The sequence below is a fragment of the Mustela erminea genome, chromosome 1 (genome assembly GCF_009829155.1).
Source record: "Mustela erminea isolate mMusErm1 chromosome 1, mMusErm1.Pri, whole genome shotgun sequence".
In the NCBI taxonomy this organism is placed as follows: domain Eukaryota; kingdom Metazoa; phylum Chordata; class Mammalia; order Carnivora; family Mustelidae; genus Mustela; species Mustela erminea.
This window is the reverse complement of record NC_045614.1, coordinates 220,302,777-220,353,689: the sequence shown is the minus strand read 5'-3', so window position 1 is coordinate 220,353,689 and position 50,913 is coordinate 220,302,777. Positions and strand designations below refer to the sequence as shown.

Genomic DNA, 50,913 nt, shown 5'->3' with positions numbered 1-50,913 from the left:
TTGGCTTTTGTTTCTTCTCTCTGTTTGACATAGAATTTCCCTTCTTGGATGTTGAGACGCCCAATGGATTACCGAGGAGATGTCATCCTAGGGACCCCTTTAGGAATTCTGGGCACAATCTCGGGGCCAAGGCCCCTGTTCCTGCTGGGACACCACAGTCGGTCCCCAGACAGGACACGGCTGTTTCCTCCTGTGGCCCACACAGAAACCAGGGAAATGCAGAAAGCTGGAAGACACACCGCGGAGGGCAAAAGCATCGCTCACAACCCTAGGCCAGAGAAAGGTCTCCCATGGGTCTGCTCCACTCCATGCTCCAAGTCACTGGGCCCCACAGGGACAGAGACAGGGACAGAGACTAGACACGTGCAAGTTCAAGGGGGAGGAGAGGCACACGGGCACTATGAGTCAGGAGATGCAGGAGCTCCCGGGGAAGGACTCAGGCAAAGGAAACCCTGGGGAGGCAGTGCTGGTCACCCTCAGACTGGCAGGTGTCTGGTCTGGGGACCAGCAGCCCTGGGGAGAACGTGAGGAAGCAGAGGTCCGATGCAGGGCCCCTGGAGAGAAGGCGGACAGGCACCCCTGTCTGAGACAACCGTGAGCGGCACCCATCCCAGGCCACAGGTCCACCTGTCACCTAGGAGGGCTCAGCCTGGGACTCACCCCCAGAAACTCTGGCTCGGTTGGCCACGGATGTGTTTTCAGTAGGATTGGGCACAGCAGTGGTGAGACAGCAGGGAATGGAACAGTGTTCATGCCCAAGGAGATGGAGGGGATCCTCATCCCCGTCCTCCTGACACAATGTCCTGGGGCTCCTTTCTCAGTGTTGTCTGAGGCACAGGATCGAGGCAGCCCCTCTGAGACCCCACTCCTGCCACCCTGCTCCTGGGGACATTCATAATAGTTTAAGGAGGACGTAGAGAGGATCCAGGATGACAGAGGGCCAAGGAGAAGGAAGGTCAGCACTGGGAGGACAGATGGACCAGCCCCGAGCCACCATGCAGGGCCTAATCCTAACCCGAACCAGAACCCTAATACTAAGCCGAATCGGAACCGGAACCCGAACCCTAAACCATAACCCTAACACCGAACCTCAATGCGAACGCAAACCCTAACCTCAAATCGTAAACCTGAACCCAAACCCGAACCCTAACCCTAACCCTAACACTAACACTAACACCTAACCCTGACCAGGACCCTGACTGTGAGTCTGACCCTAAACCTAACCATACCCTGAAGCTGACCCTGACCCTAACCAAGAAACAAACCCTGACCCTAACACTGACCCTGACGCTGACGGTGAGCCTGACCCTAAGCATGACCATAACACAAATGACGCTGACCCTAAACCTCACCCTGACCCTGACCCTAACACGGACCCTGACCCTAAACCTAACCCTGATTCTAAACCTAACCCTAACCCCTACACTAGCCCTAACCCTGAACCTAACCCTGTCTCACCCTACCCTAACCCCAACCCTAACACTAACCCCAATCCTAACCACAAGCCCTAACCCGGACCCTAACCCTGACCCTGAACCTAACCCTAACCCTGACCCTGACCCTAAACTGGAACCAAACTGAACCCTGACTCTGACCCAAAGCCTAAACATGACCCTGACCCTGACCTTGACCCTACCCCTGACCCTAACCCGAACTCTAACCCGAACCCTAACCCTAACCGTAACTCCTAACCCTGACCCGGACCCTGACGGTGAGCCTGACCCTAACCCTAACCATACCCTGAAGCTGACCCTGACCCTAACCAAGAAACAAACCCTGACCCTAACACTGACCCTGACCCTGACGGTGCGCCTGACCCAAACCCTGACCGTAACACCGATGACGCTGACCCTAAACCTCACCCTGACCCTGACCCTAACACGGACCCTGACCCTAAACGCTAACCCTAACCCTAACCCTAACCCTAAGCCTGACCCTGACCGTGACCCTGACCCTGACCCTAACACTAACCCTAACCCTAAACGCTAACCCTAACCCTAAACCTAACCCTAAAGCCTAACCCTGACCCGGACACTGATTGTGAGCCTGACCCTAACCCTAACAATACCCTCAAGCTGACCCTGACCGTAACCAAGAAACAAACCCTGACCCTAACACTGACCCTGACGCTGACGGTGAGCCTGACCCTAACCCTGACCGTAACACCGATGACGCTGACCCTAAACCTAACCCTGACCCTGACCCTAACACGGACCCTGACCTTACTCTTAACCCTGATTCTAAACCTAACCCTAACCCCTACACTAACCCTAACCCAGACCCTAACCCTGTCTAACCCTACCCTAACCCCACCCCTAACTCTAACCCTAACCCTAACCCCAAGCCCTAACCCTAACCCTAACCCTGACCCTGAACCTAACCCTAACCCTGACCCTAAACTGGAACCTACACTGAACCCTGACTCAGACCAAAAACCTAAACCTGGCCCTGACCAGAACACTGACCCTGACCATGACCCTGTCCCTAAACATAACCCTGAGCCAAACCCTAACCCCGGTCCTAACCCTGACCCTGACCCTAACCCTAAAACGTACCCTAACCCAGACCCTGGCCCTGACCCTAACACTAAACCTAACCTTAACCCTAACCCTAAAACTTACCCTAACCCTGACACTGGCCCTACCCTAACACTAACACTGACCCTGACCCTTACCCAGACCGTAGCACTGACCATGACCCTGACCCTAAGCCTAACCCTGACCCTGACCCTAACAAGGACCCTGACCCTAAACCTAACCCTGATTCTAACCCTAAACCCTAACCCTAAGCCTGACCCTACACATGTCTAACCCTATCCTAACCACAACCCTAACACTAAACCTAACCCTAACCCCAAACCCTAACCCTGACCCTACCCTGACCCTGAACTTAACCCTAACCCTGACCCTACCCTAAACTGGCACCTAAACTGAAACCTGACTTTGACCCTAACCCTAACCCTGGCCCTGGCCTGAACCCTGACCCTGACCCTGACCTTGACCCCGTCCCTAAACCTAACCCTGACCCTATCCCTAACCCTGGCCCTGACCCTGACCCTAACCCTGACCGTAACCCTAAAACTTACTCTGACCCTGACCCTGAGCCTGACCCTGAACCTGACCCTAACCCTAACCCTAACTATAACCCTCACCCTAACCCAAACCCCTAACTCAAACCCTAACCTTCCCTGTCCTCCTTCCCACCCACCGACTCAAGCCAGGGCTCTATCCAAGGACAGGCTGGACCTCTGTCCCAGGGAACAACCAGGAAGACCCAGCAGAGGGAGCGAGAAGTTGCAGGGGCCCACTGATCTCCCTGCCCTGATTTGGCCTCCACTGACGTCTCCAAGTCCTCTGGCTCAAGCCCTCATTGAGCAGGACGCTGGGACGGATTCTGAATTCTAGGCCCGCTGGGTGGGGGGTACTGGATGACCTCTGCATCCCCAGATGTCCAACCCGCCTGGCCTTGCACCCTGAGCCTTGCTTCCCAGGATAGGCACGGTTCCGGTGCTCAGCAGACTTTGGGGCCACAGAGCACTTGGCAGTGGTGAGGGAACATGGGGGACCAGTCATGGACAGCGCCATGGTGGGTACGCATCCACCACAAGGCTGGGTCATGGGACAGGTGCTGTGTGCAGGTCTCCTGGGCACACCTGGCCCTCTCGGAATGGAGGTCTGTGTGCCTGGTGCACCTTTCCTCCACCTACCCCTGGAGGAACAGCCAGGTTCAAGCATTTCCATGTCCAACCCTCAGGGACAGTTGGGAACCTGGGCTCAAGAGAGGCAGCGACTGGCCCAGGACAAAAATCAGGTACAGAGTCCAAGGAGCAGAGCTTCCCTCCAGTCCTAGGCAATTCCTGACCCTCCCATGAGGTTTGCTTTGAGGGTGAGAGCTCCTCAGATCCTTGGGGAGAGCTACCCACCCCATCCCATGTGGGGACATGACCTCGGGCATCCCCAGACAGCTAGAGGCATATGTGATTGAGCGTACACACACACACACACACACACACACACACACACACACACACACCCCACTCTGCCCAGCTAGGGGTCAGAGGGGGAGACACCCTGGGAAAATGGTGGGTAACAAGGAGGAAAGAAGAAAGAGGTTGGAGACAGCGGGGCCATGGGGTCGGGGGCATCAGGACTCCTGGCAAGGACCGAGATCCAAAGCATGGGGAGGGGAGACAGGACAGGCTGATGGTCAAGGGGTCCCCAAGGGGCCCAGGGCCTTTGCCAGCGCACTGGGTGGGGACAGGGTCTGGGGCCTGGTGTCCATCACCACCCTGGACTACTAGAAGTAGGAAGAGGTACCCCCCAGTGTGGACAGGGCTACAGCACCGAAGGCCTCCCCTTCCTCTTCTATCAGTGGGGCCATAGAGACAGGGTGTCCCTAGTCTCCCACAGGCTTGTAGAAGAGCCTGTTGGCCTTGAATCTCTCTCCCTGACCCACTGTGCTCCCAGTCTTGGGAAATGCTTTGGACTCCCTCGAGGTCCTTCTGAGCAGAAGACAGCCTGGGGGCTCGGGGGGCTGACCTTGTGGGCTTGCAGAATGCGGCAGAGCACTGGACCCCTGGTCTGGGGACCCAGGTCAGGACCCTCCTTGTTGCAGCCTCAGGGTCCCCACTGGGAAGAGGTTCCAGAGTCAGAGCTCTGCTCAGGGTGAGAAGGCCTTACTTAGCAAGGAACCAAGCACCAGCCCAGGAGAGGGAAACAGGGACAAGGGAGACTTTGGAGGTTTCTCCCATCACCCCTGGAGCCCCCAGATCCGGCTCCTGGGAGACACCCACGAACAGAGACAGACGCAGGCACAGAGACAAAGACAGAGACAGAGACAGACACTGAACCCAGGAGAGAGGGAACCAGGAGAAGTCCCAGACTTTCCTCCATCGGCTGGGAAATGGCAGCCAAACATTTTGTCCCCTTCTCAGTCCCACGCGCCATCCACCCTGGGAGGACGGATTCGGGAATGCCCGGGGTCCCCTGTGGGGGCTGGCCAGCACATGGGCGCAGACGAGGCCCTTGGACCTCCATCTAATGGGAGCCCCGGGAAGTCTGTGTCACCAAGGTCAGAAGCCATGCACTGCAACCTTGCCACGGGGGATGGTCCCATCCCGGACCATCCAGGCAGGAGGACGGTGGCTTTGCCTGGATCCCAGAGCAGATCCAGGCCCCTCTGGGCCGTGTTCCATGCCCCCGCCCAGCCCCTGGCTCACCCGTGCCTGGCCAAGTGTGTGCACCAGCCTCCTGGGAGAGCGGGGATGGAACGTATGCAGGGGTCCTACCCCTGATGGCATCCCTAGAAGGAGAAGCCAGGACACCCCCAGTGTGCAGATGGGGAGCCTGGGGAGGCCCTGAGAGCCACAGGGTGTGTGCGGGCTCACAGTCCTGGGCAGGAGGAGCAGGAGCCCCTTCTGAACCCAGCTCTGGGCCCTCCCAGCGGGGACAACTGCTGCACCCAGGCCTCCCAGGGGCTGTGGGGAGGCTGTGTGGGGGTCACTGGATGGACAGGGCATGGGGTGGAGGGGGAGCCTTGAGCAGCTGGGGGAGGGGCGCCCTCAGGGAGCTCTGGTGGGAGCAGGAAGTCGGGTAAGGAGCCCCCAGGCAGTGGTGACCTCACTTCCCTGACGACACAGCCCAACGGAATTGGAACCCACGTATCCAGGCACCCACATTCCAGAGAAAACCCCCCTGCCCAGCTCATTTCTGGGCAGATCCTGAAGGAAGCGCCATGTTCTGCTGCTGCCTACCGAAGCCCAGAGGATGCAGGCAGAGGAGAGCTCGCCCGCCAAACACGTCCCCCCACTGGGCAGGTCGTGTCAGGCTTCCCCGACGACTCTGGCCCTTTGGCAAAAAGAATCAAAAGGTGACACCGGGAGGCTCAAGTCAGAAAGCCCCACACCTTCTGACCGACCCGTGTAGGCCTACGTCTCCTCCCTGTTTGTGGATGTGTGTGTGTGTGTGTGTGAGTGTGTGTAAAGAGAGCTCATGGGGGGTGGAGACGCCCCGAGCAGGAGCAGGCTGATGAGGGGTCAGATGCCTGGTGGGCAGGTCATGTTCACACCCCAGGTTAAGGCTGGCTAGGTGGGACGGAGTGTGGGGGCTGCACCCTTCTGCCCAGGGTTGATCCGGAGACCCTGCAGGGACGGGTCACTGACCCAGGTGCGGGGCTGTGCACGCACAGGTCTGCGTGGGATCTGGGAGAAGCAGGGGCACTGGGCAGGAGCACGGTGGGTACGGCCGGGCAGGGCTCTGACGCCTCTTGCACACTCCCCGTCTCTGCCTTGGCAGGCCACGGATGAACTAGGAAGGAGGCGGGAAGACACGCACTCCTCCCCGACCCCGGAGTCCCCGGTCCTGGGAAGGCCTCCGGTACCTCCCAGAACACTGCCCGCGGTACTCCACTGGACTGCGGTCCTGGACACGGAGCCCACGGAGGCCAAGTCCGAGGGTGAGAAGGCTGGGGTGGGGTGCCTGTGGCTGTGTGGGGAGGGCTCGGTGCTGGGCCCCACAGGGAGAAGCCCCCACAGGCCGGTGTGGGGCCAGGAGCCTCGACTTGGCTCGGAGCACCCAGGGGGTGGACTGCAGTCGGGGAGACGTCCCCGGGAGGGTTCCTTCGTGGCTGCGGCTTCTCCGGGAGGCCCCGGGCTGGGCTCTGTCTCTGCAAAGCCACAGGGAGAGGCAGGCCCGCGGGTGACCTTCTCTCCTCTCCCAGCTTCTCCAGTGGAGGAGCTAGACCCACTCCCAACTTCAGCAACTCCGGAGGGGCACATGGTGTCTGGAGTCACTTCGGCGGGAGACCGGGAGCCCACAAGTGCCGGGGCGCCTGCCCACGAAGATGCTGATGCTGTCCGGGGAGAGCTGGCTCCTGCTCCTGCTCCTGCCCCTGCTCCTGCCGCTCCCCCTTCCCCTGCCCCTGCCAGAGCGACTCCCACTTCCCCTGCCCCTGCCTGTGCTCCTGTTCTGGCCCTTGACCCAGATCCTCCCTTGGTCCCACCCCTTCCCCGACCCCTCCCTGGGCCCCTGTTCCTGCCCCAGACCCAGCTCCTGCCCTTGACCTCGCCCAGGCCATCACCCCTGCCCTTGCCCCAGCTCCTGCCCCTGCCCCTGCCCCTTGCCCCACCCCTATCCCTTCGCCTTTCCGTGCCAGGGCCACTGCCCAGGCACCGGCCCCTGCACCGGCCCCAGACCCAGGTCCTAACCCTGTTCCTGCCCTTTCCCTTGCCCCTTCCCGTGCCCCTGCCTGGAAGGCCTCCACTTTCCCTGCCGGTGCCCCTGTTCCTGCCCCAGACCCAGCTCCTGCCCTTGACCCTGCCCCAGTCATCACCAAGGCACTTGCCTCAGTTCCTGCTCCTACTCCTGCCCCTGCGTCTGCCCCTGCCCCTGTCCTTTCTCTTTTCCCTGCCAGGGCCACTGCCCCTGCACTTGCCCCAGACCCAGGTCCTACCCCTGGTCTTGCCCCTGGCCCTGCCCCTGCCCCTGCCCCTGCCCCTGCCCCTGCCAGGAAGGCCTCCACTTTCCCTGTTCCTGCCCCAGACCCAGGCCCTGTCCCTGCGTCTTCCCCTTCAACTGCCGCCATCCCTTCCCCTGGCCCTGCCAGGAACACTCCCCCTTCCCCTAGCCCTGCCTAGGCCCCTGTTCCCGCCCCAGACCCAGCTCCTGCCCTTGACCTGGCCCAGGCCATCACCCCTGCCCTTGCCCCAGGTCCTGCCCGTGCCCATTCCCCTGCTCCTACCCCTTCTCCTTTCCCTGACAGGGCCACTGCCCCTGCACCTGCCCCGGCACGTGCCCCAGACCCAGGTCCTGCCCCTGCACCTGCCCCTACACCTGACCCAGACCCAAATCCTAACCCTGTTCTTGCCCCTGCCCCTGACCCTGACCCTGTCCCTGACCCTGACCCTGACCCTGACCCTGCCCCTGCCAGGAAGGCCTCCTCTTTCCCTGCCGGTGCCCCTGTTCCTGCCCCAGACCCAGCTCCTGCCCTTGACCCTGCACCAGTCATCACCAAGGCACTTGCCTCAGTTCCTGCTCCTGCTCCTGCTCCTGCTCCTGCTCCTGCTCCTGCCCCTTCCCCTGCCCCTGCGTCTGCCCCTGCCCCTGCCCCTGTCCTTTCTCTTTTCCCTGCCAGGGCCACTGCCCCTGCACCTGCCCCAGACCCAGGTCCTACCCCTGGTCTTGCCCCTGGCCCTGCCCCTGCCCCTGCGTCTGCCAGGAAGGCCTCCACTTTCCCAGCCTGTGCCCCTGTTCCTGCCCCAGACCCAGGCCCTGTCCCTGTGTCTTCCCCTTCAACTGCCGCCATCCCTTCCCCTGGCCCTGCCAGGACCACTGCCCCTTCCCCTGGCCCTGCCTAGGCCCCTGTTCCCACCCCAGACCCAGCTCCTGCCCTTGACCCTGAACCAGTCATCACCAAGGCACTTGCCTCAGTTCCTGCTCCTGCCCCTTCCCCTGCCCCTGCGTCTGCCCCTGCCCCTGCCCCTGCCCCTGCCCCTGTCCTTTCTCCTTTGCCTGCCAGGGCCACTGCCCCTGCACCTGCCCCAGACCCAGGTCCTACCCCTGGTCTTGCCCCTGGCCCTGCCCCTGCCAAGAAGGCCTCCTCTTTCCCTGCCTGCGCCCCTGTTCCTGCCCCAGACCCAGCTCCTGCCCCTGCGTCTTCCCCTTCAACTGCCGCCATCCCTTCCCCTGGCCCTGCCAGGACCACTGCCCCTTCCCCTGGCCCTGCCTAGGCCCCTGTTCCCGCCCCAGACCCAGTCCCTCTCATTTGCTCCTGCTCCTTTCCCTGCCCTTGCCTGTGCTCCTGTTCCTGCCTCTGACCCAGCTCCTGCTCTGGATCCTGCACTGGCCACTACTGCTGACCCTGTCCCCACCCCTAGCCCCACCCCTGCCCCTACACCTTCTCCTGCGGGACTCCCAGACCCGCATCCAGAGCCCACAACTCCGCGGGGAGATCTCCCCAGAAAAATGCCGTCAGTTCCATCCCCTGACCCCGACATCCCCCCAGAATGTTTCATCCCCCCGCCTTGTGTTCTTCCTCTCCTGTATGGAGTCACCATTCTAGTCTCTGTCCATCTCCTCTATGCTGTGTATTATTTATTTTAAATAAAAGTTCTTGTTTTCCCTTGAACACATCATGAGCATGAAGAGCATTCCCAACGCTGTGCCACCACGCCCCAGAACATCGTTGCAGGCTATCTCCTTCCCCAAAGGAGGAGACCCTGAGCCCAAGCCCTCCTGCCCATTGTTCCCCCCAGCCTGGCCCCTCGCAAGCCCTAAGCTGCTTTCTCTTTCTGTTCCTGCACGTGTTCTGGAGGTTTCTGGAAGTGGAATCCCTCAATAGGTGCCTTTGTGTCTGCACCTATTTTCAAAGGGCCCTTGTTTGGGGTTTGGTTTGCTTTGGTTTGGTTTGGGTTTTTGTTTGTTTGTTTGTTTGTTTGTTTTTTGGCTTGGCTTTTGTTTCTTCTCTCTGTTTGACATAGAATTTCCCTTCTTGGATGTTGAGACGCCCAATGGATTACAGAGGAGATGTCATCCTAGGGACCCCTTTAGGAATTCTGGGCACAATCTCGGGGCCAAGGCCCCTGTTCCTGCTGGGACACCACAGTCGGTCCCCAGACAGGACACGGCTGTTTCCTCCTGTGGCCCACACAGAAACCAGGGAAATGCAGAAAGCTGGAAGACACACCGCGGAGGGCAAAAGCATCGCTCACAACCCTAGGCCAGAGAAAGGTCTCCCATGGGTCTGCTCCACTCCATGCTCCAAGTCACTGGGCCCCACAGGGACAGAGACAGGGACAGAGACTAGACACGTGCAAGTTCAAGGGGGAGGAGAGGCACACGGGCACTATGAGTCAGGAGATGCAGGAGCTCCCGGGGAAGGACTCAGGCAAAGGAAACCCTGGGGAGGCAGTGCTGGTCCCCCTCAGACTGGCAGGTGTCTGGTCTGGGGACCAGCAGCCCTGGGGAGAACGTGAGGAAGCAGAGGTCCGATGCAGGGCCCCTGGAGAGAAGGCGGACAGGCACCCCTGTCTGAGACAACCGTGAGCGGCACCCATCCCAGGCCACAGGTCCACCTGTCACCTAGGAGGGCTCAGCCTGGGACTCACCCCCAGAAACTCTGGCTCGGTTGGCCACGGATGTGTTTTCAGTAGGATTGGGCACAGCAGTGGTGAGACAGCAGGGAATGGAACAGTGTTCGTGCCCAAGGAGATGGAGGGGATCCTCATCCCCGTCCTCCTGACACAATGTCCTGGGGCTCCTTTCTCAGTGTTGTCTGAGGCACAGGATCGAGGCAGCCCCTCTGAGACCCCACTCCTGCCACCCTGCTCCTGGGGACATTCATAATAGTTTAAGGAGGACGTAGAGAGGATCCAGGATGACAGAGGGCCAAGGAGAAGGAAGGTCAGCACTGGGAGGACAGATGGACCAGCCCCGAGCCACCATGCAGGGCCTAATCCTAACCCGAACCAGAACCCTAATACTAAGCCGAATCGGAACCGGAACCCGAACCCTAAACCATAACCCTAACACCGAACCTCAATGCGAACGCAAACCCTAACCTCAAATCGTAAACCTGAACCCAAACCCGAACCCTAACCCTAACCCTAACACTAACACTAACACCTAACCCTGACCAGGACCCTGACTGTGAGTCTGACCCTAAACCTAACCATACCCTGAAGCTGACCCTGACCCTAACCAAGAAACAAACCCTGACCCTAACACTGACCCTGACGCTGACGGTGAGCCTGACCCTAAGCCTGACCGTAACACAAATGACGCTGACCCTAAACCTCACCCTGACCCTGACCCTAACATGGACCCTGACCCTAAACCTAACCCTGATTCTAGACCTAACCCTAACCCCTACACTAGCCCTAACCCTGAACCTAACCCTGTCTCACCCCACCCTAACCCCAACCCTAACACTAACCCCAATCCTAACCACAAGCCCTAACCCGGACCCTAACCCTGACCCTGAACCTAACCCTAACCATGACCCTGACCCTAAACTGGAACCAAACTGAACCCTGACTCTGACCCAAAGCCTAAACATGACCCTGACCCTGACCTGACACTGACCCTGACCTTGACCCTAACCCTGACCCTAACCCGAACTCTAACCCTAACCCTAACCCTAACCGTTACTCCTAACCCTGACCCGGACCCTGACTGTGAGCCTGACCCTAACCCTAACCATACCATGAAACTGACCCTGACCCTAACCAAGAAACAAACCCTGAGCCTAACACTGACCCTGACCCTGACGGTGCGCATGACCCAAACCCTGACCGTAACACCGATGACGCTGACCCTAAACCTAACCCTGACCCTGACCCTAACACGGACCCTGACCCTAAACCTAACCTTGATTCTAAACCTAACACTAACCCCTACTACTAGCCCTAGCCCTGATGCTAACACTGTCTAACCCTACCCTAACCCCAACCCTAACACTAAACCTAACCCTAACCCCAAGCCCTAACCCTGACCCTAACCCTGACCCTGAACCTAACACTAACCCTGACCTGACCCTATACTGGAACCTAACGAAACCCTGACTCTGACCCTAAGCCTGACCCTGACCGTGACCCTGACCCTGACCCTAACACTAACCCTAACCCTAACCCGAACCCGAACCCTAACCCTAACACTAACGCCTTATTCTGACCGAGACCCTGACTGTAAGCCTGACCCTAACCCTAACCATACCCTGAAGCTGACCCTGACCCTAACCAAGAAACAAACCCTGACCTAACACTGACCCTGACGCTGACTGTGAGCCTGACCCAAACCCTGACCGTAACACCGATGACGCTGACCCTTAACCGAACCCTGACCCTGACCCTAACACGGACCCTGACCCTAAACCTAACCCTGATTCTAAACCTAACCCTAACCCCTACACTAGCCCTAACCCTGAACCTAACCCTGTCTCACCCACCCTAACCCCAACCCAAACACTAACCCCAATCCTAACCACAATCCCTAACCCGGACCCTAACCCTGACCCTGAACCTAACCCTAACCATGACCCTGACCCTAAACTGGAACCAAACTGAACCCTGACTCTGACCCAAGCCTAAACATGACCCTGACCCTGACCTGACACTGACCCTGACCTTGACCCTAACCCTGACCCTAACCCAAACTCTAACCCTAACCCTAACCCTAACCGTTACTCCTAACCCTGACCCGGACCCTGATTGTGAACCTGACCCTAACCCTAAAAATACCCTGAAGCTGACCCTGACCCTAACCCTAAAAATACCCTGAAGCTGACCCTGACCCTAACCAAGAAACAAACCCTGAGCCTAACAATGACCCTGACCCTGACGGTGTGCCTGACCCAAACCCTGACCGTAACACCGATGACGCTGACCCTAAACCTAACCCTGACCCTGACGCTAACACGGATCCTGACCCTAAACCTAACCCTGATTCTAAACCTAACCCTAAGCCCTACACTAACCCTAACCCTGACCCTAACCCTACCCTAACCCCAACCCTAACACTAACCCAAACCCTAACCCCAAGCCCTAACCCTGACCCTAACCCTGACCCTGAACCTAACCCTAACCCTGACCCTGACCCTAAACTGGAACCTAACTGAACCCTGACTCTGACCCTAAGCCTAACCCTGGCCCTGACCTGAACCCTGGCCCTGACCTTGACCCAGTCCCTAAACAATGGGAAACTGTGGACCTGTCCCTTCCAGGCACGGAAGTTTCTATCAGAGGAGAAAGGTTCCGAAGCAACGCATATAGCGTGACCCCATGCTTGTAAACAGCGTGCGCACAGCAATGGGTTACACGCCAACATCATTTATTTAAAAATATTTATTGGACATGTGCGATGTGCCGACACAGAACGGACCTGGAAGACGTCTCTACGACTGTACTACCCATGCAGAGTCCCGTCGCATGCACGGCCAGCTCCGGGGCCCGCACGGCCTGGGACAGCCCCACCTCCTGCATGGCGAGGGGGGTCTAGGGCAGCAAGGACACCACGACACACGATGCGTGAACAGTCACTTTCACAGGACGACAAGGGTGATGCGTGTGTGTCCTACGAGCTTAGAACTAGACCTAGCTAGGGACACTGTGCCACCAACTCACCCACAAGCCAGCACTGTGGACACCACTGGTGGACACCTGCAAACACAGCTACTTCTAGAGGACGGACACAGGCAGTGACGGTGGTGAGGGACTTCCCGCCGAGCCCGGCGCGGTCGGCAGGTGACTCTGACGACGGGACCGAGCCCGCAGAGGCGGGTGCTGTCACGGGTCAGGCGGCGAGCACGGGGGCTCCTGTCCCAGGGCTCCTTCCCGCAGTGTCAGCTCCCCGCTCCCCACAGAGCGTCCGCTGTCATCTCCAGATGGGAAAGACCTTCTCTCCACCCTGGCAGAGACAGCGCAACAAAGCCATCAAATCAGCCGTCACTGCAGGACGACCAACATGCAGCGTTCCCTGATAACTGAATGTCGTCCAAAGAACGACATTCAGGTGCAGAAATTTTCCTGAAGACACGATAAAACTTTTAACAAGAAATCAGCATAAACAAAGTACAAAAGAGGTGTTAAAGCATACAGACAAACCATCTGATTTTCTTTCCTGCTCTACACTAACCCATGAGTGTCCCCGGCGCAGCAGCCTCTGCGAGACTTCAAGCCCCAGGGCCCAGCTGGCCACAGCCTCACGGTGGGCAGGATGGCTCCACCACCCTCCAACTACCGCCATGGTCAGACGACCCACAGCACACCCCTACGCCACACGCCACCGGCCCCGCCTCCGCCCCCAGCCTCCCCAGCTCTCCACGGGCCTCCTGGCCACAGGAAGGGTGGACCTTGGCCGGGCCGGGCTCTGCCGTCAGGCTCACCCTCTTGCCCTCTATTTCCTGTTCTGCACATAACAGCATCCTCTTCCCATCGGGAGGATCAGAAAAATAATGCAGTGGACAAGGCCGTGTCTTGGCTGGTCAAGGGCTGGCCACCGTGATCACCCCAGACCCGTCTCCCAGGACCAGCGCCCCCGCCCCTGACTTTACAGCTAAGTATCTCACTTTCTGTGACGTGGGGTCTTGCGTGGAAGTGACAGACCAGCTCAGCGCCACGGACATGTGCCTCCTCCACACCGGGTTTCTCTGCAACACAACTGAGCCCGTGACCACGTCCCCCGGGACGACAGAGACAGGCTCGTCCATCATGAAGAGCACCTGCTTCCAGTGGGTGGTTCTGCAAGGCACGGGGCAGGGGTCACCGCGCTGGAGCCGGACCCTCTAGGCTTCCCCGCAGGACAGACGCACCCCAGCCTGACAACCCGGACGGCCTCTGTGGGGACAGGGACTGAGTTACGACCCAGGGCAGCAGCAGCTCCTGGACACGGCACAGATTCCGGGCAGGGGAGGGCAGCTGGCACTGGTGGCTCAGAGCACACACGGCCGGGCCCAGGCCCCTCGCTCCTTGCCACAGACCCATACCTCCCAAAGTCCCCTGCTCAGTCGCTGAGCCGCCCGTGCTGGAGTCCCCGTTTCTGCAGCCCAACAAGTCTTCGTTCCCGTGCAAGCCCGGGGGAAGGTGAGCGGGACAGACGTAACCTCCGGGAGACACAGTCACACTCCCGAGCTCCTCAGGTCTTACCGGCTCGGACAGCTTGGCCCGACCACCCCCTGCCGCCTCTGCCCCACACCTGGCATGCAGCCCACGGTCCCGCTCACCGGCACCCCCTCCCTCCTGCCCCAACCACTGGGAGGGTCTCTCTCCACCCTCACAGAGCGCCCGTCCCGTGTCTGCACCCTGCAAGCCCACACCACCTGTGTGTGGACGCTCCAGGGGAGACCACCCCAGCACACGACAGTCCCCTGGGTGTCTGCCATGGTCCTACCCTCACCTCGCATCTGTGCTCGCGGGACCTGGACGGAAAGCTGGCCAGAGCCCAGCCCCGCCTCCTCCACAGGACACAGGGCGCACAGCCCCTCGCCTCTGCCCCCACTTTCCAGAAGGGCATCTGGGGTCCTCCTGGGCCCACTGCCATAGCCGGCATCTAACCGGGTGTTGCCGCAACCCTCCCTGGTCCAGACCAGTTACCGAATAGGACAAAAAAGGCGTCAGAGGGAGGCAGCATCCCCACGGGGGCTGTTGTCGACCACAGAAGCTTCCCAGTGTGTCAAGCAAGTGAGCGGCATCATGTTACTGCATGAAAAGTTGTCTCAAGGGGCACCTGGGGGGGCTCAGTATGCGAAGCCTCTGCCTTCGGCTCAGGTCATGATCCCACTGTCCTGGGATCAAGTCCCACATCGGGCTCCCTGGCCCAGCGGGGATCCTGCTTCCTCCCTCTGGCTGTCGCTTCCCCTGCTTGTGCTTTCTCTGACAAGTAAATAAATAAAATCTCTTTTTAAGAAATTTGTCTCAAGAAGCACTGACCTTCCCCTGGACAGCTGGAGTAGAAAGCCCCTAGAGCTCTATGAGACCACAGGACGCTAAAGCAGCTTCCAGGGCCAAGACCAAGTCTGCTTCTCCTAGTCACGCAGGGGTCAGAGGGCAGCCCAGGAGAGCCCAGCGCGGGGACGGGTGGGGCCCTGCCTGGACTTGCCCGCCCAGGGCCTGCACTCCCTGCTCCGCGGCCCAGGACCACTGGGTCTCGGCCGGAGGGCTGACCACCGGAAGGAAGGCCAGCCGCGTCAGCTCCTCCCGGGGCTGCTGGTGGGGACCCCGCGGGAGACGCACACTCACGGGTGGAAGGGGCCTGTGCTCAACACCAGCTGGGGCTCGTCCTCCTCCAGACTCTGGAACCGCACACTGAACCAGGCCGTGAACCCGTGCAGCGCGCCGGCTTTCCTGATCTCGAAGTGCAGCTCGCCTTTCATCGTCTGTTCAAGCGGGCGGTAAGAAGGGGACACGGGTTCTGTAAGCACAGGACTGGGCCACGAGGGTCCCCCCGAGCAAGAACTAGCAACTGTCCGCCCGGGCCCGCCCCACGGATCCCACCGCCCTGCCCTGCCCTCAGAACCGTCTAGTTAGCAACGGCGAACGGGACTTGCTGGTTTAGTTGAACACCTCAACACCACGTAAAATTTCCTCCTCCTGAAACTACTAAAACTGGCATCATAAATCCAAATGCTGCAGATAATGGGAAAAGGTTTCAAGCAATCTGGGCCTCATCCGCCCAGACAGGAGTGGAACCGAATCTCCTCTCAATTCATTGCATAAATGAAGCTCCAGGCCGGTCTCTATTCTGCAAAACTACGTGCAGAGTCAAGAGTTCAGTCTCGGGACGCCTGGGTGGCTCAGTGGATTAAGCAGCTGCCTTCGGCTCAGGTCATGATCCCAGCGTCCTGGGATCGAGTCCCACATCGGGCTCCTTGCTCAGCGGGGAGCCTGCTTCTCCCTCTGCCTCTGCCTGCCATTCTGTCTGCCTGTGCTCGCGCTCTCTCCCTGTCTCTGATAAATAAATTTAAAAATCTTAAAAAAAAAAAAAAAAGAGTCCAGTCTCCACGTTGTTCTGCCCGTCGGAACCCTGCAGGGCTGCCCGGGACCCCACACTCGCTCGCTGCTCCTGCACCTCCCCGCACACCGTCCAATGAAGTCCCGCAGCCACACGCACCACCTCGTGGCAACAGGGGGAAGTAAAAGTAAGAATTAAGACTTCTGTCCTCAACGGTAGTGAAAACAATTTTAATTCAGTCCTTGAAGAAACTGGATATGATGTATTAGAATCCAAAGACGCTGAAAATATTAAACATAAATCTGAAAAGAACGGATGACGTTGAAGAGGCCAGCGGCAAAGAAAATAACTTAAAAATATAAAATACAAAATCAAACATAAAGAAGATCAAAGCAAGGCCCATGACATCCGCAGAGAAGTCTCGGTGCGCGTGCGCCGCTGACAACACGAGAGGGAAGCGCGTCTGGTCTCACCTCCAGGTCCGCGATCTGCACAGTCCTCATGTCCAGCTGTAATATGGTGCACGGCTCCGAGAGACAGTCTTCTGGTTTCAAAATGTGGTTATACTTGGGCTTCGAAAAAAACTCCTTAATTGCTAAAGATCTAGGGAAAAAGTCAAAGGCATTGCTCAGAGGCGCGGACCGACGTCTCGGGCTCTGACACACGCATGCACGCACGCCCCCAGCACTGCAGCTTCTCTCCAGCATCCGCAGGAGTTCCAAGCCACGGCCTGCGGCACAAGGACACGGAGACGGGCTGGAGGTCCCCACAGCGGCCTGGCGAGACCGCAGTGCGAGCGTCTCCCAGCTCCACGCTCTGCGCAGGGCCTGGGCTCCTGCGAACCAACCGTCCCCTTGCAGGCAGCGCCCGGACCCATCCCACCGCCCTCCCCCTGACTCGTGGACAGCGTCCGTGGGAGCCCAGCGCGGCTCCCTCGCCCGACCCAACCTCATCCCGTGGACACGTCCTCTCACGGCAGGAGAAGGGTGAGTACGGGACAGTAAGATATCCACAGTAAATGGGACACTCCTGCCCTAGGTGACCCTCTCTGACCCGCATCAGCCCGACTCTCAGGAGGGGTCCCCGCACACGGGCTGAGCCCCCGCACCGTCCCTCGTCACTGCGCCTGACCCCACTGCGGAACGTGGTGCTTGCCACTTACCACGGGAAATGGTTCAAAAATTGAGCACAGCACTAACTTCTAAAATAATTAGAAGTCAACATTTTAATGACGCCACGATATGGCCACGTTTTAAAAAATATTTTTATGATAAAAATAATTATGCACATATAAAGAATTGGGAAAATACAGAAAAGTCCAAAGAAAAACCTTGGGAGCATGCCCTTGCCTCGGCACTCTGCTACAGTCATTTTCCCCCTGGAGCTCTAGTTGTATGTTTTTATGCAAGCAGAAGGCATTCTGTGTATGTGGTCTGTGCCCCCCCCGGGTGCCACCATGTCCTAATCCATCGGACGGGTGTACAGCCATCCACCACGCTCTACGGGACCGTCTGTTCCCCGTGCTGTGTGTTCGGGAGCATGCCGTGGCGGGACCGACGGGGAAGGGGGCGGATGCCCCCCGCACCCACAGCTCTGGGCACACGGGTGCGTCTCCCTCATCTCACCCACAGCTCAGGCAGCACCAACTGCCGTTTTAATGTGATCTTTGTCCATCCGGTTGGCAAAAATGGCCTTTAATTTGCGTTTCAATCACTAATGATGCTGGGATTTCTTTCAAATATTTATTGGTGACTTTATTTAGTTTTTGTGACTTGCTTATTCCTGTGACTGGGCTATAATTTCACTGGACACTCAGCTTTTGCTAACTGACTCTAGGGTCTGCCAGCTGGCACCTCCCTCCAAGCCGCGGCTGCCTTTTAAACCGTGTTCAGCTGCCGACTCGCGGAGGCTGTCCGTTTGTACAGACTCAAGTCCAGCGGCGCTTTCCTTCTTTCTGGCCACTTTCTTTCCATCCAAAACCTGACACATGGGCCCCCACCGATTCCGAGAGCTGATGCAGATGCTTTAACACAAAACTCTTAAATGCATGGGAAATTAAATTTCAGCGCACAGCATGAGAGAAGGAAAGAAGTTTCAAGCGGCTCATCCGTGGCCCAGAGCACTCTGCCGCCTGTGCCCCTCACGCCTCAGGTCTCCCACACACACTGCGCGGGCCCATCCTGGGCCGCTGCTCTGTCCTTTCCTGGCTCAGGACCACTCTGCCTTCATCACTGGGCCCCCAGCTTAGACCTCACACCTGGCCCTCGAAGAATGAGGGGCCGGCTCTGCCGGGGACCTGTCCTCCCCATCCTCTGTGGGGTTTGGGTTGAGAGTGCAGTGGTCCAGCATGTTAACTGGGGAAGGCGTCTTCCCTTGGCATTATCATCTCTCTTTCTGAGTTGCTTAATAAAGGCCAAAAGGGCCCAGAGCCTCCCTTCTTCTGCACCCAGCAGACGTCCATGCTCCCCGGGCCCTCACGGCATACGTGAGACGTCCTGCAGTACTGAGCCGTGGGGGCCCCTACTTCCCAGGGCTGACGCTGGCACCCCTGGACAACCAAGGCACACCAGCTTCTGTCACCATCTTCTAACGAGCGGCAACAGCGGGAACATGAAGGGCTCATCCGCCAATCATTTTAGATTACAACCGAGTTCAGCGGTGCAAGTGCGTCCGCTGAAGGAGGAAAGCGCGCACTGTGGGATGTCGCTTCCTCTGCAAACTGCCAGGGATGACTTCACAAATAACCTGTTCTGATCCTTTAAAACTGAACAGCTCTTAGTAGGAGCACATATTGTGTGTTAACAGACCATGTACCGATAAAGGCCTCATCTGTAACCGTGACCACATTTTCCCACCATATTTGAGCCTTGCTAACTCCCGTCACATCTGCTACCGGCGTAAAGGCTCGAGGGTCGGCCTGCCAAGTTCTCTGGCCTGGCGTGAACCCCCCCAGCACCGTGGCGGGCTCCGCACTCGGGGTCTCCCCAGCCCGCGCAGCAGAACACGCCGGCACACGGCCCACCGCACTCACTTGAGGGCACTGAGGTTGAACTCGTAGGCGTTGTCCCAGAAGAGCACCTTGCTGCGGTAGTCCCGGTCGGCGCTGCAGGGCACCAGGTGCAGCGCGGCCGTGGTCGGCCAGATGACCCCGCCCTCCTTCAGCCACGCGTCCCGGGCGTACAGGATCGACTCGATCATGAACTCAAACTGCACAGGAGGGAGACACACAGGGCACACAGCGGCGGAGGCCGCGTCTGGGACCAGTTGTCTGGGGGGCCGACCTGCACCCACAGCAGCGGTGGCGTCTGGGACCAGTTGTCTGGGGGGCCGACCTGTACCCACAGCAGCGGTGGCACTGACCCTTACCACGGCCTCGGCCAGAGTCCCACCAGCCCCCGTGAGACTGAGTCTACAGCCAGGCGGCCTCCGGTCAGGAGACAGCTTCACCCCGTCCCCCCGTCCCCCGCCACCCCACGCCAGCTGCTACCCCGTTTCTAACAGCCCCAAAGGGCCGCGGCGTTTTCACTGTCAGACTGGGTAAACTTGGCCTGGGGTACTCTCAGAATTATCACAATCCTGTAAGTTCACTGAAATCACCTCCTAAAAACACGAGACATTAAAAGCAGACGCGCCATGGAGGTTCACATGGCACTTAAGTCGTAAGAGCAGCCTGACAGCTCCCGACGCCCTCAGAGCTCCCTGGACAGGCGGAGCGATGCCTCAGCCTGAGACAGCAGCGGCAGGAAGCCAGCCTTTGTGTCAGAACCAGGGAGTGTGGAGAGCATGCAGGGAGCGTGTGGGGGGCGAGTGGGGACTCTGCCAGGAGTGTGCTGCCAGTGTGCAAGGAGTGTGCGGGGAGTGTGCGGGAGTGTGCAGGGAAGGCTAGAGGCACTTCGTTCTGCAGCTGAAGGGAAGCCACTAAGGGTTTTTTCTCAAATACTTTCAGGCGGTTTTCATTTCAGAAGTAGTGGATGTTCAGTATGGAAACATTCAGAAAAGTCAGAAAAGCACAAACCTAAACAAAAGTCATGAGTAAACCCAGGACCCAAGGAACCACTGCTCGCTTGGCACTTTATCCCAAGGACTTTTCTTCACGTACACAGACATGCACGCAGGTGAAAACCATATACAGATAATTTTTAATTCTATTTTATTAAACTATCTATGGTCAATCAGCCAGTCTACCAATTTTAACCCTTGTATGGACCTGTGTATCCACAATCGGGACACAGAACAGCTGCATGACCCTCATATGGATCTGTGTATCCACACTCGGGACACAGAACAGCTGCATGACCCTCGTATGGATCTGTGTAACCACACTCGGGACACAGAACAGCTGCATGACCCTCGTATGGATCTGTGTAACCACACTCGGGACACAGAACAGCTGCATGACCCCAAAACCCTCCTCCCACCACCCCGGACCTCTAGAAGCCACTCAGCGGCCTCCCCGCAGCTCTTTTGGAGAATGTCACACAAATGGAACAACTGTTTTCTACACTAATAGCTTCTGTCTTGTGCTTTCCATCCTGTCCTACGTCTTTCCTTGTTACGGTATCACACTGGTTCCGTTACCCTTACCGATGCCACCAGCTCTCTGGGGTCTGTCCCTGGCATCCGAGTACCAGCCGCCCATCCTTCATCGCCCAGCAACAGCCCTGGTGCGGATGTACCCCAGACGCGCATCCAGTCACCTGCCGGCGGACATTTGGGTTGTTTCCAGCTTTTTGGCAATTTTAACTGGAGCAGTGTAAGCACGTACAGGTTTGTGTGTGGGCACAGCCGGCGTTTCCGTGTCAGTACCCAAACTGGAATCACCGAGTCACACAGCAAGCGCACCGGTACCTCCAGAGGACACTGCCCAATGGCCCCAGAGCGGCCGCGTCAGTGCCGGGAGCCTCGGCGGTCCACGGCACTCGGAAGCACAGAAACTGCAGCCACCCCGGCAGGCGTGTGGTGGCACCGCGTACAGCCCAGTCTGTGTCCCCTGGTGACTGCTCTGCTTCCTGTCTTTTCTCACACTCCCTTCTCAGACATCTGTATACTCTGGCAAACTCTCTGTTCAAGTCTTTTGCACATTTTTCACTTAGGTTGTTTACTTTCTTCCTGTGGAGTTTTGAGAGCTGTTTGTAAATTCAGGACACGTATTAAATATGTGATTTGCAAATACTTTCTCCCACTCTTACCATGTTTTTTCATTTTCTTTTACAGAGCAGACATTTTTAATTCTGATAAAGTCTAGCATATGCACTTTTCCTTTAATGGATCGTACTTAAGAATCAACCAAAAACTCTTTGCCTAACCCATGACAATTTCCTCCCAAGATTTCCTTTTAAAGTTTTATAGTTTTACAGTCTACGCTATTAGATCTAGAATCAATTTTGAATTTTTTGGAAGAACATATGAGGCTTAAAAATGAAGTTCTTTTTCTCTTTTCTTTTTCACATGTGGATGGCCAACTAACTGTGCCAATATCTTCCAATGAAAAGACTATCTTTTCTCCATTAAACTGATCCTGCTCCCCTGTTAAAAAGATCAGTTAACCATGTTTTTAGGGATCAATGTCTCTACTTTAGCCATCGACCCATGTGTCTGTCCTGTCACCAGTACCGCACTGTTTCTACCACACAGCTTTACACTAAGTTTTAAAGTCAGGCACGTAATCCTTCAGATTTTATTCTTCTTTTAAAAATTGTATCCGCCTGGGGGGCTCGGTGGGTTGAGGATCTGCCTTCGGCTCAGGTCATGATCTCAGGGTCCTGGGATCGAGCCCCGCGTCGCCCGCTTCTCCCTCTTTCCCTCTTCCTGCAACTCCCTCAGCCTGCCCCTCCCCCTGCTTGGGCTCATTCGCTCTCTCTCCAATAAATACAATTTTAACAAAACCAAAAGACACCTGACAGAATGGAGAAGATATCTGCAAACGACATGTCAGATAAAGGGCTAGTGTCCAAAATCCATAAAGAGCTTGGCAAACTCAAAACAAATAATCCAATCAAGAAATGGGCAGAAGACATGAACAGACATTTCTGCAAAGAAGACATCCAGATGGCCAACAGACACATGAAAAAGTGCTCCACATCACTCATGATCAGGGAAATATGAATCAAAACCACAATGAGATCCCACCTCACACCAGTCAGAATGGCTAAAATCAACAAGTCAGGAAATGACAGATGCTGGCGAGGATGCGGAGAAAGGGGAACCCTCCTGCACTGTTGGTGGGAATACAAGCTGGTGCAGCCACTCTGAAGAACAGAATGGAGGGTCCTCAAAAAGTTGAAAACAGAGCTACCCTGTGACCCAGCGATTGCACTACTGGGTATTTACCCTAAAAATACAAACGTGGTGATCCGAAGGGGCACGTGCGCCTGAATGTTCATATCAGGCAATGTCCACAATAGCCAAACTATGGAAAGAACCTAGATGTCCATCAACAGATGAATGGACAAAGAAGATGTGGTGTATATACACAATGGAATACTATGCAGCCATCAAAAGAAATGAAATCTTGCCATTTGCGACGACGTGGATGGAACTAGAGGGTATCATGCTTAGTGAAATAAGTCAATCGGAGAAAGACAACTATCATATGATCTCCCTGATATGAGGAAGTGGAGATGCAACATAGAGGGTTTAGGGGGTAGGAAAAGAAAAAATGAAAGAAGATGGGATTGGGAGGGAGACAAACCATAAGACTCAATCTCAAAAAACAGACTGAGGGCTGCTGGGAAGGGGGGACAGGAGAGTGTAATGGGGATATGGACATTGGAGAGGGTATGTGCTATGATGAGTGCTATGAAATGTGTAAACCTGGTGAGTCACAGACCTGTACCCCTGGGGATAAAAATACATTATATGTTTATTTAAAAATTTAAAAATTGGGGCGCCTGGGTGGCTCAGTGGGTTAAGCCGCTGCCTTCGGGTCAGGTCATGATCTCAGGGTCCTGGGATCGAGTCCCGCACCGGGCTCTCTGCTCAGCAGAGAGCCTGCCTCCCTCTCTCTCTCTCTGCCTGCCTCTCCATCTACTTGTGATTTCTCTCTGTCAAATAAATAAATAAAATCTTTAAAAATTAAAATTAAAAAAATTGTACCAACTATTCTAGTTTCTGTACTTTCCAAATAAAGTTTACAATGAGCTCGTCTACACAGACCAAACAACCCTGCTCCGACCCTGACTGGAACTGTGTTCTGTCTACAGACCAATGTATGAACATCATTCCCAATTTGTCTTCCAGTCCATGAACACTGTATCTCTCCATTTATTCGGGTTTTCTGTGACCTCTTTCATCAGCACCTTATAGTTTTGGCCTATAAAACTTGTACATGTCTTGTTGCCTTTCTAAGTATTTCACATCTGGGGGCTACTGCAAAAGCTACTGTACACTGTTAGTGTACAAACAAACAAAAATTAGCCTCCTGAATCCAGCAGTACAATAAAAGGATCCTAACCCTCGATCAAGTGGGATTTACTTCTGGGATGCAAACACAGTTCAACATACAGCAAATCAGTAGATGTGATATACCACATCAACAAAATGAAGGATAAAAATCATATAGTCATTTCAATACGTGCAGAAAAAGCATTAATAAAATTCAACTAGGGGCGCCTGGGTGGCTCAGTGGGTTGGGCCGCTGCCTTCGGCTCGGGTCATGATCTCAGGGTCCTGGGATCGAGTCCCACATCGGGCTCTCTGCTCAGCGGGGAGCCTGCTTCCTCCTCTCTCTCTGCCTACTTGTGATCTCTCTCTGTCAAATAAATAAAAAATAAAAAAATAAAATTCAACTATATTCCATGATCAAAACCAAACATCTACAAATTAGGAGAATATCCCACAACATAATAAAAGCCACATATGTCAAGCCTAGAGCTAGCAACATACTCGACCATGAAAAGCAGAAAGCTTTCCTGTAAGATCACATGAAAGCCAGGCATGTCCTCTCTCACCATTTTCATTCAACATAGTCCTGAAAGTCCTAGCCACAGCAAGGCAAGGAAAAGAAATTTAATAAACATCCAAAGCAGAAGAGAAGAAGTAAAACTCTCTCTATTTGCAGATGACGTATTATATATAGAAAATCCTAAAGACTCCACCAAAAAAACCTTCAGAATAACAAATTCAATAAAGCTGCAGAATATGATATTAATATGCAAAAATCAGTTGTGCTTCTATACACTAACAATAAACTATGAGAAAGAGAAATTAAGAAAATAATCCCATTTACAGTTCCATCAAAAATAATAAAATACCAAAAAAATAATAATAATAATAATAAAATACCTTGGGGTGCCTCGGTGGCTCAATGGGTTAAAGCCTCTACCTTCGGCTAAGTCATGATCCCAGTCCTGGGATCGGGCTCTGAGTCCCGAGCATCAGGCTCTCTGCTCAGCGGGGAGCCTGCTTTCTCCTCGCTCTGCCTGCCTCTCTGCCTACTTGTGATCTCTGTCTGTCAAATGAATAAATAAAAGCTTTTAAAATAATAATAATAACTTAAAAATACCTCAAAATAAATTTAACCAAGGGGAGTAAAAAAGACAATGAAGAAAGAAATTAAAGAAGACACAAACAGAAAGACATCCCCTGCTCATGGACAGGAAGAATCAGAATTGTTTACCTGTCCACACTTCTCAATCTATAGATTCAATTCAATCTCTATCGAAATCCTAATGGCATTTCTCACAGAAATAGGAAAAGCGGTCCAAAGACTCCAACTGAACACAGCAATCTTGAGAAAGAAGACCGAAGCCAGAGTCGTAGCATTTCCTGGGTTCAAACTGTATTATAAAGCTGTCGGAATCAAAACAATACAGTACTGCCATAAAAACAGACGCGTAAGTCAACGGAACGGAACAGAGACTCCGGAAGTTACCCCATGCATATGTGATCAATTAATTTTCAACAAAGAAGCCGAGAACAGACAAGGTGGAGAGGAGAAAGTCTTCGAGATGGTGCTGGGAAAACCAGGTTGCTGCATGCCCAAGAGTGAACAGGACCACTGTCTTACAACACACACGAAAATCGACTCCAAATGGATTAGAGACTTGATTACAAAATCTAAAACCAAAAAATTCTTAGAAGCAAACACAGGGAATAAGCTCCCTGAACTGACCGTGCCAGTCGTTTTTTGGATTAGACACTAAAAGCAAAGACAACAAAAGCAAAAATAAACAAATGGGGCTACATCAAACTGAAAAGCGTCTGCACAGCAAAGGAAATCATCAGCAACAAAAAGATAAAGTTTCACCCAATAAGGGGTGAAAACCCAAAACATACAAGGAACCCATACAACCCAACAGAAAAAAAACTATTTTAACTGGACAAAGGGACTTGTTTTCCAAAGTCATACAGAGGGCAACGGACACATGAAAAGGTGCTCAGTGTCACTGAGCATCAGGGAATGCAAAACAAAGCCACACTGAGGTGTGAAATCATACCCCTTATGTCAATTATCAAAAAGCCAACAGGTGGAATGACCGGGTGGTGCAGTCGGCTGAGCATCTGACTCCTGGTTTCGGTTCAGGTCATGATGTCAGGGTCGTGGGCCTGAGTCCCATGTCAGGCTCCGTGGTCAGCGGGGAGTCTGCCTCTCTCTCTCTCCCTCTGCCTCTCCTCCCTGTGCTCTCTCTCCCTTGCTCTAAAATAAATAAATAAATCTTTAAAATAATACAACACATAGCAGATGCTAGCAAGAATATGCAGAAAAGGGCAGGCTCTCGCACCGCGGGTGGGAACATAAACCGGCGCAGCCACTGTGGGAACCCGTGTGGAGGACCCTCAGGAAATCAAAACTAGAAACACCACGAGACCCAGCAATCCCACTTCCGGGCTATATCCAGAGGAAACAAAACCACTATCTCAGAGAGGTGCTCCTGTGCTCACAATAACCAAGCCAGGACAACAGTCTGGGGATGCCCTGACAGACTAACGGATCAAAGAAAAAGCGGGAGATGCATTCCTGAGACCACGTGACACACACTCTAGACATGGACAAACACGGCGGGGAACCCCGCAGCCCTGGGACGGAGGAAGGCCTGCCGTCCGCAGGAACACGGACGATGCTAGAGGGCCTTCAGCTACTGAAGTGAGCCACACAGAGACAGACCGACACTGCATCCTGTCACTTACACGTGAAATTCTAAAAATAAAATTTTTTTTAACTGAACCCGTAGAAACAGAAAGTAAAAAAGTGGTTACCAGGAGCTCAGGGGTGAGGAAAATAGGGAGACACTGGCAAAAAACTATCAATTATAAAATGAGGAAGGTCTGAGTATCTATTATATACCCAGGTGACTACAGATGACAACACCATCATGGGGAGGTGACAGATGTGTTAACTCAATGGCGCAGTGGGGCAATGGGGAAGCTGTCGGTAATGTACACAAACACCAAGTCATCAAACTGCACACTTTGCTATCTTACTATTTCCTAATTATACCTCAATGCAAGAGAAGATAGACAACAGATAAACAGATTACAGAAAAAGAAGTGAGCTTCAAAGGGAAATTAGAGAATCGATTCCATTTACTATAGCACCAAGAACCATAAGATACCTGGGAATAAACCTAACCAAAGAGGTAAAGGATCTGTACTCGAGGAACTACAGAACACTCATGAAAGAAATCGAAGAAGACAAAAAAAGATGGAAGACCATTCCATGCTCAAGGATCGGAAGAATAAACGTTGTTAAAATGTCTGTACTGCCTGGAGCAATCTAACCTTTTAATGCCATTCCAATCAAAATCCCACCGGTATTTTTCAAAGAGCTGGAGGAAATAATCCTAAAATTTGTATGGAACCAGAAGAGACCCTGAATTGCTAAAGAAATGCTGAAAAAGAAAAAACTGGCGGCATCACGTTGCCTGATTTCAAGCTTTACTACAAAGCTGTGATCACCAAGACACCATGGTACTGGCACAAAAACAGACACATAGACCAGTGGAACAGAGTAGAGAGCCCAGATATGGATCCTCAACTCTTTGGTCAAATAATCTTCGACAAAACAGGAAAAAATATCCAGTAGAAAAAAGACAGTCTCTTCAGTAAATAGTGCTGGGAAATTTGGACAGCTATGTGTAGAAGAATGAAACTCGACCATTCTCTTATACCCTATACAAAGATAAACTTGAAATGGGTAAAAGACCTCAATGTGAGGCAGGAATCCATCAGAATCCTAGAGGAGAACATAGGCAGTAACCTCTTCACATCGGCTACAGCAACTTCTTTCAAGACATGTCTCCAGAGGGAAAGGAAACAAAAAGGAAAATGAATTTTGGGGACTTCATCAAGATTAAAAGCTTCCGCACAGCAAAGGAAACAGTCCACAAAACAAAGAGGCAACCCACAGAATGGGAGAAGATACTTGCAAATGACAGTACAGACAAAAGGCTGATATCCAGGATCTATAAAGAACTCCTGAAACTCAACACACACAAAACAGATAATCATGTCAAAAAAATGGGCAGAAGACATGAACAGACACTTCTCCAATGAAGACATATAAATGTCTATCAGACACATGAAAAGGTGTTCATCATCACTAGCCCTCAGGGAGATTCAAATCAAAACCACACTGAGATACACCGTGCACCAGTTAGAATGGCCAAAATTAGCAAGACAGGAAACAACATGTGCTGGAGAGGATGCGGAGAAAGGGGGACCCTCTTACACTGTTGGTGGGAATGCAGGTTGGTGCAGCCACTTTGGAGAACAGTGTGGAGATTCCTCAAGAAATTAAAGATAGAGCTACCTTATGACCCTACAATTGCACTACTGGATATTTGCCCCAAAGATACAGATGCAGTGAAAAGAAGGGCCATCTGTACCCCAATGTTCACAGCAGCAATGGCCACGGTCACCAAACTGTGGAAAGAACCAAGATGCCCTTCAACGGACGAATGGATAAGGAAGATGTGGTCCATATACACTATGGAGTATGATGCCTCCATCAGAAAGGACGAATACCCAACTTTTGTAGCAACATGGACGGGACTGGAAGAGATTATGCTGAGTGAAATAAGTCAAACAGAGAGAGTCAATCATCATATGGTTTCACTTATTTGTGGAGCATAAGGAATAACACGGAGGACAAGGGGAGATGGAGAGAAGGGAGTTGAGGGAAATTGGAAGGGGAGGTGAACCATGAGAGACTGTGGACTCTGAGAAACAATCTGAGGGTTTTGGAGGGGAGGTGGGTGTGGGCTTGGGTGAGCCTGGTGGTGGGTATTAAGGAGGACACGTACTGTATGGAGCACTGGGTGTGGTGCATAAACAATGAGTTCTGGTACACTGAAAAGAAATTTTAAAAATTAAAAAAAAGTGAGCTTCAAGAGAGATTACATCTGAGAAATATTTTTTAAAAGCTGGAAATGGTCTACAAAGCGAACATAACATCAATTTATGAAAATATGAATCTTGCTTACATTATCAAGGCATGTTCATGTCAGGTTCTAAACCAACACACTTCTGGGGATTAAATTAACTCGCCCTTAATTTATACTCATTATTCCCTTTATTTATTTGCTTAAAAAAACAAAAAGAAAAAAGAGTGTAAGAAAAAAACAGGAACAAAGAACAACAAATAGAACACAGTAACAATATGGTGTATAAATTAATCGACTATATTAACAATCACTTTGAATGCCCATGGTCTAAACATACCAATTAAAAGACAGAGATTATCAGAGTGGTTCAAAAACGAAGACCGAGACACTGGGGAGGGTATGTGCTATGGTGAGTGCTGTGAAGTGTGCAAACCTTGCGATTCACAGACCTGTACCCCTGGGGATAAAAATACATATGTTTAGGGGCGCCTGGGTGGCTCAGTGGGTTAAGGCGCTGCCTTCGGCTCAGGTCATGATCTCAGGGTCCTGGGATCAAGCCCCGCATCGGGCTCTCTGCTCAGCGGGGAGCCTGCTTCCCTCTCTCTCTCTCTTTCTCTGCCTGCCTCTCTGCCTACTTGTGATCTCTGTCTGTCAAATAAATAAATAAATTCTTTAAAAAAAAAATACATATGTTTATAAAACAATAAAAAATTAAAAATTTAAAAAAAAAAAAAAAACACTAAGACTGAAGAAGGTGCTGTCTCTAAGAAACTGCAAATACACTGACGGGGCACCCACCCGGCTCAGTCAGAAGGGTGTGCAACTCTAGATCTCAGGGTCATGAGTTCGAGCCCCACATGGGGTGTACAGATTACTGAAATGTTCTTTGAAAGTTAAGAATAAAATGAACAAATAGATATACTGATACACAGAAATTAAAAGTAAATGGACGGAGACAGGCATACGATGCTAACACTGACCCACAAAAAGCAGGAGTACCTTGTTAATTTCAGACAGAGCAGACTTCAGAGGAAGGAAGGTATCAGAGATAAAACGACGAAGGGGTCAATTCTCCAACAAGAGCTTATACACCCTAACCACAGAGCACCATGTGTGAGGGGAAACACAGAGAGCTGCAAGGAGAGAGCAGCAGCCGGCGGCCCTGTCCCAGAGAAGAACAGATCCAACAGGCAGAAAGCCTGCCAGGACACGGTGAACTCACCACCACCATCTACCCCGGGCTGTGCTGCACATCTACAAACCGCTTCATCCAGGGCAGAATACACCTCCTTCCCGGCCTCCACGGAGCGCTCTCCGTAAGACACGTTCTGTCCTTCTCAGGCTCCCACAGAACATCTCCAAGACACACGTTCTCTCCTTCCCGGGCACCCACAGAGCACTCTCCAAGAGACACACGCTCTGGGCCATAAAACACATCTTCACAAATGTACAAGAAGAGAAATCATACAATGTCTGCTCTCAGACCACAGTTTTAACAGAGTTAAGCCAGAAATCAAAACAGAAAGATAGCTGGATAATCAAACGTCAGTGGAGAAATGAAAAAGTATTCCTTTTTTTTTTTTTTTAAAGATTTTATTTATTTATTTGACAGACAGAGATCACAAGTAGGCAGAGAGGCAAGCAGAGAGAGAGAGAGGAGGAAGCAGGCTCCCCGCCGAGCAGAGAGCCCGATGCGGGACTCAATCCCAGGACCCTGAGATCATGACCTGAGCCGAAGGCAGCGGCTTAACCCACTGAGCCACCCAGGCGCCCTGAAAAAGTATTTCTAAAAAAAAACAAATACAGAATCAAAGAAGAAATCTCAGTAGAATTTTTTAAAATATTTTGAATGTCGCTAAACCCTTTGTGCATTAACTGATAGAGTCATGTTTTATCTTGTAAACTGTTCATATGTTAATATAGATTACACAGATTCTTTTTAATATGACAGAGATTGAGAGACAGCGAGAGAGGGGACACAAGCAGGGGAGTGGGAGAGAGAGAAGCAGGCCTCCCGCTGGGCAGGGAGCCCCATCCCGGGACCCTAGGATCATGACCCGAGCTGAAGCCAGATGCCCAACGACTGAGCCACCACCCAGGCATCCCACACAGATTCATCTTTAAATACTGAACCAGCCTTCAATTCCAAAGATAACCTCTTCTCTGTTAGAACGTTATTCCTTTTGTGGACTGCGGGGCTACACTTGCTAGTACTCCTGAGGACTTCTGCATTTATGAACAGGAGGGTTTTTGGTTAGGGTTTGGTATTCAGGTCATGCAGGTCTCACCAAGTGAGCTGGGAAGTCTGTCCTCTTCCATCTTCTGAAAGACCCTGTTCAGATCTGGTGTTATTCTTTCCTAGAATGTGTTCACACATTTCACCAGTGAAATAATTTAGGCCTACAGATTTCCCTTCAGAAGGTCTTCAACTGTAAGTTCAATATCTTTACTAGTTATTGCATTATTCAGGTTATCTACTTCATTGTGAGTTAGAAGCAGGCCTCTAATTGGAAGGTTGCAGATTTCAGAAGAATGGATGTTTCATCTACATTTCTGACGCTGTGTCTGGGGGGAGAGCCAGAGGAAGAATGACAATGAACTCAAGACCAGCTCAGTGTACTTCAAACCCCGGTCCTCCTTCCCAGCCTGCCTGCTCCTATGCCGTTCCAAGTCCTGCAACAGCGTCTCCCTGAGCCCTGTCTTGGACCGAAAGCTGCATTACGTGGAGAGACAGGGTGGGGTGTGCTTTACTCCGTCTTACTGGGAACCAAAGCAAGGTCATGGCTACGTATGATTTTCTTCTTTATTTACGCACTGGAGAGACAGAGAGCCTGAGTGCACAGGGAACAGGGGCAGAGGGGGAGAGAGTCTCGGGCAGACTCCACGCTCGGCAGGGAGGCCAGTGCACGGCTCGGTCTCGGAACCCTGAGATCACAACACGAGCCCAAAACCGAGTCAGAAACTTAACTGAGGGCACCAGTATGTATGATTTTTAAAAACAAAACTGGATTCATGTTGTACATGCTTTTTTGTGCCTTTTTTTTTTTTAATTCCACCAACCTATGGCTTTTCTCTAAGATTATTACAAGTTGAAGGTGTACAGCCTGGTGATTTGGTTTACATACATTGTTAAACGATTACAACAGGGTTATCTATCACTTCCTACTGACGCACTGAAAAGATAGAAAAACTTCGCCTTGTGATAAAAACTCTTAGATCTCCTGGGATCAAGCCCTGCATCGGGCTCTCTGCTCAGTGGGGAGCCTGTTTCCCCCTCTCTGCCTGCCTCTCTGCCTACTTGTGATCTCTGTCAAATATATAAATAAAATCTTAAAAAAAAAAAAGTTAAAAAAAAAACCACCCTTAGATCTATGGCTGACCTTGGGATAAGCAGGGATTAAGACACTGACACCCCACGCAGTCAAAAATCCACACAGAATCTTTGACTCCCCGAAAACTAGATTCCTAATAGGCTACCCTGGCCTGAAGCCTTAACAGGAACATAAACAGTCGACAGGCATTTTATGTTATTTGTATTGTGTACTGCGTACTGACAAAGTAAGCTAGAGAAAAGAAAATGTTAAAATCATAAAGCACTGTCCTATATTTATCAAAAAAAAAAAAATAAACCCCAATGTATAAGAGAGCCCACACGTTTCAAACCCACGTTGTTTGAGGGTCGACGGTCCTCTGGTAAGACCGTCCCGTGCATCGCACAGCAGTGTCACTGGGGTTGCCACGCTGTATGTGGTGGCCCCGGTCCTCACCTGCGTGGTACCTGAAAGTCTGGACCTTTCAACCACAGCCCTCCAATTCTTTCTCCCCTCACCCTCCCTCCACTAACCACAAATGTGATCTCTTTCTAGGAGTCTGGTGGGTGAGTTTTGTGTTGCTGGTTTTAGATTCCACGTATAAATGAGACCATACGATGTATCTCTGTCTGACTTACTTCACTTAGCATAATGCCTTCAAGGTCTGTCCACATCACGGACGGCAGGGTATCGTGGCTCATGGCCGTGCGGCACGAAACAGAAGACAGCACCCGGACAAGCACCAGGTGGCTTCATTCAGCACGACAGCCACGGCTCTCCTCAAGATGTTCTGCTCACAACAGCCCCTCCAGACCCAGTCCACACCCCTCCCTGGAATCTGCACTTCCCTGGCACAATCCACGGCCATCCCACGTGGTCCAGCGCCTGTCCATGGCCATCCCGCGTGGCCCAGCGCCCATGCACAGCCATCCCGCGTGGCCCGGTGCACCTTACCAGCAGGCAGGTCCCCATCCACTCGGACACCAGCACGTCCACCTTCTCCGGCAGCACCACATCCTCCACCTTCTGCTGGAACACAGTGATGATGTCGGCAAAGCCATTCTGCATGACCAGCTGCCCTGTGTGCTGGGCCATCTCACTGGCCTCCACCGCGTACACCTGCATGTCACAGAAGGGCCATCAGCAAGAGTCCCACCCACAGAGCAGCCTGGCATCCACTCTCCCTGGGCCCAAGGCTCCAGCCAAGCCAGAGGCAGCCTCAAAGAAAACAGCGACAGAAGGAAAGAGGTGCGCTGGATAGCAGGGACAGACCTCCAACAGCCAAGCCCTGACAAGGGAGCTACCTCCCATCTTTTTTTTTTTTTTAAAGATTTTATTTATTTATTTGACAGAGAGAGAAAGAGACAGACACATTACAAGTAGGCAGAGAGGCAGGCAGAGAGGGGTAAGCAGGCTCCCTGCTCAGCAGAGAGCCCGATGCGGGGCTCGATCCCAGGACCCTGAGATCATGACCTGAGCTGAAGGCAGAGGCTTTAACCCTCTGAGCCACCCAGGTGCCCCGCTACCTCCCATCTTAACTCCACCTTCTGCCTAAAACAGATGGGGACTGCGGTGGACAGAAGAGTCTGCATGCACACCGGGTACCCGTCGCAGAGGCCCTGTGGGTCAGACCCGGTGGCCCAGCTCCCATACACACAGCCACATACCCCAGAGTTTCCCACACCGGCCTGAGAATGATCGGACTTTAAGGGTACCAGTGGCTGAGACAGCTTCAAGCCCAGGTTGTCACTGGAAGGTCCTGAGTCTTACGTCTTGGTTCTGATAGCATCTGAACACCAGTGATCCCTGTCCTGCAGTTTCCCGTATAAACTGGAATTTCACCCACCTGTGTCAGGGGCATTTCAGAGGCTTCAACTCTGGAGCCTCACACATGCTTTGTAGGGAAGAGGAGAAAGGACCCCAGCATGCGTCATGGAGAGTGGACTGTCCTGTCCCTGCCAGGTGGTCCTTGTTCGGTGCAGGGGTAACACATGGACAGTGACCTACACAAGCGGCCCAGCCCCAGCACACAGACACGTGTTTCTCTAGCTGATAAGCATGTTACACAAAACATCTGATCGCACGCAACTCGGATATTCTCTGCTCTGTCCTACTCTACTCAGTGCTGCTGGTGACTCAGCAGGCCGAGGTCATGACCGCCGACAGGCTCAGCCCACACGAACACATTGCCCATTTCACCAACATGATGCCTTTGCATGAGGATGACACATCCCCAGACTCGGCTCGAAGCTGCTGAAGGAGAGCTGTTTCTTACTCACGGCTTTAGGCTGCGCATAGTGGGCACAAAAGAGGCTGATGATCCCTGTTCCGCAGCCGACATCCAGAATCACTTTATCTTTCAGGGATTCTTTATTTTGCAGGATAACATTGTGGTATTTAGTTGTCCGCGGCTGGTCTGCCAACATTTCCAAGTGAAGTTTCTAGAGGAAATACACATTAGGAATCACTGCCTGTAATATGAACTGTGCTGAACTCTGGTTTAAGAAGGAAGATCAGAGACCGAGCTAATAATCCCCTTGAGCCCAAAACACCATGCCTAAAAATACGAGCAACAAAGAAAAAAAACACAAGACCCGAAGACCTAAATATGCTGGCATATAAAAACACAACAGTGAAGAAATGAAATGGAATTTTCTGGAATCCTTCCAGTTCAGTGTGATGCTACCTACGGCTTCACCCTGTACCTCCCCAACAGCCGGATGAGCACACAGGCGGGTAGACCACTCAGGAAGTGGAGCAGACACTGCCCTCCTGACCACTGTTCCCACTGGAGACAGGAGGAACCACCAAATTCCCCACCAGGTGCCACTTGGCCAAGTATGCACCAAGACAGATGCCAGAGGAGGCACACTGGCCCCTCATGAAACTACAGCTCTGGAGGGAGCTGATGACCTCACAAGGGTGAGCTCAAGGTCTCCAGCCATGTCCAGAGGGAGGAAAACACATGAAACCCAAGATAACATAACACTCCATGGGAATCACACCAATCCCCAGAAAAAAGAGAAAGGGTCCTCCAAATGGTTCATGAAGCCACGGGTGGAAGTCAGAGCCCAGAAAGGCTGCACCCACAACACTGGCCCCCACGCCCCACTTTTCAGGTCTCGAGCTGCAGAACACGCAGCGTACACACAGTGCGGCTGCGAGGCAGACACTGAAGCTACCCAGACCTTGTCAGCACAGACAGGAAGTCTGCACAGGGCCTTCACGAGCCCATCGTGGCTCCTCACAAAGACACTCAGCGCTGAGAAACAAAAGACTGAGGGTCAGAGGGGACACAATCAGGACTCAGCCATCCCACCTGAGTAGTCCACTTGACAGAAAGTCAGAACTAGGTTGCTAAGGTGTACACATAAGTTGACAAAAATAAAAAGAAAAATGAGCAAATTATATGAAAGTTTACCAAAAAGAGAAGAAATGGAAAAGGCCAACAAAATATAGAAGATGACCCATCTGACTTTAAAAATGGAAATCAAAATCAAGAAATACCACGTTTCACCTTTAAGAGGAGAGATCTGTATTTACTTCAGCGATGTGCGGCTAGGAAACGAGCATTCACGTACACTGGTGGCGTCCAGTGGCCAGTCTTTCTGGAGGGCAAACTGGCAAGACCCGCCAAAGGGAAAAAGCACATGCACCCTACAAATTTACCCAAGAGAAATTCTAGCAGAAGTTTAGCAATTTTCTGTAAGAGAAAACCCACTGGAGCACTGCTTGTCGTGGGGCAAAGCTGTTAAAGAAGCAAACCACCAAGAGGGCCCTTTTACAATCACTGAGACACTCTTGATAGTCCGAAAGCTCCAGGGACGCGGAGTGGCTCAGTGAGGCGTCTGCCTTCAGCTCGGATCATGATCCCAGGGTCCAGGGATCGAGTCCCACGTCGGGCGCCTGCCCCGCGGGAGTCTGCCGCTCCCCCTGCCCGCTGCTCCCCTGCCTGCGCGCGCTCCTCCTGACAAATCAGTAAGTAAAGAAAATCTTCCGGAAAACGAAGTCTGAAAGCTCTAGTCGCATGCGTGCGTCGAGGGTTTCCTTCACTGTCACGCGCTGAACCATGACACGGGACGCGCCTACCGAACACCTACACGAGAAGGGGCCCTGCAGCGGTGGGTCACACAGCGGACACTCGTGCAACGACTGCGGGTCACACAGCGGACACTCGTGCAGCGACTGCGGGTCACACAGCGGACACTCGTGCAGCGACTGCGGGTCACACAGCGGACACTCGTGCAGCGACTGCGGGTCACACAGCGGACACTCGTGCAGCGACTGCGGGTCACACAGCGGACACTCGTGCAGCGACTGCGGGTCACACAGCGGACACTCGTGCAGCGACTGCGGGTCACACAGCGGACACTCGTGCAGCGACTGCGGGTCACACAGCGGACACTCGTGCAGCGACTGCGGGTCACACAGCGGACACTCGTGCAGCGACTGCGGGTCACACAGCGGACACTCGTGCAGCGACTGCGGGTCACACAGCGGACACTCGTGCAGCGACTGCGGGTCACACAGCGGACACTCGTGCAGCGACTGCGGGTCACACAGCGGACACTCGTGCAGCGACTGCGGGTCACACAGCGGACACTCGTGCAGCGACTGCGGGTCACACAGCGGACACTCGTGCAGCGACTGCGGGTCACACAGCGGACACTCGTGCAGCGACTGCGGGTCACACAGCGGACACTCGTGCAGCGACTGCGGGTCACACAGCGGACACTCGTGCAGCGACTGCGGGTCACACAGCGGACACTCGTGCAGCGACTGCGGGTCACACAGTGGACACTCGTGCAACGACAGCCTGCGGCACCCCACGCCTGCCCAGCCCGGGCCTGCAGCCTCACCGAGCGCGGAGAGGGACGCCGCAAGGGCCGGGCCGGCTCAGCGCTACCCATTACCGGTCCACCACTGCGGACTCCGAAGAAGCAGCTTTACTAGCCCCCCGCAGGAGGAAGATCTCCGGGCCTAGCAACAGTCCAGCCAATGAGAAACTGCCGCACTCGGCCAATGAGAAGCCGCCGCCGCCCTCCAGAGGGCGTTCCTTCCACACAGCCCCGCCCACTCCCCCTTCCTTAGGAAAAGCCTCCTGGCCTTGGTTCTGCAGACCCGCCTGCAGTTCCCCACCGGGGCTCGACCCGCCCTGCGGGCCCTCCGCTCCTCCCCAAGAAGCCCACTTTGCTGGTACGGCCCTTGTTTTTAAGGCTGCGGCCACCAGACGCCCTGGCAACAGGAACCACCATGCTGACTCCCAGAGAACCAGCTCCCTGGTCGCTTCCCTTCCTAAACCTCTTCCAACACTGCTTTCTAACTTTACCTAACTGAATCGGAGTTACTCTTTCATGTCCTGCTGCTTTCACCCAACATCCTGTCTGCGAGGTGTATTCTGCACGCATCGGCTTTGGTCTAGCTTTAAGTTGTAAACAGGAGCTGCCTCGACCATACAGTTATGGGTCTTTGTCCTAACGGGGAAAAAACTCCAAAAAACTAATAAGCTAGTTATTTAGAGGTATTATTGTTGGCTTGTATAACATTTTCGTATTTTATTTTTAAAATAAAATGTGTTATGGTATTTTAAATGTTGAGAAAAGTTCATCATCTCATTGCTCAGATAACATCTCTAAACCACCATGGGCCACTCCAGCCCACCACCTGCTTTTGTAGGGTCTGCCAGCGAAGAACGGCTTTCACATTTTTTGATTGGTTAGGGTTAGGGTTTGCTCATCTCCTCATGGTCTTACGGCCACTCACGCACCACGATGGCAGAGCCGAGGAGCCACATGCCCTGCTGAGCCGAAGAAAACGTCTGGGAACCCTGCGCTAAGCCACGAAGAGGAGCAGCCCAGCTGAAGCTAACTCAAGAGCTGAGGCAGGAAACCGCCACCTCCGTGGCCCCAGCCATACCAGCGTTCCATAGCTGCCGAAGTACTCCTCGTCCTGCCACGTGTCCTCAGGGTCACAGTCCTCCAGGTGCTTCCCGAGGTGGTTTGCAGGTATGTACCCACAGCAGCCCGCGCGCTCGCCCCACCACCAATCAGCAGTTGTCTGCCTCAGGATAAGAATTTTTTCTCCCCTCAAAAAGCTGAGCTGGAAAAAAACATACAAAGAAGTCAAAATTCAAGAAAAACCTGTAGTTGGTATTTCAGTGGTGGCTCAGTGATAAGCCCCCCATCACTGGGGCCCAAATCAGCTATTTCAAAAAAGACTCATGGGTAATTACACAAACTCACAATTTCTGAAAATGATACCAACATTGAGAGACTTTTGTGGAACATCTACATGAAAGAAAGCACAGCTTAGCTGGTATTTTTTTAAAGGAAAGATTAAACATTTTTGAACAACTTAAAACAGAATTTCTCTATCGCCTCTTCGCTGTAACTCAGCTATGTGGCAGCTGATGCACTGACTGGAGTAGAAGAAACTACACTCGAGTCAGTATCTTTTTTAAAGATTTATTTATCTGAGAGAGAGAGAGTGGGAGTGGGAGGAAGGCCAGAGGGAGTGGGAGAGAGGACCTCCAGCAGACTCCCCGCTGAGCACTGAGCATGGAGCCCAGTGCTGAACTTGACCTCTGACCCCTGAGATCATGACCCGAGCTGAAATCAAGAGGCGGAGGCTTAACCATCTGAGCCACTATCCTCAAGTCGGTATTTTTATTTTATAGCCTTAATGTTCATTAACTAGAATAGGTTCTAAATCAAGGTTTCTAAAAAGAAACTGCAACAGGTGCTTCCTTCCCCCATTCCTCACCCGATATCCTTCACCTAAGGCTTGGCATCAGAATCTGTTAGGCTGGGAGAAGGGTCACTCCCAGGTCTCCCTTGGCTCTAAACATCTGAATACTTCTTTACTTAACTTTGGTATGACTTCCTCAAAATTCTTACCTAATTCTGTCACCTAGCATGCCATTTAGCCAAATCCATAAAACATGGACCCAAGGCCCGAGGCCCCTGCCTGTAAGCAAGTGTGTAGGGTTACCTGCGTCTGGTCAGTGGCAGAATAGTCTGCAATGGCCACGAACTCTTCCGGCTGCACACCCTCCTGGAGCTGCTCCCGGTCACCGCACTCCACGTGACCTTCTCCCTCCTGCTCAAAGCCAAGGGAAGAACAGGGGATGACTATGGGGCTCCTCTCCGTGTCCGTCCTAATAACCTGTAGCCTTCGGTCATCAGGAAGGTTTCACATGAAGACCCACGTGACCAGGGTTAATCGCACAGTTTGGGTCATCTTCACCAGCAACTCCTTCTGAAAGTGGTGACTGGCCCCAAGAGAAAGAAGACCTGCTTCTGGGCCTCATGCTCTCTGGACCTCTTCAGACTGGAGGACAGAACTGGGCAGGCTTCCGGAAGGTGCCAGTGACCAGGCCCGACCCTCATGGCCTGACTTGGACCTCAAGGCTGCTCATATAGACTGCTCAGGACCCAAAAGGGGAGCCTGAGACCACACACTGCCCAGTCTCTAATTTCTGTCAGAAGAGGCTTGTCTGGAAGATGTCCACTGGAGGTAGCAGAACCTCCAAGCCCGTGTTCCATTTCAATGCAGCAACTCTGTCCCAATATATACACATTTTTAGCAAAGTTCCCTAAACATACACGTAATTCATGTTCTTTGGAAAACATGTGAAGCACAAGTGTACACAGAGGAAAATTAAAACCATCTGTAATCTCACCCACTGGTCAGAAATAACGATGCTTAACAAGTTAACATTTATATTTTTTTTCAGCCTTTTTTTTCCCCAAGATTTTCTTTACTGTCAGAGAGAGACAGTACAAGCAGGAGGAGGGGCAGGCAGAGCAGGCAGAGGGGAAGCAGACTCCCCATCAAGCAAGGAGCCCAACACAGGACTCGGTCCCAGGAACCTGGAATCACAATCTGAGCCGAAGGCAAACACTTAACAGAGTCACCCAGGCATCCCTTGGGCTTTATTTTTAAGATTTATTTATTTTGAGAGTGAGAAAGAGCACTCCTGTGTGGGAAAGGGGCCAGAGAGGGAGGGAGAGAATTTCAAGCCAATTCCCTGCTGAGCACAAGCCTGACACAGGGATCGACCTCACGACCCTGAGGTCATGACTTGAGCCGAAACCAAGAGTCGGACGTTCAACTGACTGAGCCACCAAGGCACCCCCAGGCCTCTTTTGAAGTGTACACATAGCATGTGCATACAGGGTGTTTACTGAGATCATGAAATTCTGCCTTGTGATATGTGCCCCACTTATTAAATTCCTTTTTTTATTAAGTTCAATTTGCCAACATGCAGTACATCATTAGTTTTCGATGTAGCATCCAATGATTCATTAGTTGTGTGTAACACTCACTTATTATATTCCTAACATTTTTCCTCCTTTTTAAATTATTTCTAAATACCACTTCCTAACATTTGGTAATATTCTGTGAATTATCATAACTTATTTAACGGATTTCCTAGTTTGGTACCCTTAAACTATTTCCAGTTTATACTTTCACAAATTATGTTAGGATGAACTTTTTTTTTTAAGATTTTTATTTACTTATTTGACAGAGAGAGATCACAAGCAGGCAGAGAGGCAGGCAGAGAGAGAGAGGGAAGCAGGCTCCCTGCTGAGCAGAGAGCTCAATTCGGGGCTCGATCCCAGGACCCTGAGATCATGACCTGAGCCAAAGACAGAGGCTTAACCCATTGAGCCACCCAGGCGCCCCTAAGACGAACTTTCTTTAAAAATACCATTTTGTCTGTCATGACAATTTTCTTAGGATAAACTTCGGAGTGGGAAATGGCAGATTAAAATGCCATGTATTTACACGCATACACAACTCACACACACGCACAGTTGTTCTTTTGACACAGTTTTTTGAGAAGGATGTGACAAATACTTTTTTTTTGCCTTTTTTACTAACATAATACCTTGTGAGAAACTTCCCAATTCTTAGAAGCCTAACTTACAAATTCCAACAACTGTATAATACTCCGCAGTACGAGTTCTTCTCTTCAGTCATCCTTGACTAATGGACGCTCCCTGGGGTCCGGCTCTCTACCACGGTGCGGCCACAACATTCATACACATTTACCCTCGTGGGACGACATTTTATTTCTAGGAGACAGATGACCGAGGCTGGACCATAAGCTTTTCATTCACGCATTTGCGAGACTCTTCCGTACAGGGTGCGGCGCCCACACTTCTCCAGCGAAGCGGACAGCACCCTCCGGCGACTACTCACGCAACGGGCACCATTGTGGTCTTTAATTTTTGCCGGAGCAACAGGTATAGAGACGCCAGAAAAAGCAAATATGTGGGGAAACAAGACTATTTCTTATACTCCGCAAGAAAGACTTTTAATAGTATAAGGAGACACTAATTATTTATTGTGGGGTTTATGACAGATGTTACAAGAGCACAAACAGTGCAAAACTGGGGGCGAGTATGTAGAGCTAATGTGCAGGTGTCTTACACTGTGAAGCGGTCGACACAAACAGCACTGGGGTGGGTTAAAGATGCGCATCACAGTTTCCTGGTAACCACTAAAATATTCGTAAAAGATACAGGTGAAAAACCAACAGAGGAGACAATGTGGCAATATTAGCAATATTTCACTAACCCAAACAGAGGTAACACTGGAGAAAGGCACCAAGAAGAAAGGAAAAACAGCAGGAGGCCGACTCAACCACATCAGTCACATGCTCAACGTTAACGGACTAAATACTCCAATGAAAGAGCAGAGATCACCGACAGGAAAGAAACGGACATTTCTACAGGCTCTTTACAAGAGAAACATTTTAAATATAAGGTCTTTGATTCAAAATATAGGTGTTTGTGCACCATGCAAGCTGGTACACCCATATTAATATAAGATAAAATAGACATAAGACAAACAAAAGTACTAGGTAAAAAGAGATTTCATAAAAATAAAAGTCAATTAGCTTAGAAAATAAAAACTATCCTGAATGTATATGTCAAATAACAGATTCAAAATACGTGAAGCAAAAAGTGACAGATTCAAAAGGAAGTTTTAAAAAAAAAAAAAAAAAGACAAACCCACAATCATGGTGGAAATTTCTTTAAAATTGTATTTATTTATTTTAGAGACAGAGAGAGCAGGTGTCTAAGCAAGTGCAGGGAGCGACAGAGAGAGAGAAACAGAACCCAGAAGGGGGCGGGGGGCATTTGACCCCACGACCCTGAGATCATGACTAGAGCCAAAACCATGAGTCAGACACTTAACTCACAAGTGACCCGGCACAGCCATAGTGGGAATTTCTGAAGCTCATCCCGCTCGGTAACTACACAACAAATGGGCAACAGAGCAGAAAGGACACAAATGTTTGAATAATACTAGCAACACGCTTGACCTTAATGACATTTATAGAAAACAGATTCTTTGTGGGTGCGTGTGCGGCGCTCACAACAGCCTACCTGACTAGGCCACAAAGCAAGCCTGAATAAATTTCCAAAGACTGAAATTGTACAGAGCATATTTTCTGACCAAACATAAGCAAACCAAAATTAAATAACAAAGAGATAAATAAAAATCCCTAAATCTCCAGAAATAGCACACTTCTGAATAGCCCAGAAACTGTCTGATTTCCACTGTGACATATTATAAAGTATTTTAACTGATCAAAAATAAAAATACAACATAGTTAAGTGTGTGAGGCAAGAAAACTGAGGCCAGAGGAAAAGTCACAGCTTTGAACACATGTACTAGAGAAGAAAGGTTCAAGTCAGTGTTGCAAATTTCCATCACAAGATGCTACAAGAAGAGAAAATTAAACCCAGAGGAGGAAAGAAATAAAGATAAAAGCAGAAATCAATAAAACAGAAAGCAGATGAACAAAGAAAGTCAAAGACAAAACCAGTTCTTTGAAAAGATAAAACTGTTAAAACTCTAACCCTAACCCTAACCCTAACCGTACACTAGTAGGACTGCCACAGACCCGCACACAACGGTGACAGTCACACAGGGGGCGATCCACCAAACGTGACAGTCACACGTGGGGGTGGGGGGGATCCACAGAACGTGAGAGTCACACGGGGGGTGCGATCCACGAACGTGACAATCACACATGGGGGCACTCTGCGGGACATGACAGTCACACGGGGTGGGGGACGCCGCGGGATGTGAGGGTCAGGGAGCACACGACAGAAGCGTCTCATAGGGCTAAATTAGCTCTACACACACATCAAGGGCAAACCCCCAAAGAAACACTGGGAAAAGGCAAGTTGCAGACGACACAAAGTACAACTCTGCTTAGACAAATTCTACAAAGTGCACACAAACAGCATCACGTACTGTTCCAAGATGCCTATATTAGGTACAAAAGCATAAAAAGTGGTGCAGAAGCACAAAGATCAATTTCTAATTCACAGTAGTATTTGCCTGCGGAAACAGAGTAAAAGGAATGGGGCTGGGGTTAGGGAACAAGCTTTACCTACGTTTCCTTCAGACTACGTACACCTAAGTATACACAGACATTCCCAACAAAATGTTAACAAGTTCTCACTTCTCTGTGCTATGAACTTGATGTTTACATTATTTTGTAAATGTTCTAACATTTTCTAAATTTCTCAAAAGAACAAGAGTGCATCCACAGAATTTAAGTTTTATGATTAATTTTAAGAAACAGATTAATGAGGGGCGCCTGGGTGGCTCAGTCCTTAGGCGTCGGCCTTCAGCTCAGAACCCTGGGATCAAGTCCCGTAAGGAGGGCGGCTCCTGCTCGTGAGGAGCCTGCTTCTTCCTCTCCCACACCCCCTGCTTGTGTTCCCTGTCTTGCTGTCTCTCTCTCTGTCAAATACATAAATAAAATCTTAAAAAAAAAAAAAGAAACATATTAATGAAGCGACACAACTATGAATCAAATTCCTATATATAAAAACCAAAATGGGATTATACCAGCCACGGGAAGGGTAGAGGAAAAAATGTCAAAGCTGACATCACGGCTATGAAAATAGTTGATTTTTTAAAAAACATTTATTAGAGTATTCATCTGGTTTTTAATTTTATATATTCAACATTCATTGAAATTTAGGGTAATTTTTTTTTTTAACTAATAGCTTGAATGAAACTAGACGTATGTCCCAGGCAGAGAAAGATGTAAATAAATAAATCATTCTAAAGTGTCCAGCCTGCTTTTAAGATATTATGCCTGGGACTTTACCAAACTAAAACAGTGTGCGCGCTTCACAGCACAGGTGCCAAAGGGGGAGTCGCGGCGGGAGGCACACAGCTCCATTCGGAACGTCACATGTAACCCTCACAAAGACCGCATCTCCTCCAACTATGCGGCCCCCGGCTAGTGGCTGAGCCGTGCTCTCCGCAGTATCGTGTCCTTACACAGAAAACCGACATTACCTGCAGTTCACCTTGGAGGCAGTCATCGGATGTGGCCATGGTTCTCGTAGGGTCTGCCGCATCACTGCCTTGTTTAATACTCCATTTCCCCCTCCATTTCTACTTTTAAAAAGAGAGACAATAAGAAAACACTTCGTTATATCTGCTTCACTTCTAAGGTTCTGGCAAAGACCATAGTAAAGGTCCTATGCCGAACGGAAGCAAAACGGTGTCAAAAGAATGAAACAGAAATCAAATTTTTTAAACACAATGTTTTACAGAAACGGGAAGCATTTAAAATTTATGAACTTCTACGAGTACGCTTTCTTCACTAGTCTGCAAAGGTGCTGATCTTACCTGCTGCATGAACCCTGTGAGCTTTCTTTAGATTACTGGGTTGATTTAAAACAACTAATCAATGTCAAATCTTTTCTAGAACCTCAATTAAAACTCCCTACTGTGAAAATAAAGGAACCCTCGTTTGAAATGGAGTTGGGACCAGCATGGGGAGTTCTAACCCCCACACACTCCTAGACCAACAGGACAGCTATTTTAACCACGACAGCAGGAGGAAGATCTCCTACCCAGGCAACAGCCCCCCAACGGGAGACTGTCATGGTGACACAGCCCCGCCAGTGGGAGCTGTCAGAGCCCAGCCAATGGGAGACTGTCACAGTGTCACAGCCCCACCAATAGGAGACTGTCACAGTGTCACAGCCCAGCCAACGGGAGACTGTCACAGTGTCACAGCCCCGCCAGTGGGAGACCGTCACAGTGTCACAGTCCGGTCAATGGGAGACCATCACAGTGTCACAGCCCCGCCAATGGGAGACTGTCACGGTGACACAGCCCCGCCAGTGGGAGCTGTCAGAGCCCTGCCAATGGGAGACCGTCACAGTGTCACAGTCCGGTCAATGGGAGACCATCACAGTGTCACAGCCCCACCAATAGGAGACTGTCACAGTGTCACAGCTCAACCAACGGGAGACTGTCACAGTGTCACAGCCCTGCCAATGGGAGACTGTCACAGTGTCACAGTCCGGCCAACGGGAGACTGTCACGGTGACACAGCCCCACCAGTGGGAGCTGTCAGAGCCCGGCCAATGGGAGACTGTCACAGTGTCACAGGCCCGCCAATGGGAGACCGTCACAGTGTCACAGTCCGGTCAATGGGAGACCATCACAGTGTCACAGCCCCGCCAATGGGAGACCGTCACAGTGTCACAGCCCCGCCAATGGGAGACTGTCACAGTGTCACAGCCCCGCCAATGGGAGACCGTCACAGTGTCACACTCCGGTCAATGGGAGACCATCACAGTGTCACAGCCCCGCCAATGGGAGACTTTCACAGTGTCACAGCCCAGCCAACGGGAGACTTTCACGGTGACACAGCCCTGCCAGTGGGAGCTGTCAGAGCCCGGCCAATGGGAGACTGTCACAGTGTCACAGCCCCGCCAGTGGGAGACCGTCACAGTGTCACAGTCCGGTCAATGGGAGACCATCACAGTGTCACAGCCCCGCCAATGGGAGACTGTCACGGTGACACAGCCCCGCCAGTGGGAGCTGTCAGAGCCCTGCCAATGGGAGACCGTCACAGTGTCACAGTCTGGTCAATGGGAGACCATCACAGTGTCACAGCCCCACCAATAGGAGACTGTCACAGTGTCACAGCCCAACCAACGGGAGACTGTCACAGTGTCACAGCCCTGCCAATGGGAGACTGTCACAGTGTCACAGTCCGGCCAACGGGAGATTGTCACGGTGACACAGCCCCACCAGTGGGAGCTGTCAGAGCCCGGCCAATGGGAGACTGTCACAGTGTCACAGCCCCGCCAATGGGAGACCGTCACAGTGTCACAGTCCGGTCAATGGGAGACCATCACAGTGTCACAGCCCCGCCAATGGGAGACCGTCACAGTGTCACAGCCCCGCCAATGGGAGACTGTCACAGTGTCACAGCCCCGCCAATGGGAGACCATCACAGTGTCACACTCCGGTCAATGGGAGACCATCACAGTGTCACAGCCCCGCCAATGGGAGACCGTCACAGTGTCACAGTCCGGTCAATGGGAGACCATCACAGTGTCACAGCCCCGCCAATGGGAGACCGTCACAGTGTCACAGCCCCGCCAATGGGAGACTGTCACAGTGTCACAGCCCCGCCAATGGGAGATTGTCACAGTGTCACACTCCGGTCAATGGGAGACCATCACAGTGTCACAGCCCTGCCAATGGGAGACTTTCACAGTGTCACAGCCCAGCCAACGGGAGACTTTCACGGTGACACAGCCCTGCCAGTGGGAGCTGTCAGAGCCCGGCCAATGGGAGACTGTCACAGTGTCACAGCCCCGCCAGTGGGAGACCGTCACAGTGTCACAGTCCGGTCAATGGGAGACCATCACAGTGTCACAGCCCCACTAGTAGGAGACTGTCACAGTGTCACAGCCCAGCCAACGGGAGACTGTCACAGTGTCACAGCCCAGCCAATGGGAGACTGTCAGTGTCACCGCCTAGGCAACAGGAGACCGTCACAGGGTCAATGCCCGGCCAGTGAGAGGCTGTCACAGTGTCACCGCCCGGCCAACAGGAGACTGTGACGCTGGCACAGCCCAGCCGGGCAGGCTGTCCCCGCCCCACACTCTTCCTTCAAAGCAGCTCCTCCCGCCCGCCTCTCCGACCTCAGCCAGACCTGCCTTGAGCTCGCAGGCCTGAAACTGCAATTCCAGTCACTTCCGAATAAACCCGTTTTGCGGGTAAAAAACCGGCCGCTTTATTTTCAAGGTCATCCACGGGGACTTCCCGGTGCACTAGCAGGGGCCGCGACGCACACCTCGCAGAGGGCCCCCTCCCCCCCGCACGTCCTCCTGCCCCGCCGCGACCGCGGGCCCACACGATGCCCCGCACGAACGGCTCCCCCCGCACAAGGCTGGGTCGACACGCGCGTCGCCGGCCGAGGTCGGGGCGTCCTCCGTGACGTCCGTCCGCGCAACCCGGGGTGGGCGGGCCCCGGGCGGGCCGGAGCTGCGAGGCCAGCGAGGGGCGCTCCGGGCGGCCCGAGAGGAGGGGCGGGTCTTGCGGGCTCGCCTCTTCCCTAGGCCCAACCGCAGAGGCGAGCGCGGCCGCGCGTCCTCGTCCGGACCGTGGATCCCGCACCCGCCGGCGCCGGTCCGACACCCCGCAGCGCCGGTTTCTCGCGGCACGAGCCCCTCCTCCCCGGCGAAGCCCGGCTGGGGCCCGGGTGGGACGGCCGCCAGGGCGGGGCTGCTGGACCCGCTGACCCCGCAGGGCCCGGGGAACCGGCTGACCCCGCAGGGCCCGGGGGACCGGCTGACCCCGCAGAGCCTGGGGGACGGGGCGGGGCCTGGAGGACCGGGCGGGGCCAGGTCAGCCGAGCGGGCGGTGGGGGCAGAGGCCCTGGGATGCCAGGGACGAGCGGCCAGCGGCAGTGGGTGCGGTGGGGGGGGGGCTCGGCGCGGGGCACCGCGCGGGGAGGACCGGCGGGACGGCTCTGGGGCCCGCGCCGCGGAAGGCAGGTGGGCGCGGCTCCGGGGAGGCGTGGCTGGGGAAAGGGGCGCGGCGCCGCAGGGCGTGGCACGGGAGGGGGGTAAGCGGAGCGGTGGGCGTGGCTCGGAGGAAGGGGCGTGGCCCTGCGGTTGCCCGGCCTGCGGTCAGCCGCGGGAGCGCCCCGCGCACAGCCGGGAAGGCTGGGGGTCTTCGAGGGGGCCTCGGCCTCGGTCGACCCACTGACGCACGCGCCCGGAAAGGACTCACTGGGCACGTCCTGCCTCGGTGCGGTCCAGCCGCCCGAGCTGCCCACGGGAAACCTACCTCAGCCGCCTCTCCCCGCCGAGCTCTGCGTCCACACCGCGGGTGCGGAGGGGCGGACGGCGCCTGCCAGCAGCCCGAGCCGCCGCCCTCGGCTCGCGCAGGCGCAATGCGCGCAGGCCGGCGGCGGACGGAGCCCCTCCCTGGGCTCCGCTCCCCACGCCTGCGCAGTCCGTGCCCGTCCCTCCGTCGGGAGAGTGGAGCCGCCGCCGTCGGCCGCACGCAGGCGCGGTCGCTCAGGCCGCTCTGGGAGGGACGAGGGCCGCGCGCAGGCGCACTTCTCGGGTTGCGCTGCCCGCCGCGGCGCCCGCGGAACGCGGCTCCCGGTGTTGTGACGGGCGGGCGCTGGGGTCGCGGCGGGGCCTGGGGGGTGGGGAGGTGAGGGGGCCCCGGGACCGAGGCTGGCCTGGGCAGCACGGACCCCCTGTGAGGGACGGGAGCGGCAGGTTGGGGAGCGGGACGCGGTTTCGGCTGCTTTCCCGCGTAATCCGGTCTGCGCGGGGGGGGGGGGGGGGGGGGGGGACGCGGCGGACGGACGGACCGACGGACGGGGAAGCTACGTCACCGGGGGCGAGTCTGAGACCGAAACGGAGGTGGGGGACCTCAGGGCCCCGAGTGTGCGGCGGCCTCGGGGGCGGCGAGGGGCCCGCCCTGTCGTCGGGGAGCCCCGGTCGGGCCGGGCGGGGGGTCGCTCGGGTCTCCGTCTCGGGGTGCGGGGCTGGAGGCTGCTCCGGAGAAGCTGCGTGGGGCCGGGCCGGGCCGGCGGCGGGGCTGCGGGGGGCTGCGGGGGGCTGCGGGGGGCTGCGGGCGCGTCCGACCCGGGGGAGCGGGACGAGCGGGAGGAGGGTCCTCAGCGCGCGAGGGGAGCGGCCGGCACAGGTGGGCCAGGGTTGAAACGAAATAAACTGACGGTAGGAAACCGGCCCGGATCTTCACGAATCCCATGAGTTGGGACAATTTCTAGAAAAACGGTACTTGGGAAAGCCGCAAGCCTCCGTATTGTTGCGGGAACTGATTTTGTCATTTAGAACCTGACGAAGGCAACTCCGGGCCCAGACGGCTTCGCTGGGAAGTGCCCGACCTTCCGAGAAGAGAACGGACCGCTGGGACCCAGATGTTTCCAGAAACGAACGAAAAGTGTCCTTGTGGCCGGTTCTAGGCCAGCGTGACTCTGCACAACAAGCCGGTGGGAGAGAAGTGCACACATCATGACCAAGCTTTACTCCAGGAACGAAGGAGGGTTTTTTGTTTTTTAAAGATTTTATTTATTTATTTGACAGACAGAGACACAAGTAGGCAGAGAGGCAGGCAGAGAGAGAGGAGGAAGCAGGCTCCCCACTGAGCAGAGAGCCCGATGCGGGACTCGATCCCAGGACCCTGGGACCATGACCTGAGCCGAAGGCAGAGGCTTAACCCACTGAGCCACCCAGGTGCCCCGAAGGATGGTTTAAAATTTAAAAATATTTCCACAGTTCAGATGATAGGACAGAAACCATACGAGCATCTACGTGGTGCAGAAAAAAATTTCCTAAAACTCAAAACACACCAAATTCACAAAACTAGAAACAAAAAAGAAAGGAATAGCTTAATCTCAGACATCTGTTAAAAACAAATAAAAGCAAAAGAGTGAGTGCTTTCCCCTGGATTCAGGAAGAAGAGGAGGGTGTCCTCCGTAACCTCCATTCAGCTGTGTACAGTGATGCAGGAAGGTAAAAGACAAGGTAAAGACTCCAGAAAAAGTCATTATTCACAGGTAGTGTGATTGTGTTTGCAGATAATCCAAAATAGTCTACAAATAAAGTACTGTAATTGATGAGTGAGTATCCTGGTCTCTAGATGAAGGGCCAATACAGTAGCAATGAACAGAAAGTGCAGACTAAAAAACCAAGTGCAAAAGCAACAAGTAACATCAAATGTCATCTTTCTTTTAGTAGCTGACGAAACAGGACAAATGTACACAAGGATACAGATCTAAACACTGTCCCACCAATCATCTAATTACCCATCATAAACAGGTGCAGAACACATTATTAGGATCACAGAATGCTAACCAAGACAGACCATATGCTGGACCATGATATAAGTCACAATAAATTGCAAAGGTTGAAATCTTAAAGCATATGTTCTCGGATCATAAATAAAATTAGAAAATAAATCTAGAAAAGTCCCCAATATTTGGAAATGAAACCGTACACATCTAAATAACCCATGGGTCAAAGGAAGAAACCAGAGAGTTTTAAAATTGGAAAGCTAATGAAAATGTACTCCTATAGTGTGAAGTCCATGTCCCCTCAAAATTCTTACACTGAAATCCTAACCCCCAAAAGGGTGGTGGTCAGAAGTGGGGCCTTTGGAAGGAGACTGGATCATTAGAGCAGAACCCTTGTGAATGGACTTATAAAGATACCCCACAGACACCTTACCCCTTCCACCATGTAAGGACACAGCAAAAAAAAAAATGACCTTCAATGACCCAAGAAACCCTTATCATATACGAATTTGCATGATCTTGACCTTCCCAGCCTCTGGAACTGTGAAATGTGTACTGGTTGTAAACCATGCCACTTATTGCAACCCAAATGGACTAGAAAACATATTAAAATTTGGGGGGATGTGGATAAAGTAGAGCTTTGAAAGAAACTGATGTTTTCAATGCTTATGTTAGAACGGAAGAAAAATTCAAAAGCAGTGATTGAA

The 50,913-nt window shown here is 53.0% G+C and overlaps 1 protein-coding gene across 3 annotated transcripts; it reads right to left on the bottom strand.

Moving 5' to 3' along the window:
• Positions 1-12,800: 12,800 nt before the first annotated feature.
• On the bottom strand, positions 12,801-48,717 carry PRMT2 (protein arginine methyltransferase 2). Of its 3 annotated transcripts, none has more exons than XM_032358102.1 (11): positions 48,220-48,339; positions 44,413-44,511; positions 39,064-39,171; positions 37,990-38,172; positions 34,353-34,514; positions 33,028-33,192; positions 19,471-19,646; positions 16,913-17,042; positions 15,728-15,864; positions 14,059-14,230; positions 12,801-13,397 (listed from the first exon to the last, which is right to left on the bottom strand). In XM_032358102.1, exons 2-11 carry the CDS (start codon positions 44,449-44,451, stop codon positions 13,365-13,367), a joined length of 1,305 nt encoding a protein of 434 aa, XP_032213993.1. In that variant the 5' UTR covers positions 44,452-44,511; positions 48,220-48,339; the 3' UTR covers positions 12,801-13,364. The 3 variants fall into 3 exon arrangements, with proteins under 3 accessions (XP_032213993.1, XP_032214000.1, XP_032214006.1); XM_032358109.1 differs by lacking the exon at positions 48,220-48,339 and adding an exon at positions 47,085-47,322; XM_032358115.1 differs by lacking the exons at positions 12,801-13,397; positions 14,059-14,230; positions 15,728-15,864; positions 16,913-17,042; positions 19,471-19,646 and adding an exon at positions 20,749-21,136 and having other exon boundaries at positions 48,220-48,717.
• Positions 48,718-50,913: the final 2,196 nt, after the last annotated feature.

Excerpts from the sequence above, each read along its gene's own strand:
- PRMT2 (XM_032358102.1), bottom strand. The coding sequence starts at position 44,451 with ATGGCCACATCCGATGACTGCCTCCAAGGTGAACTGCAG. Across the intron at positions 39,172-44,412 it reads GCCTCCAAGGTGAACTGCAG|GAGGGAGAAGGTCACGTGGA; the intron begins GTAATGTCGGTT and ends GGCTTTGAGCAG. Across the intron at positions 19,647-33,027 it reads GGATGGGGACCTGCCTGCTG|TTTGAGTTCATGATCGAGTC; the intron begins GTAAGGTGCACC and ends CCTCCTGTGCAG.